The sequence below is a fragment of the Pinus tabuliformis genome, chromosome 5_1 (genome assembly GCF_031772625.1).
Source record: "Pinus tabuliformis cultivar Carrire ecotype Pingquan chromosome 5_1, CPIR1, whole genome shotgun sequence".
NCBI classification, from domain to species: domain Eukaryota; kingdom Viridiplantae; phylum Streptophyta; class Pinopsida; order Pinales; family Pinaceae; genus Pinus; species Pinus tabuliformis.
Window position 1 is genome coordinate 336,602,134 of NC_142305.1, and position 72,089 is coordinate 336,674,222.

General features: G+C 35.4%; 2 protein-coding genes and 2 pseudogenes across 2 annotated transcripts; 2 read left to right on the forward strand and 2 right to left on the reverse strand.

Annotated features, from left to right (window-relative positions):
• Positions 1-23,364: 23,364 nt before the first annotated feature.
• On the reverse strand, positions 23,365-23,826 carry LOC149164767 (uncharacterized). Its single transcript, XM_089429604.1, has one exon. The coding sequence runs from the start codon at positions 23,824-23,826 to the stop codon at positions 23,365-23,367; it is 462 nt and encodes a 153-aa protein (XP_089285730.1).
• Positions 23,827-25,416: 1,590 nt separating this feature from the next.
• Positions 25,417-33,012, forward strand: LOC149164768 (expansin-A2-like). Its single transcript, XM_089429605.1, has 4 exons — positions 25,417-25,425; positions 32,001-32,112; positions 32,257-32,575; positions 32,709-33,012. Exons 1-4 carry the CDS (start codon positions 25,417-25,419, stop codon positions 33,010-33,012), a joined length of 744 nt encoding a protein of 247 aa, XP_089285731.1.
• A 9,936-nt stretch (positions 33,013-42,948) lies between these two features.
• LOC149164769 (histone-binding protein MSI1 pseudogene) lies at positions 42,949-43,743 on the reverse strand (annotated as a pseudogene).
• An 8,447-nt stretch (positions 43,744-52,190) lies between these two features.
• Positions 52,191-52,843, forward strand: LOC149164770 (expansin-A8-like; annotated as a pseudogene).
• The last annotated feature ends 19,246 nt before the right edge of the window (positions 52,844-72,089 follow it).

Here is a 72,089-nt window from a genome sequence, read left to right on the forward strand (position 1 = left end):
TCGATAATAAGTAATTTATTTTTACATAACTGCTAACACTGTGCAATGATGCATCCTTGCTATTTATTTTCTCAGATGGATTGATTTCTCTCCTTGTCCTTGTCCTGAGGATGAACCACATTAGTTGGTTCTAAACGTCCACCCAATCCTTAATTTCAATCAATTTAATGATGCATTTTATAGATTATAAAATTTTCATAAAACGAATTAGAAAACAAATAAAACATTAATCATTATTCTAACATACATATATATATAAAAGATAAAAAAAAAATTAAAAAAATACATGGTTATTTCATAAAGTGAAAATTTCTAAAATTTTTGTTAATTCAATCTAAAATATAAAATATTTAATAATAATAATAATAATATATATATAATTAAATTATTTTTAAAAATATTAACTATTTAATTATTTAAAAAGTTATAAATAACCTAAACTAACACCTTTTCAAAATTGAATCATACTTTTATGAACTACTATAACAGTAATACACATAAAAACAAAACACATCTTTACTACAATGGTTACATTAATACACTCAGAACAAATCTATCCTGGATTTAACATAGATAGCGATATCCAGTCATTAGGATGAAATCCTTACCTGCAAGGTTAATATATATGCGTGCAGGGTGCCATGCGTGAGGAAGGGAGGAGTTCGATTCACGATCAATGGGCACTCCTACTTCAATTTGGTGCTCATTACCAATGTAGGAGGTGCAGGGGATGTGGAGGCGGTTTCCATCAAAGGCTCCAACACTAGTTGGAAAGCAATGTCCCGAAACTGGGGACAGAATTGGCGGAGCAACTCCTATTTAAATGGGCAGAGTCTGGCAGAGTTGGAATTTGACGGGCATTTTGCCCGTCAGAGGTCATTTTGCCCGTAAAATACGTTGAAGTTTTTTAAATGAACGTCCAGCATGACGTGCTTGTAAGGCTGCAGAACTTATTTTTGATGTCCAGGTTCTTTTTGAAAACGTTATAATATTTTATTTAACGAACTGACATTTTTCCACTTCAACCTGGAACAGACACTCTAATAAGTCCATAATCATCTTATGGACCAGTAGACTTTAATTTCGAATCTTGGTCTGCAGATTTCAAAATCTTGGAATTCAAACCAAGTGCTACTAAGACACTTAATTTTGAAATCTGAAAAGCTTTCCTTATCCGATGTGACTTGCATTGTAATTTTATCTTCATAAATATAAGTATAGGAACTCCTAGTTATTCTAGTCTTGCGGTTATAACCATAAAATTTGTGGAGTTGTATAATGCATATAGCCAGAGGACTCTTAGTATGGAAGACAACTCTGTGCGTTTTGGGATAAGCCCATGGCAACTTCCCGATCTTCGAATAGATTATAAGTCTCGACCCTGAAGAAAAAATAAAGATATGATTGTTTCTCTACTTTGAGTAGGATTTGCTTTTGATCTTCAGTGAAGGTGATAATCTAACATTTAAAGTGAAGGTGATAATCTAACATTTAAAGTTGAAGCTCAGTTTTTATGATAAATAAATTCTTCCAACATTTTGAAGAGTAAACACCACTGTGATAAATTTCTATTTAAATCAATTCGTTTACATTTTATGTAATTTAAACAACACTCCTTTTGTAATGTATTTTACTTAATATTTATTAAAAGAATTAATTTTTTATTAATTTAATATTGGAAAAATGGTTTTTTTTTTATATTAATTTTATAAAATTATTTGTTTTGGTTTTTTAATTAATAGATATATTTATTATTAATTTGTTTTGTTTACAGTGAATATAGAAAATTTAAATTTAAAAAAACGTTTATTATATAAAATTTAAATTTTGAAAAGTGTTATATATATATATATATATATATATAATTATTAATTTTTTTTTGGATTGGTATTAAGTATCGTATGTTTTAAAGAAGTTGTAGTTTTGTATGGTTTAAATTAAGTTTTTTTTAATGTATAAATTTGGGCTACTAATCTATTTCCTTACATTCCATGAAATCAAACTCTTAGCCAAACAAAAGCGATTTTAAGACATACTCTAGAACTAAAAAAGGTAATTATCAACAATTCCAATTTATAAACACAATTATTTTATAAAATTTGTAAGAAATGTGTATATATTTAACTATTATTGTCGTTTATGTTTTACTCTATCTATCACCAAACACGGGTGTTACTTAAACACATACTTGTAATACTTTAAGTGGCTTAAGCATTCAAATAAACCAAAATCTAATTTGTTAATTGTACAATTTGACCATCAAAATGAAATGAATCTAAAACATTACTCGAAACTATTTATTAACTTATTAAAATTAATAAATGTAGAAACGTTGTTGAAGAACTCAATTGTAAACATGAAAATAATGTAGATATCTTGCCTTGGAGACCATTTTTGATAAAACCATCTAGAAACTACCTTTCTTTGGCTCTTTTATGTTTTAGGAATTATTACAAATAGAAACTATAGACTTATAGATAACAATTTTGCATATTTTTATTCCTAGGCTTCACATTCTTAGTCTTTCTCTATTTTCTTTTTGTGACATTAATATTGCAAGCTTTCAATTTTCCATGGGTAAATCTATTTAGGCCCCTTATCACCTTTGATTGATTTATTTTCTTGTTGATGGTGCATGCGAGTGGACCATGCCAACTGAAGAGAGCTCCCGAGTGAATTCTGATATGCACACACATAGAAAGAAAAACATATTTGTATTAAAGTAGGAATTAAGATACTTACAACTTCCACAAAAGCACCTATAGCCTAAGGAAAAACAACCATGGAAAATGGATATGAGACCATTCAACAAAGGTTATTACCTAGTTTCCTTAAATATATATCTACAAAACTAAGTGATCAATAAGCATCTAGTCTACAGAGACTCTATATCAAATAATGGAATTCATATATATATATATATATGCTCACAAAACAACAAATTTGGCTTGGTTTGAAATGTCTTGTTCATGATGAGATCTCATCAAATTCTCAATCTAGCATGATTGAATTCTCATAGGCGTCACCTAGAAGGGACAAGGGGTAGAAAACATATCTATTTCATACTCCTTAGAAGGAATGTCGTTCATTTGATCAGGAGAAGTTGGATTAGAATCCATGTCCAAATAGTTTCCTTGAAAACCAATGAATACACATATATCTCTTATGAAAACAACATTAAAATTTCCACTTGAATGAGACAAACAACCAATCCATGAGTCTGTTAGTGCATATCGAATCTACTTAGCTGAAAGAAAAAAAAACCTCTTCCTTGTCATAATAAATTTTGACCACCATCTTTCTTGTTGCCACTTTCTCTCCCTAAGTGTATTGGTCATCCACCTTTATTGGATTATTTGGGCCAGAGGCCTGACATAGTGTCACTGACTCACCACTCACTTATGAAAGTTACCATATGTCACAATGTCATCTGTGGAATAGTTGAAGTGTCACTCCAACTACAATCTACACCATATATCGAGACTCTCAACATATCACTTAAAAGTTGTGAAAGATATGGCTCATGAAGAATGACATCTACTGCCACTTATGAAATATTAAAACACTTTAATAAATTTCACTTTACTCACTACAAACTCTCTATGGTGGACACCCACATTGATTCCATGTGATTATGATCGTGGGGAGGATACAGAGGATAGTCCATCTTATAGTTTTACTTTGTTTGTCACCTTATACGTCCCATAAGATATCCTTAGTAATATCTCATATATACAAATTTTGTGGCATGTATGAGTAAGGGACACTTGATTTCAGAATTATGGAGATTTTATTGTGAGTGTTCCATACAATTTCCAAACAAAATTGAGAATTCAATAAGTTGTTTCTGTGTTATGGTCAATTTTATTTTTTATTATGATAGATATGTGTGTTTAATGAAACCTTTATTAGTGAAGGGTTAATTTATTATCAAAACATCACCCTTGAAGGGTAAAATTTTAAACATAATGTTTCTTGAAGGGCAACATAAAGACCTAAAACCTCAAAAAAAAAATTGTATGACGGGTAAAGAAGAATCCAAATTCTAACCCTGCTTCCATGTCACCACCAGCCACTTCCTATAATATTGCTCCTGCAAATTGGCAATTTGGCCAGACGTTCGAAGGACTGCAATTTTAAGCCATTCTAATATGTATCAAGGCTAACTTGTGTAAGAGTAACGCTGAAGCGAAGAAGCGGAGGTGATCCGACAATATCACCCGCTTTTAAGTGGTTATTACTCCGAGAGTACTTCAAGAGGCTAGTATTCATAATGTTGAATAGGATACACAAATTAGCCCCCGATTCTGATTGTTGTTGTAGCATAGAATTGATGTATGCATCGCGTATAGAGCTGTACTCCCAACTTGGGGTGGCAATATTTTGTATTAGTACCATATTTCTCCTCAATTGCATAATTGGGAGCCTCGATAGCTTAATTTTAATCGCTTATGGCAGTTGGCAGAGATTCTTATGACTTTTACAATGGCGTAATCTGAAATTGGTTCTGGTAGCCATCTTCTTTCGGCTTGATAAATTGAAGTAACCAGAGTTACGTCAGGACATAAATTCGGAACGATTTAAGCATGTTCCGTTGATGGATGTATGGAGTAAAGTAGTATGTGTGTATTTTTTTAAATGTTTTGAATAGATGAAATTTACCATTATGAGATTATAACTGTTTCAACTGAATCTAAACTAAACTTCCACCGAATATGACACAGAAAACGGGGAACTTAGATTTCGCATTGATCTTTAAGATGAGCTAAGTTTATAAATTACATTTTATTTTTTATTTTTTTCATAATAGTTACAAATATAGTATATAAATTATTAATTTAGACACATCTAGATCACAATTACAATTCATAGGAAACAACAACATATAGACTAATTTTTCTTTATTCATAATAACAACTACACATGACATGGAAGCATTACGTGGAACATTCTGCCTTAAGGTTTACATGTAACATGCATTACAATTCATAGGAAACAACAACATCTAGATTGATTGTTCTTTATTCATAATAACAACTACACATGACATAGAAGCATTGCATGGAACATTCTCCCTTAATGTTTACATGTAATATACATTACAACAATAAATGATACTTTGTCACATTTCTCCGATACAGTCATCAATAGCTCTCATATCCATTTTGAAATCTCACTCTCTTTTCTTCACCACACTTTTGAGTTTCCCACATAAATGCTTCAAACCATCCTTGTTAGTCTCGATACTAAAACAGGTTAGTCTTAATACTAAAGCTTCTTATGGAATTGCCACCATCTATTGACTATATGGTCTTCTGTTATAGATAACATTCTGGGTACAAAAGACATTGACAATTCTACAACTTGAACTTCTATAAAATAAATTATACTTCTCCAAAAAAACAAATCACACCCACTTGAACTTATTAAAAACTACTTATAACTAATAAAGGTCACATTAATTTATTCAATAATTAGTGTGTTATTTACGGATACCAATATTCTCTGACCTAACCTATCCTATCCATTTGTCAATTTTCATATACAATGTTCACACTCATATTTTGATTACCATTCCATCTAGTTCATCCCATTAAGCTATTTAAAGTGAAGCCTTCATAAATATACTTTATTATTGCATGTGTTACACAACCATGATCTTCTGCACATGAAGAGGACTTTACCACTTTCCATCAAACAGAAGCACTTCCCACTTGCCAATCGGAACATAAAATTGGCCAATCTTATAAATAGATCAGATCTGCATCCTCTGGCCATGGTGTAAGGCAGAAGCTACGCCACACAGATTCTTTAGCACTATATGATACACGTGTCGGAATTGCAGACTGTGGTTTAGAGTTATTGGTGATGGCACACATGTGTCAAGATACCCGAACGAGGACAAGAATAGGCTTTCCACAGATCACACCGATTTTTTCGGGACATACGCTTCGTGGATGGATTGCAACGTTGAAGTCACCCATGGCAGTGATGGTGATGATGCTTCACGTTCTCAAGGCAGCTAGGAGGTGTTTGCGCATATCAAACCATGCCTGGCAGCTTGGATTTCTTTCAGATCTAATCAAACTGTCTGTATCTTAAGCTTCAACTACAACGAATGAGATTTGTTGCATTGTTGTTTGTATTGCTGGGGAATATGAAAAGAAATGGAAAGCATCATCCCAAATTCCACCACCGTGCGATGAAACATGGAGACATTTCAACCGTTCTCATTTACTCACCCCTTCAATGCTTTTCGGCTTCGAAACGCTTCTGCTGGTGATTATCATATATTCAAGATTAAGGGTTTGCCAGATCGCGATTGAACCTGAAGCACTGAATTGAATGGTCCGTAAAATTTCTGAGCAACACACTTACAGATTTCAACAGGGAAACAAATCTACTCACCAAGGAACAAAAAATTTACTAACACAACCACTAGATAATACATTTTATTAAACTAATCTATATACAAAGAAGTATTATAGCTAAATTTGTATGATCTCAATGTTTCTAGTGAGAGAATCAAGTCTGAACCAGCTTTAATCTTATATTAAAAATAAAATTAAAAAACCATGTCACACACAAATTACGCTTCAATCTCTTTATTGATTATAATAATTATAAATATAGGATATAAATCACTAACTTCAACACATCTAAATCAATACTACACCTTATACATAAAATCAACTAACATCTAAAATAACTGCTTGTAATTCAACTGCACATGACTGCGAACACCCAACATCCCTCTAAGCATTCGGGATTTCAAAATTTCAAAAATAAAGTTTTTAAATTTATTAATAAATATGAGATGGGGATCGGTATTTAATCAAAATTAATATTATTCATTGACTTTTAAAAGATGGATATGAATATATTGACACCTGGTCTTTAAACTTATTATTTTCTCTTTTATAATATTTTAAATTTAAAATCTAAACATTTAAATGATTTGATTTCAGCGTCATAACTAGGTCACTGCTTCCTATAACCAGATTTTGCCGATGTGGGCTAGTGGTAAAATGTGGCTGAACATTTCAGTATTTGGACGTTTCGGTTTACATGCAGCTTGAACGTTTATTTCATTGGCAAATCAACCGCTACATAACCACATTCGATTTCATCTTTTATTTGACGAGATTTCTTTGACTAAGTTCGATTTCAATTCAATTTCTCACGGGAATTCACTGACATTATAAGTCTTTAGTTAGAGTTGTTTATGGAGGTTGAGGAATTGCTCAGATGGTTAAAAGTGGCTAGAATTTTGGTAAAATAATTTCAAAAAATCTTGTAGAGGTAGTGTTTCAATCATGTTTTTGATGGTGGAAATAAATTCAACACCATCAAAAACTTTTAGGACACCTAAAATTATGAATTTTCACACCTTTTACTTGTTAGAATTAATGGAGAATAGGTTATTCTTGTTACGTAGTTATGCATTCTACTTTTCTTAGTCATTCAATTTCTATTATTCAGGGATATGATTTGTTGTCCCTAACAAATTATATCTATTTATTATTGGAGATTAATGTGAAGCTTGTGTGACATTTTGCTTGTAGGAGCTCCTGGTGATCCGCACTTGTGAGCTCCTCTTGTGTTGGTTTTTCATTTCACATCTTCCGTGTGCAACTCTTGACATGGTATCATAGCTGCAGGACTGTTAATCCTGTAAGCTGAATGAGGGCGCGACTGTAGCAGAGTCGTCGTGAAATTTGAGTGGACAAGTGCGACGACCGCACTGTAAAACTAAGCACATTTTCGTTTTTGAAACTCGGCGCGAGCTTTGGCTGGAGGGTCGGGACTCCGACATGTATTGCCGCGACTAGCTTTGTGACTTCCCTGTGGATAAAAGCGCCGACTATGCGAAAGGCTGCGTGGAGGCATTCGAAGGCTGAGTGCTGGGAGCTGCGTGGTTTTTTCTTCTCAACAAAAACATTGCGTTTGAGTTGGTTGGTGCTCTACCATTTGCGCAGAGGAAGTGTGTTGACTGAGAGAACCTCGGTGGCTGTGGTAGCGTCAAATGATTCAGCTTGTGAAGTGGTGGAAAGAAACCAGAAGGTTGGTGTTGTAGCGTGAGGGCTCCTGGTAACTGTATGGTGACTGCGTGGTTCTTTCTTTGTTGGCTATGAAAAATTGCCAATGTGGCCGCAAGAGTGTGAGGATTCAAACCTACGTGGGAGGTTGCACCTCCGTCAAGGAGGTCGGATTGATAAGCAGAGTTGCAGGGAGAGGTCGTCTTATTTTTTGTTTTGCGTGGTGGCTACGCGATTCTGTTTCTGGCTTGGAGAGTTCGTAGTCTGAAGGAAATCCGTGAGGTGGTTGCTGATCCACAAGTGGTAGTCAGCATAACGCCACGATCGAGGCCTTCCTACGACAATTGCCTTCCTACGACAATTGCTGGAGTGGAGTGAAGATCTACTGTTGAATTTTTCAGAAGGAAAGATCGCTAAGGTGACAAAAACCACAGAGAGGAGTGTTGTTGTGCCAGAGTGGAGCATTGAATGTGGAATGTTGCTCAGATTGTAGGAGAGCGTTATCCATTAATTGTTGTCGTTTTTCAATAATTGAAGTTTTTAATTAAAAAAGGGGAGTTTCTTTAATTAAAAGAAATGGCACTGCATTATTTTTAAAGGAATTATTATCTGATACTAAGGGGGCGTTTCTTTTCTTTTCAAAAATCTGAGGAATTTGGGGTTAGCATTTTTTTTTGTAAAGGAGATCTGGGGTTTGTTTATATTATTGAAGTTTTTTATTCAATATGAATGACCAAATATCTGAAGCTTATATCAATGAGAGTAATAAGCTTGATGGTTCCAATTACACTAATTGGAGGTTTAAGCTCTCGACTCTGCTTGAGGGACAGAATGCCTATGGCATTGCCACCGGTGATGAGGTCAAGCCGACTACTGCAACTTGTGGATCGAATACAACGATTCAAGATTGAGAGAAAAGGGAGATGAAGGCGAAGGTTCTCCTCAAGTTATCAGTCAAAGATTGCATCATCCCTCACATTCGGGATTGCAAAACAACGAATGACATATGGACGATTCTAAAGGAGTTTAAATATAAACTAACTGATATCGATCAGACCGTGGCGAATGATGATTTGGTGACGATTACTATAACGACATGACGGATGACTATCAGATGTTTATAACAGGATTGAATGCAAGAAAAAATCCTCGAGGCTTTGAAGAGCTCACTGGGATCTTGCTACAAGAAGAAGAAAGGAGGTTGTCTCTGAAACCTCACTCTCAAACCTCAAAATCCAGATCTTGCATTGATGACAAAGTTCAAGCCAAAGGGGAAAGCAGTGGCTGATCACAGGAAGGGCAGTGTATCACAAAAAAGGACACCACAAGGTATGACCTCGCATAAACTGACTCTGCTCCTAAATGCTTTTATTGTGGTAAGATAGGCCATATTGCTAAATTTTGCCATAAGAAAAAGGTAGATGGGGAGAGGTACAAGCAGAGAAGACATGCAGGTCATTTGGCTGATACAGATCAGAATCAGGATGTGAGATTATTTATGGCTAAGACTGTACTAGCCACTGAGGAGGATGAATCATATATTTGGTTCGTAGATTCTGGAGCCTCCTCACATATGACAGGTAAAAAGCAATGGTTCAATTTTTTTAAAGAATCCAACACTGGAGTAAAAGTATACCTTGGAGATAATGGAGGGTACCAAATCAAGGGACATGGAGATGTCCTTGTCACTCTGCCTGATGGAAAGATTAGGAATATATCTAATGTGTGGTATGTTCCTGGTATTAAGAAGAACCTGATTTCTGTATCAACAATTACAGATCAGCATCTCAAGATAGAAAACTTTAAATCTCATTGTATTATTAAAGATTTGTTGGACCAGATGAAGCCTATTGCTACAGGTATTCATATAGGAGGAATCTACAAACTGGATGTGAGGAGTGCACCACAACAACCATTGATATCATCGGATAAGTATGCTGAAAATTTGTGGCATCAGTGACTTGGGCACATCAATTTCAGTGAGCTTCTTCTTTTGCAGAACAAAGGCATGGTAGATGGTCTTCCTGTTTTGAAAAAATTGCATATTGATTGTGAAGCATGTGCATTCGGTAAACAACATAGAGATGAATTTCCTATTGTTAAAGATAGGAAACAGAGGGATACACTCTAACTTGTACACAGTAATTTATGTGGCCCTATGCATACAACATCGTTAGGTGGGGCCTATTATTTTCTAGCCTTTGTTTATGATTGTACAAGATTCATATGGGTGTATTTTCTTATATAGAAGAGTCATGCCTTTGAGTATTTCAACCAGTTCAGGAACATGATTGAGAAGTAGACAGGAAAGTTCATCAGGATTCTTCGATCAGATCAAGGTGGAGAATTCAAGAAAGGGGATTTCAAAAAATACTGTAAAGAGCAGGGATACAACAGCAGTTTACAACACCTTACACTCCTCAACAGAATGGAGTAGCTGGGAGGAAAAATAGAACACTGGTGGAGTGTGCTTGCAGTATGTTGAAAGGTAAGAATATATCTAATGGCTTTTGGGTAGAAGCTATCAATACAGCAATATATTTGAAGAATAAGAGTCTCACTAAAAGTATTGATTATAAAACTCCTTTTGAAGTGTTATTTGGCTTCAAGCCTGCAGTAAGTCACCTTAGAGTATTTGGTTTTAAAGCTTTTGCGCATGTTCCCAAAGAAAACAGGAAGAAGTTAGATTCAAAATCCATTAAATGTACCTTCATTGGATACTACACTGAGTATAAGGCTTATAAATTGTTTTATCCTTCTATTCACAAGGTGTTTGTTAGTAGAGCCATAGTATTTCATGAACAGGTTGATGATGAAAATCATATTCAAGGTAATGAAGAATGGCATGTACCATTACTTTCAGATGAGGATGTTGAAACATGGATCAGTCAACAACAATAGTAGCAACAACAACAACAACAACAGGATAAAGAGGAGGAAATTGAGTTCAGTCCACAAAGAGAAGAACAGAGCAAAATAGTTCACAGCGCACCACTCAGGAGATCTAGCAGGCCGAAATAGTTACCATCTCGATATAGGGATTGTGCACTCATGACTGGTATGTTAAACATTGTAGAACCTTGTAATTTTTATGAAGCAAGTAAGAGTTATGAATGGAAGGAAGCAATGAAGGAGAAATATGAATCTATTATTAAGAATAATCAGGGAAAATTTTAGGGGCTAATATTCGCCCATGGACTAATTTTCTATACTTTTTCCAAAAAAAAGATTCGCTAATTTCCAATTTTTTTGTAAAAATGATTGGCCCAAATTTTATAGAATGAAATTATATTACCCTAAAAATCGCCAAAAAATTACATATAGACTATATAAAAATATTATAAATTTGAATATTTTTACAAAAATATTTCCAAACATTTTATAGATTTCATATTATGGACTAGTAGGATTCGCCAAGGTTTCTAAACTTTAAGATAAATTTCCATCCTTAAAATTTTCCCCGAGAATAATACTTTGGATCTAGTAAAGCTTCCTCATGATAAACAATCCATAGGTTGCAGATGGTTATTTAAGTTGAAATTTAAGGCAGATGGGTCTATTGATAAGCATAAAGCAAGTTTGGTTGCAAAGGGGTATTCCTAGAAATAATGTATTGATTTTGAGGAAACATTTTCCCATGTTGCAAAATTAAATACCATTAGATTGATTATTGCTTTAGCCACTAAGCATCATTGGAAAATACATCAATTAGATGTTAAATATGCTTTCTTAAATGGTGATTTAAAAGAAGAAGTATACTTAGTGTAGCCTGAGGGGTTTGTTAAGAAGGGAGAAGAGCATTTAGTATATAGATTAAAAAAAGCTTTATATGATTTAAAGCATACTCCTATATCCTGGTACGAAAAATTTGATTCATTTTTCTTCATGCATGTTTATAAACGGAGAAAAAATGATCTTAATTTGTATACTGTGTTTAATGATGAGGGGCCGATAGTGTTGATTTCTTTATATGTAGATCTGATCATGATAGGGAGTGTAGACAATATCATTGAAGAAATCAAACAGCAGTTATCACAGAAATTTGACATGAAGGACCTTGGAGAAATGCATTACTGTTTGGGTCTAGAAGTTTGGAGAGATTCAAGCCAAAATTTCTTGTCCCAGGGTAAGTATGCTAAGAGTTTGTTGACTAAATTCAAAATGGATGAGTGCAAGGCTGAATTTGTGCCTTTACAGTAGAAAATAAAACTTCAAGTGAATGATGGTTCGAAATATGCATATGAAACATTGTACAGACAATTAGCTGGTAGTCTTATCTATTTGACTACAACGAGACTAGATCTAACTTATGCAGTGAGTATTTTGAGTCAGTTCCTGACTCAACCTCATGAGAACCATTGGCTTGTAGCGAAAGGAGTACTGAGGTATCTACAAGGAACTTTAGACTTTGGTAGTTTGTATTCTGACTCATTTGATGTTAGCTTGACAGGGTATACAAACTCTGATTGGACGGGAAATTTAGATGATAGAATATCAATTACAGGTTACACCTTTAGCATTGGTCCTGGGGTCATCTCTTGGTGCAGCAAGAAGCAACATACTGTAGCCTTATCCTTAGCAGAAGCAGAATACCAAGCTATGTGTGCAGCGACATGTGAGGCTATTTGGTTGCGCAGACTTCTCGAAGATGCAGGAGAAGAACAAACAGAAGCTACAGTTATCAATTGTGATAATCAAATTTCCATCAAATTGGCTTACAATCCTGTGTTTCATAAAAGCACTAAGCACATAGACACTCAATTTCATTTTGTTAAGGAAAAGGTGCACTCCAAAGAGATTTGTGTTGAATATTGTAATTCTTGTGATAATATGGGTGATATATTTACTAAGCCTCTGGGAAGACTGACATTTGAGTTGTTTAGGGACATATTAGGTGTGTTTAAGAACCCTTTCTCCATTAAGGGACAGTGTTAGAATTAATGGAGAATAGGTTATTCTTGTTATGTAGTTATGCATTCTAATTTTCTTAGTCATTCAGTTTCTATTATTTAGGGATATGATTTACTGTCCCTAACAAATTGTATCTATTTATTATTGGAGATAAATGTGAATCCTGTGTGGCGTTTTGCTTGTAGGAGTTCCTGGTGATCCACACCTGTGAGCTCCTCTTGTGTTGGTTTGTCATTTCACGCCTTCCCTATGCAACTCTTGACATTACCTAAATTTACAAAAATATCTGCCAGATTTTTTTAAATTATAACCCGAATTTTCATAACTTTCAAGAAAAAAAAACATAATTGTTAGACTAGGGGATAAGGAGGAGGATTGGGCAATGAACAATTGCTTGCCGTTTAGTTTTTCAGAGTGTGGGATGTTGGGTTGAACTTTTGCGATCACCATGTCAAAATTCATTGTGGGGATTTGGTTGTGAAGTTAACTTTTCTCTTACTATGACAAATGCATAGGTGGTCTTTGTTTATTATAATTTCATTTTCAAGCTGAAAAAATATCCTCTATTTTCACCCTTTATTATAAATGGATTCGTATTTTATGCATAAATTTGATATAAATGCAATTTGCATAAGTTTTAAATAAAATTGAATTTCTATAATTTTAATATATATTATAAATTTGTAATTTATGCAAGTTCATATAATTTTTTAATAACCTTATTAATAAATTTGTTAGTGATATGTAATTTTTTAATAAATTTGTAATACAAATTTAATTCGAGTGATTCAATAAAACAATTTTTATTATTTTTATTTAAATTATATAAAAAAATGTTTAAATAAAAAAATGGTTATTTTATGAGGTAAACGTAAACAATTGTTATTATGCCGGGTAAATTTTATGTGTTGAAATAAAATAACCATAATATTTTTGGGATTCAAAATGGATTTTATGTGTTAAAATAAAATCACCATAATGTTTTTTGGATTTGAATAAGTGATATTTTCACATAAAGTATCTAAATAACATATTTATTTGTTATGGATTTAAAATCTAGTGGACATGAAAATAATTGTTATTATTTAAATTTAAATTTAAAACTAATAATAATATTAAATCAATTTTTTTAAAAAGATATTTTTAATTTTTCTTAATAATTTTTAATTTATATAAATTTAATATAAACTTAGATATATATAATTTTAAATCTATATAGGTTTCACATGTGAATGCCTCCCCAGATATATCGTAGTTCTTGGAAGATTATTTCAAGGAATGGCTTAGTTTTCTTGATAGTGTCAAATAATAACAAAAATTATTTTCCTTAACTGTGAAGTGGTTTGAATGTGTAGTTTTACTTGAACTATAACAGGTTACATTATTGAGATCAAATAATACTTTAAAAAATAAAAAAAAAACAATAGAATTGAATATACAGATTCACTCGTACATGAATTATTTAATATTTCTCTTATTTTCTAACAACATATTATTTTAATTTACTTATATGTTTTGTTTATTTTACCTATAATATAGTAATATTTATCAAAATATTAAAAATACAAATTTTCAAACAACATATCATTTTAATTTGTTTAGATGTTTTGTTTCCCTACTTAATATTATAGTAATACTTATCAAAATTCACTTAATATTATAGTAATACTTATCAAAATTCAAAATATTAAAAATATTAAACCCATCCACACCTCAAGGTAAAAAGAGACACTAAATTACTAGCAACTCATTGGCTTTGTCTTTTAGCTACTAAATTCTTTGTTTCATTTAGCTACTAAAATTCTTTCCTATTTCAACATTTTTTTCTTATGTAAAACAACCGGGGTATCTATTCAAATGACCAGGTTCCCCTTTCTCAGGTTCTCCAATTTTTTGTTATACCATGCACGATCATTTCAATTGCACACTAGGCATAATTAAAATCTCATTAAAAATAATTTAGAAAATAGTAGCTAATTTCTAAAATTTAAAATCAAGAAACATATAACTAGGGCACTCTATTTCTGCACCATAGAAGGGGTGGATCATATTAGTGCATATTTCTCTAACATATTTACTAGTAATGAATTTTAGTTTGTATACTATTAATCTATTTAGGGTGGGGTGTATATTCATTTCTTAACACTTTTTGATAGTAATTTTTAGTGTGTATACTGTCAATCTATCTATGGTGGGGTGTATATTCATTTCTTATTACTTTTTGATAGTAATTTTTTGTTGTTGCAATATGAGGTTGTGCCCAGGCCAAGGATAATCTATTTTTTTAGATGTAAGAATGATTTTCCTAATAGTGGAACATCATCATCACAATGGTGTCAGATTCTATTATGCTTGGAGACACCTTAATATATTGTACCTTCACCTTCAACTCTTTCCTATGAGATTTGAACCTACGAAAAATAATTCAAATAAATTGTTGAGATCCACCTCCATCTCCTCCCTATGAGATTTGGACCTAAGCATTAATAATTCAATTAACAGTTGCCTTGTCAACGTTTCTTCTATGTAGAATGAAGTTTCTTTGATGTTGTGAATAGGTATTCAAAGTTTCCTCTATATAGAATGAATTTTCTTTGATTTTGTGAAAAGGTATTCAAACTATTAGAAAGTTTCTCTAGAAATAGGATCCTTGAGTAAAATAAAAAGTTATTTTTTTCATAACATTCATGTAATGATTTTGATATCTTTTACTGATTTGGCCCAACCTTTTTCTAAAATCCATGTGGCTTCCTCTCAACCTTTACCTTTCAAGTGAACTAGATATTCTTGAAGTCTTTCATATAACTCTCAAATAAACTATTTCTACAATTTCTTCTCCTGCTTGCTCCGAAATATACTATTTTGAATCAACGATTTGTTGAAGTATAGAACCCACATAATACTTTATTCACCTACACAATGAAATTGTTTAAGATCTCCAACACTTCTCACAATTTCAACACATAAGCATTATCATAAATTTCCTCTCATGATCTTTTGCAAGATCCAATTACTTCATTCTTATTTTTTTACATGTCCTTCGAAGATATTTTGTCTAGAATTTATAAAGACAAGATCTCCCGTCTAGAATTTCATCGCTCACCTTTTCTTCTCATAACATTGGTTCTACTTTTGGCTACTCCATTGTACTTGTTATTGAATTGGCATGTGCACCTTTAGAATATGCTTCACAAATGACTTTGTATTTGTACACCTCTTGTTTTCTTTGAGAAAACTTTGTCAAATTTGTAACTTATTGTGGTTCCCATCTATTCACTATTTGGAAAGGAACCTTTGATATAGCACTACCCATACAATTTTTGCATACAAACTCTCTTTACTTTAACATCAAGTATTACTATATTGGTTTATCTATGACTAGATATTGTCCCAATATATTCGTTTCTTTACATAGGAAATTTATTTGATTTCCAAGGTTTCTATTAACCACTTCAATTTTCCTATTAATATATAGATGTTGTGAATCACTAAAATTAAAATTCATGAAAATTCCTTCCACAAAGTCTTTTAGAAATATGAAGTTACATTTCCTCAAAAAAAAAGTTTAAATGAGGAACTTATGTAACAAACCAAACAATTATGTTGGTTGTATTAGTAGGTTTTTATTCAAGGAATAAAATATATCATACTGAATAATTGATTTAGAATTATCAAGATAGAACCATGAGCATAATGAATCCTTGGAAACTCAAACGACCACTCGCTAATCCCCTATTGCAAATATTTTTACAATTATTTTTCAATAATAAAATAATTGATAATTGGGACATGGACTTCAGAGCTTGGGGAGAGAGATTGGTTGAAAAGAGGAAGATGTCTAGCTACTTTAATGACAACCATGGGATGATGATAAACATGTTTTGATGGGGCTTCCTATGTTTTAAATTTGAGTGAAGAAGAAGGAAAAAGGACTATACTCCTCTCGCAAAAACTCACAAGCTAAGAGGACAAAAATCAAATGAGAAGGAGTTGCAAAGGTAGGAAGTGGGTCTAGAGACACATGACGAGGAGGATGATTGATTTCTTTACAACCGTGATGATGGGAAGAAAATGGGAGGGGAGACCAAGAATAACGTGGCAATAGCTATACAGGCTAGACTGAGTGCTGCAAAGCTCAAGAGGTATAGTCCTCTATATTTATCTATATATATGATAGACAACATTTTCTATTTATATATGTATGAAGCCACAAGATCATTCTAATTCATACTTAACATTGGCGCTAGCAGAGAGGGTCCACGCTACTAGGGGTTGTAACCATCACATTAAATCCTTGTCCCTGAAATTTTAAATAGGAGACCACATATGCCCAGAATAAAAACCCCCATGGAATTGACATCTCGAGGTATTCATGTGATGAGATGGAAATTATCTCAATAGTTAATGGAAACCTAAATCAATTGTGGAGGGATACACATCGATGGATACTGGAGATTCATTAGTGGATGCCCCCTTCTCATGCCAGTAAAGGGGGGGCGGAGGGGGGAGGTATCATGTTTTAATCACGATCGTTACAGATTGTGAATGCACTGAAGATGTCAGGTGAGGGCCTCGAAACGTTGAGGGGGAACCTTAATAGTAGACCACGCCCTCCACTTTCCATGTTAGCAAGACGACGTTTAAATCCAAATAATGGGAGTAATCAAACCTTTGTAGCTATTGGATTGAAGGAACCTCAAGGCTTTGGGTCGTCATTGGTTTTCTTGTTTGCACACTTAGAATTTTGGCTAGGAGCTAGTGGAAAACCATAGAATGCCAAAATTAATTATACTAAAAAAGTCACATTTTGACAGGGATCATAACCTTGGTGGGACTTAGGGAATGGTGATAGATGATGTGGATTAATGGTGACTTTCCCCAATTTTGGCATGACATGTTCCACCATGGTGTTTATTCTGAGCATGAAATTGGGCTTAGTTTCTTGAATATAATGGACGTGTTAATATTTGTGATAATATAAACCTAAAATCAGTCTAAATTGTCCAAATACTAAAAAGATTGGTAAATCATTGAATCAAAATTAATTTCATGGCATGCCTTGGTGAGCAATTGTAAAGCTCAATAGAGATAGCTCTCTCTCTCTCTCTCTCTCTCTCTCTCTCTCTCTCTCTCTCTCTCTCTCTCTCTCTCTCTCTCTTGGTTGTGTGAAGATCCCTCAACATCCTTCTCAACCAAACTGCTTGACACGTTGCTGCTATTGCGGTAACATATTCTACCTCTGTTATTGACAATGAAACTTTGGGTTCCTTCTTGGAGGCCCATGAAATGGCTCTAAAACCCAAATGAAAAACATATCGTGATGTGCTCTTTCTGTCATCGACACTTCCTACGCAATCAATGTCAGTGTAACCAACCATCCTGAAATCACTTGCTGCGGTGTACAAAATGCCATACTATTTTATCCCATTGTGATACCTTAGAATCATTTTTTGTTGCATGTCAATGTGTTTCCTTATTTGTTTCCATGAACCTCAACACCAAACTCACTGCATACATTATATCCGGCCTAGTGCCAGTCAGATACATCAAGCTTCCTATCATACTTTTGTATAATGTCAGATTGACATTGTTTCTGCAATCTTCCTTGCTTAACTTCAACCCCATGACAGTTGGAGTTGGTGTAGGCTTGTTGTTCTGCATCTTAAACCTCTCCAAAATGTCTGCACTTACTTTGATTGAGAGATAAAAATTCCATTTTTTGTTTGCTTCACTTCTATGCCTAAAAAATGCCTTAACAACCCCAAGTCAGTTATTTCAAATTCACTCTTCATGACTTCTATGAAATCAACGATGAGGAAAACATCACTGCCTATAAAAATCAAATCATCTACATATAAGACGACAATAAGAATCTTACCATCACTCTCTTTAATGTAGAGAGTATGCCCATCGTCACATTTTTCAAAACCATTGTCCAACAAGTAAGCATCTATCCTGCTATACAATGCATGTGGTGCTTGCTTCAGCCCATAAAGAGCTTACCTCAACCGAGAAACTTTGTCTTCTTGGCCTTCTACCTCATAACCAGGTGGTTGCGCAACATACACTTCCTCTTTCAGCACTCCATTTAAGAAAGTTTATTTTACGTCCATTTGATACACTTTCCATTTATGTTGATTGGAAATTGCCACAACTGTATGCATTGTCTCCATCCTTGCGACTGGTGCAAACGTCTCCGAATAATATCTTGCATTTTCCTACTTGTATCCTTTGACTTCTGGCCTTGCTTTGTGCCTTTCAATCTCACAGTCGACAATGTTGTTGGTCTTATAGACCCACTTCACTCCAATGACTTCTTTTCCTTATGGAAGGTTCATTAACTTCGATGTGTCATTCTTTTCTATCGCCTCTATTTCTTCCTCCATTCCCGCAACCCATTTTTCTTCTTTAATTGCATCTTGAAAATGGATTGGGTCATCTATATGACAAAATAATCCAAATAAGGCCTCTCCTTGATATTTCATTTGTGTGACAACTGCATCTTTTCTTCCATCCTCTTGTGAGTTCATTGATAGTTGTGTGTGCGCACCTTCTTCTTCCAAATCCGATCTTATGTTTAGGGGAAACATTCTATTGTTTGTCATCTGAACCTTTGCAATTAGCTGTTTGCTTGGAGGCCTATCCAAAATTGTGCACACATCATATTCGAAGAAGACATTGTAGCCCTTTTGCATGAGTTGTCCAACGCTTATGAGGTTATGCTTTAAACCAGGGACAAAGTAAACATCTGAGATGTACTTCTTCTCCCCCTTCTTTGTTACGATATTAACTCTTCCTTTTCCCATGACAGATACTTCTCTATCAGTCCCTAATGTCACTTTAGATTTCACACTTTCATCTAGATTGGAAAACATTTATGCTTTCCCTGACATGTGGTTGCTACATCCTGAATCTAGATACCATATATCACTTTGTTTTTCTTGTGCTACATTACAAGCTAAAAACATGCTATCATGGTTCTAATTTTCCTTTGTGAAATTTACACTTGGTTTGTTACTAATGTCATATTGCTTCTTTCTACATTCCTTTGCATAATGACCATACTTCGACATTGGACTTGAGATTTATCATACCCATGACTTTGTGCTTGATTTTTGCTTGGGCCTTGACTTGGAATTTGATTGTTTCCCCTTCCACTTCATCTTGAAGAGCTGCTTCTTCCACCTCTGTGTGGGCTTCTTCCTCTTCCTCTAGCATATGATCTTCCTTTGCCTCTACCTTGACCAAATGAAACTTGTGTCTTGAAGGAATGCTCCAATGAGGGGCTGGTTGCTCTATTCAGTCTATGTTCATGACAAGTCAATGATGCATGAAGCTCATCCACTAAGAACTATGAGAGATCCTTTGTCTCTTCTATGGCCACAACAATGGCATCAAACCTTGTTGGAAAACTTCTCAAAACTTTCTCAGCTATTCTGCTTTCCTGAATTGTCTCACCATGAGACCTGATTTGAGTAACCAACCCAATTCCATGTGTAAAAAACAAGTCTACATTCTCACACTCTTTCATACAAAGTGTTTCAAAATCTCTTCTCAACCTTTGCAGTTTTGTTGTCTCCACTTTTTCCATGCCTTGGTAGGTTGTTTTGAGGGTGTCCCATGCTTGCTTGGACTTAGTTGTTGCTGCAACCCTTGGGAAAACACTTTCATGAACCGCTTGAAAAATGTAGAAGATGGATTTTTCATCCTTCTTCCTGTTGTCCCTCAACAGATCCATTTATGCTTGAGACAAGGCATTGTATGCTTCTACATCTGCTGGTTCTTGAAAACCATTCTACACCAAATCCCAAATGTCTTGAGAAGAAAATAGGGCCTTCATTGTAATAGTCCAATAGTCATAACTTTTTTCATTAGATTAGTCAAGCTTGTGCTTGATGTTTCCATTTCGAAGTGAGAAAAAAAACCATTCTACCTACTTGTAAATATGCTAAAAAAATCAATATGTCCTCAAAAAAAAATTTAATTGCTAGTAAAAACACTTGTTTTTACACCAACAATGTTTAACTCACTATGATACCATGTTAGAATATCAGAAAAAATTTCGTAGGGTCAGAGGAGATGAGTCTGGCTCAGAATTCAGCTACGGCAAGGTAAGTCTTGTGTTGCAGCAATGATATCGCAACTACACAGAGGCTTAAATAATACACGAGACACGGGAAATAAGTCAGGAAAAAACAGAGTACAAACAAAAAGGTTGCGATAAATTTACTCATGAAGGTTTAGAAACACATCGCGACATAATATACTTTGTATTATATTTCAAAACATAGGAAAACACATTCGCGTAATAAATGGAGTCTGCTAGGGTTGCGGGTAAATGTCTGTGAAATCGGTTTTCATGCACCCACCAATATTTCCTCCACAGTTTTCTTCTCACTACCTCACATACTTTCAACCTCTCTTGCTCGCTCTAATATGCAAATGACTTTTACATTCACATTTATCTCAACATACCAACTTGACATTAATACATGACAGAGAAAATATTTAAAACACAACATGGTCAATTTTACATAATAAATGGTTTTCTCAACTTGTGTTATGGAGTGTGGGCCCAAAATTCATCAAATGTGTTAAACTCACTCTGTCCTGTTTTGCAGAATGGTCAGCGTTGTACTTATGTTCTAACTTGAATCCTTCCACGCTTCTGTTCTGACTTGTTCTGAGTTCAATCCTTTCGCGTGCAAACAAAATTGCATACAAGGTGAAACAAAATTGCATACGTGCAATAGTTAACAGTCAAGCATGGTGTTTGTCAGTGTTTTTAAGAAGGTGGTTGGGATTATTATTTCCAACGTCCCCATTTTATATAATGTGGGCACTAATAGCCCATGAGATGCAACAATATCACTCACTTCCAAATGATCTCTGGTGATATTAAAGGCCGTACTCTTAAAAAGTATTAAATTTTTTGTTAAAAAGTATCAAATTTATGGGACCTTTTTTGTTGGTTTGATTTAGCGATAATTTGAATGTTGAATCACATGGTTTTCATAATACGTCATAACAGGACCAATGCACTAATTTATTTATTAGAGATTTAAATTTATATAATTTCAAAATTTATTTTAGATTTTAAAGTAAAATTGTCATTTTTTTTTTTTTTTTTTGTAAGCTTCGGTAGGACCCTCTCATTTTTCCAATTTTTTACAACCTCGCAGGATTCGAACTTGGGTGGGGGGTGTGAAAGCCATACGCCCCAGCCATTACATCATGCACGTCATGTGCCATTTTTTAATACTATCATCATTATCAAATTAAATAAAGAAAAATTAATTAAGAAAATTGTTATATGTTTTTTAATAATATATTTTTTTAAGTTATTATGTTTATTATGATGAGATATCTTATCTCTCATCAATAAGTATACATGACCATTTTTAATTTCTAAAGGTGGAAAACAAGACTAATAAAATTCAAGATGGCTACTAAGTTATTTCAAAAATCATCATAACTTTGTATTAAAGTTCAACTAACTAAAGCATATAAAATTGTAACTTTTTTATCATAAACATTATTACAAATTTACATATAAAATCATAGCTTTTTGATCATAATTATTACTACAAGTTAGTCCCAACACTACAAAATGTTTGAAATATATACATAGGAAAACAAATCATTTTCAAAACACTATTTCTATTTAACATATGAATCTAAAATTTTGATTTTATGTTACCAATTGTAATTAATATGAAGAGTTAATATAAATCATTTTCAAAACACTATTTCTATTTTAACATATGAAGCTAAAATTTTGATTTTATGTTACCAAGTGTAATTAATATGAAAAACTTAAAAATTGAAAAACTATTTCTCAACCAAAAAATTAACCAACAAAAAGGTTTTGATAGTAGTAAAATATATATTTTGATAATAGTAAAGTATCAAGTATTATTAAAATTTACTTTAGTTAATTTGATTGATGTTACCTGCTCCAAATTCCTTTCATAATAGAGAAACAATTTGATCTAAAAAAAATTAAATGTAATTTTCAAATCATTCATAAAAAAACACAGATTTTGAATTCATACCATATGTCAATAAGATTTTTTTAGGAAGAAAAAAGCAAGATTATATTATACTGGTCCTGTATAAACAGTGGTAGAAAGCACATATCTTGTATTTACATATATCATATTCCAGGGGAGAAACTTCTGTGCAAAAAACTACAAAATCTTAGATAAGAAAGATAAGACTTATGTAAAGACATCTCTAGCATCCCGCTAGGAGAATGTAACAAAGATGGATACTATCATTTGAGACCACCCATATTCAAGAGAAATTAAAAAAGGATATAGAAAGGAGAAGGACCATAAGAAAAAACATTTGAAACCATTGAAGATGATCAGAAACCCGGGATACAGAAGTCCTGTATGAAAAAATACTCCCCTTATGCCAAAACATGCAGAGACCAGGTACCTGTACCGAGGAGAAGACCCTGCTTAGACAGACAGTCCGCAACCTGATTCAGAGTCCTGTAGATGTACTCAATAGAGCTGCCAACCATGAGGTCCCAAAAAAACATGACTCCCTCCAACCAGCCAGCAAGATGTGGGCATCTGATGATGCATTTGCCATTAACATGATCTACCATGGACTTGGAGTCCCCGTAAATAGAGATGGAATGGATGTCAAAATAGATACAGAAAGCGAGCAGACCCGCAAGGGCCATCGCCTCTGCCACGTTGTTTGTCCCATTGCCAGCATTCCAAGCTAGTCTGTAATGTAGATGCTCGCTTATGATTATGAAAACCCCACAGCCACAAGAATTTTGTTGGGCAGCTCCGTCAAAAAAGGCCATCGGGGGCCTAAGGAGAGGATCAGGCAGCCCATTCCTGTTGGACTTTTTCATTTTTGGACTCTCTTTGTGGACAGAGCTGAGAAGGAAAGAAATGTTTTGTATAATGTCCATGAGAGACACCCTTGCATCATTAAAAATTTTATTGTTCCGCCAACTCCAGGCACACCATAAAGCAGTCACAAAGATCGGCCTCCACGATTCTCGCTGTCTACCCCACCAGACAAAAGCAGCAAGGGATGAAGACATTGGGTTATAATATGAAATGCCAAATAAGGTCACTCAATTATCTGTTAATGTATTTTATAATATATGAAATGCCAAAGAGCATAGACGAGAGTAACATAACACGACAAAGGCATTCGGTTATAATATTAAATGCCAAATAAGGTCACTCAATCATCTATTAATATATTTTATAATATATGAAATGCCAAGGAGCATAGACGGGAGTAAAATAACATAACACGACGGCATTAGCCATTCTCAAAACCAAAGGTTAATTGGTGAATTTAATAAATTATCCAAATCTATAGCAATGATTCAAAATGGTTTAATGCTTTGGTAACCTTACTGTAGTTTTATAGGACTAAACTTTCAGATATTTTTTTTGTAGTTGTCACAATCGCAAACATTCATGGGTTTGATTCGAGTACATTTGAACCATTAACTAATATGTGATTGAGAGGTTACTATAGAGAATGAAATAGACATTTTAAAAGTCCAAGAAACATTCCAAATAAAATTTGTATTTAAAGATTGTGGCCCCTTCGTAAACATTAACATCCTTTTTGCAACCTCTATTTGGCTTTCAATCATTAGAATTTTGTCTTTTAAATTATATATTATTAAGTATAAAAAAACACTCTTTATAAAAAAATATAACCATTATAAAAAGGTAATTTATAACCGAACATTCAATGCTCCCTATTCTATAACATTGTTACGAGATCATATCATAAATATTCATATGAATTATTATATATATAACCTCATATTACATTTCTATTTTTTTTACCCCATATTAAATTTATTTCATGTCTTCATCTAACCATCTCACTATTGTTATCACGAAAAGTTCTTTCACTTAGTACTCAACTTACATTCGTCCTTATCACTCTTCCTTTACACTTCCACGTAGAAAGTGGACGTTTCCAATGTCAATTGATACAATTGACATCCATGTTTTTCATTTGCAAACGCTTGCTTCGCTTCCCACTTCATTGAAAAAATATATATATTATTTTCTATATATAATTTATAAAAAGTAATTCCTGAATTCCAGCGAAGACACGAATAACCATATACCTTTAGGCACTTATAAGTAGAGAGAAATTATACGCTTAATCGTCGCCCACCGGCCGTGAAGGTTATAGGATGGTCATACCTTTGAATATAAGAAACGCCGGCTACCGTTTGTTTGAACGTGCCGCGTACGTCCACCAAATATCTTAACAGCGAATCATATCTCCGCACGCTGCGATGGGTACTGCCATCCGCGGAAGAAAATTTGATCCTCTGTCCACCTCCCAATTCTATTTATTGGGAAACCTCGGAGTCCAAGACTCAGTTGTGGATTGAGGCATTACTTCTCACCCCAGATATCAGTTCAGTTGAAGTCTACTTATATTAAGCAACCGTAAAATGGCGCCTGTAACACTGACCACGATGTTCAGTCTTGTTGAAATTATAATTTCAACTGCAGAGAACAGAACAGCAGCAACTACTTTATTCATTTGTCGTGATCCTGCGCCCCACATTTTCTCCCGATCTTTTATGTCACCGCCATTACCATCTTTTCACTCTTTAATTATTTTTGTGTTTCCAGAAGGAAGAAGATCAGATCTAGCGCCACACCGTTACTTCTCAACAACCATATTAATGAGCAGAATGGCTGAAAGAGAAAAGAACCAGCCTCGAGCCGACGCAGCATTTATCAGTCTTGGGTTTCAGCACAACCGACTCAAGAAATACAGCAAAAGATCAAATCTGTTAATCATGAGCAGCAGAAACTTTATCAGCAAGTTAAGGTGGTGAAGACCCTTTCCCGCACTATAAAATGCAGACACAGCAGTGTAGAAATATAGAGAGGAAATAGATTGAAAGTCCTTTTGTAACACACAGCAGTGTAGAACAAGAGAGTTTTTTTTTGTATTGCACAGCAGTGCTGAAATTTTCTGACATAGTTGTTTTGTGGAACTGAAGCGTTCCTGTTGTAATCCCTCTGTCAAGAGGAAGATGCTCTTTAGCATAATATTTTGTGAAGATCCCTCTACGTGAGGAAGACTTAGTTTTATCTGTTGGTTTATTTTCATAAATAGAAATTTCTTTCTGTGCGTTGCTGTTACACCAAAAGTTATTTTGTCAAAAATTTCCTGTTGTTGTTACACCGTAAGTCGAAAAATACTTGACGTCAAAAATTTACGTTGCTGCAACACCACGAACAGCAACTGAAAAAATTTATGTTGCTGCAACACCACGAACAGCGTTGCTGCAACACAAGTTACAGAAACTGAAAAAAAAACTGTGTTGCTGCAACACCGTTTCCAGAGAACGAATTTTTCTGTTTTTCTGAGTTAAAAACAGAGTATTTTTTTGTGTCAAAGACAAAATATTATTTTGATCAGTTTTTGATCATGAGGCAAAGTAGAGTATTATTTTATGCTCTGTTCTTGTGTTTTTGAATTATCAGAAAACAGAGTATTACTCTCTGTTCATATTTTTGTTGTTTCAGAATTTATCAGAAAATTCTCAATAGTGGAAACAGAGGATTTTTCCACTGTATTTTGTTTGGAATAACCAGAAATTCCCGACATGGTATCAGAGCTTGTCCAGGCTCTTTGAAGACATCAAAGAAGCTGAAAGAAGATTTGTTGCTGCAGCAAATTATCCAGCAGAGCGAAAAACGCTGTCAAGGTATTTTTCAGATTAGTTTTTTGTGTAGCTGCTGAAGACAATTAAGTGATTTTTTTTACAGTCAAGTATTGCAAGAATGGCCAGCACCAGCGTGGGTATGTTTAATACCCAGCTCCCACAGTTCAATGGGAAAAATTATGACTACTGGGCAATAACCATGAGAGCCGTGTTTGCCTCACATGATTTATGGGAACTTGTTGAATATGGATTTGAAGAGCCAGCAAATGAAGAAGAGTTTATTGGATTAACTCAGGCAGAGAAAGAGCTGTTGAAGAGCAATAAGAAGAAGGACTCAAAAGCCCTTGTATTCTTATATCAAGCAGTGCATGAGAGTGTGTTTCCGAGGATAGCAGCAGCCAATACATCCAGAGAAGCATGGCAAACTCTCAAGACAGCCTATCAAGGCATGGAGAAAGTGAAGACAGCAAAACTACAGTTGCTGAGGAAAGATTTTGAGAACCTGCGTATGAAGGAGTCAGACAATATTGACTCATTCTTCACACAAGCAATTGGTTTGGTCACACAGATAAGGTCTCATGGAGAAACTCTTGAAGAAAGGAGGATTGTGGAGAAACTATTGAGGTGCCTACCCTCAAAGTTTGATGTGATTGTCACCGCCATAGAAGAGACAAAGGATCTCTCAAATTTCTCAGTTGAGGAACTTCATGCATCACTGATAACTCATGAGCAAAGGTTGAGTAGAAATGAAAACTCATCTCTAGAGCAAGCCTTCAAGACCCAGATGTCATTTGGAAGAGGAAGAGGTCAAGGCAGAGGAAACAAGAAAGGAAGAGGCAGAAGCCAATACAGAGGCGGAAGAAATAGTTCAGCAAATGTTCAAGGAAGAGGCAGAAATCCAAATCAGAACCAAGGCCATGGAAGCACCCAGCAAAGTGGACAACATCATGCTCAAGGACAAAGGTATGAAAAATCCAATGTCCAATGTTATTATTGTAAAAAATATGGGCACTATGCAAATGAATGTAAGAAAAAGCAGCATGATATGAGTAATAGATCTAGTGCAAATATCACTAGAGAAAATATCAGTCAAGATAATGTGTTGTTAGTTTGTAATATGGCTGAAACAAACAGTGAAGATATATGGTTTCTAGATTCTGGTTGCAGCAACCATATGACGGGAAACATAGCCCTGTTTTCTGCTTTAGATCAGAGTGTGCAGTCACAAGTCACACTTGGGACTGATAGTAAAATTTCTGTTATGGGAAAAGGAGAAGTTAAAATATTTACAAAGAAAGGTGAAAAGAAAACCATAGCAGATGTTTATTATGTTCCTGGAATGAAGTGTAATCTCTTGAGTATTGGACAGCTTGTTCAGAAGGGTTACAATGTTTTCTTTGAGAATGATGTATGCACCATCATGGACAGATTACCCAGTAAACGTTGTATTGCTGAAGTGAAGATGACAAGGAACAGGATGTTCCCTCTCAGAATAAGGGCAGATCTGAAAAATAAAGAAGTAATTGCAGCAGTGACACAAGAGGCTCTCCAAAGCGTACCAAAGGATGAAAATTGGTTGTGGCATTTGAGATTTGGACATCTCAACTTTGGAGGTCTTAATTTGTTGAGTAGAAAAGGAATGGTAAGAGGATTACCACTGATAGAAAAGCCAGACAGCCTTTGTGAAGGTTGTATATTGGGGAAACAACACAGAGAAAGTTTTCCAACTGGGAAAAGCATAAGGGCAAAAGCACCCTTAGAAATTGTCCATTCAGATTTATGTGGACCGATGCAAGCTCCATCACTTGCAGGCAGCCAATATTTTCTAACATTTATTGATGACTTTACCAGAAAGACTTGGGTTTATTTTCTGAAGAATAAGAGTGAAGTGTTTGAAAAATTCCAAAATTTCAAAGCACTTGTAGAAAATCAAAGTGGGCTGCGTATCAAGGTTTTGAGAACTGACAGAGGAGGTGAGTATATTTCCAAAGAATTTTTACGTTTTTGCAGAGAAAATGGAATTCATAAGCAATTTACAGCAAGGTACACCCCGCAGCAAAATGGAGTTGCTGAAAGAAAAAACAGAACAATCATGGATATGGCGAGGAGCATGTTGAAGGCAAAGCATTTGCCAAATGATTATTGGGCTGAAGCTGTACACTGTGCAGTATATATTTTGAATAGATGTCCTACAAAAGCAGTGATGAACAAAGTGCCAGAAGAAGCAAGGAGTCACCCACATGAAAGTTTTTGGTTGTGTGGCTTATGCACACATTCCAGATCAGCTAAGGAAGAAATTGGACAGCAAAGGGGAGAAATGTATTTTCATTGGATACAGTGAAGAATCCAAAGCTTACAGATTATATATCCCATCCACCAAGAAGTTTTTTGTGAGCAGAGATGTTCAATTTATTGAAGAGGAAGCTTGGGATGGAAGCATAGAGAAAACAATTAATGTTAAAAACTGTTTGTCTCATGATGATGATGATGAGGAGTTGGCTGAAACACATCCCCAAACAGCAGCGCCAACAACAGAACAGCAAAAGACACCCTTGAGGAGAAATGAGAGTGCTTCTCCAAGCACACCACAAGGAGGAAATTCAAGTGCATCTACAAGCACTTGCACACCGAATGAAAGAGGTAAGAAATTCAGAAATTTAAGTGATATTTATGATGAAGGAATGAATTATTTGTTTGCTTTGTATTGTATTGTCATGTTGATGACCCTGTTCATTTCGAAGATGCAATTAAAGATAAGAAATGGATAGAAGCTATGGATGAGGAGATGAATGCCATAGAAAGAAATAAGACATGGGATTTAGTTGATCTACCAAAAGGTAAAGAAGTCATTGGAGTTAAATGGGTCTACAAGACCAAGAGTAATGCTGAAGGCAAGATAGAAAGGCATAAGGCAAGACTTGTTGTCAAGGGATACAAGCAGCAATATGGGAGAGATTATGAGGAGACTTTCGCACCAGTTGCAAGAATGGAAACAGTAAGAGCAGTGCTGTCCATAGCAGCACAAAACAAATGGAAAGTTTACCAAATGGACATGAAGTCAGCATTCTTGAATGGAGTATTAATGGAAGAGGTTTACATTGAGCAACCTCTAGGCTATGAGAAGAAAGGCCAAGAGCACAAAGTCTGCAGATTGAAGAAAGCTCTTTATGGGTTGAAGCAAGCACCAAGAGCATGGTACAGTAGGATAGATTCCTATCTACTGGAGAACGGATTTGAGAAGTGTGAGGGAGAACCCACTGTTTACATCAAAGAAAAAGACTGTAAAATTTTAATTGTTGTGTTATATGTTGATGATGTGATTTTTACAGGTAATGATGACTACCTCATTGAAAATTTCAAATCAGTCATGAAAGAAGAATTTGAGATGACTGACATGGGTTTGCTGAGATACTTCTTAGGAATAGAAGTAGATCAAAATAAAAATGGAATTTTTATTTCACAGGCAAAATATGTAAATGAAGTGTTGAGCAGATTTAACATGCAGGACAGCAAGGCAGCAATCACTCCCACAGTGATGGGATTAAAACTCAGCAAAGAGGACAGCAGCAAAGATTTTGACCCTAGTGTGTACAAGAGCATAGTTGGCAGCCTCATGTATTTGACTGCAACTAGGCCAGACATAATGTATGCTGTTAGTTTAATTTCCAGATTCATGGAGAAGCCAAAAGAAACACATTGGCAGGCAGCAAAGAGAATTCTGAGGTATGTTAAAGGTACAAAAAGGTATGGCATATTTTATACTGTTTCAGAATGTTCAGATTTAGTTGGATACACAGATAGTGATTGGGCTGGAAGTGTAGATGACCGGAAAAGCACATCTGGTTACATTTTTCACATAGGTTCAGGAGCCATTTCATGGGCTTCCAAGAAACAGCCAATTGTGGCATTGTCTACAGCAGAAGCAGAGTATGTGGCAGCTACAGCAGCAGCATGTCAAGCAGTTTGGATGAGGAGAATGTTGAGAAGTCTATGCCAGGAGCAGGCAACAGCAACAATTATTTTTTGTGACAATAGCTCAGCTATTGCATTATCCAAGAACTCTGTATTCCACAAAAGAACAAAACATATAGACACAAAGTTTCACTACATCAGAGAATTGGTGAACAATGGAGAAATCATTTTACAACATTGCAGGACTCAGGAACAGGTTGCAGATATTTTGACAAAGCCATTGGATCAGAAAAGTTTTGAGTTTTTAAGGAAACTTCTGCGTATGACTGATAACCCAGCAGTTGAAATTAAAGGGGAGTGTTGAAATTATAATTTCAACTACAGAGAACAGAACAGCAGCAGCTACTTTATTCATTTGTCGTGATCCGACGCCCCACATTTTCTCCCGATCTTTTATGTCACCGCCATTACCATCTTTTCACTCTTTAATTATTTTTGTGTTTCCAGAAGGAAGAAGATCAGATCTAGTGCCACACCGTAACTTCTCAACAACCATATTAATGAGAAGAACGGCTGAAAGAGAAAAGAACCAGCCTCGAGCCAACGCAGCATTTATCAGTCTTGGGTTTCAGCACAACCGACTCAAGAAATACAGCAAAAGATCAAATCTGTTAATCATGAGCAGCAGAAACTTTATCAGCAAGTTAAGGCGGTGAAGACCCTTTCCCGCACTATAAAATACAGACACAGCAGTGTAGAAATATAGAGAGGAAATAGATTGAAAGTCCTTTTGTAACACACAGCAGTGCTGAAATTTTCTGACATAGTTGTTTTGTGGAACTGAAGCGTTCCTGTTGTAATCCCTCTGTCAAGAGGAAGATGCTCTTTAGCATAATATTTTGTGAAGATCCCTCTACGTGAGGAAGACTTAGTTTTATCTGTTGGTTTATTTTCATAAATAGAAATTTCTTTCTGTGCGTTGCTGTTACACCAAAAGTTATTTTGTCAAAAATTTCCTGTTGCTGTTACAACGTAAGTCGAAAAATACTTGACGTCAAAAATTTACGTTGCTGCAACACCACGAACAGCAACTGAAAAAATTTACGTTGCTGCAACACCACGAACACCGTTGCTGCAACACAAGTTACAGCAACTGAAAAAAAATGTGTTGCTGCAACACCGTTTCCAGAGAACGAATTTTTCTGTTTTTCTGAGTTAAAAATAGAGTATTTTTTTGTGTCAAAGACAAAATATTATTTTGATCAGTTTTTGATCCTGAGGCAAAGTAGAGTATTATTTTATGCTCTGTTCTTGTGTTTTTGAATTATCAGAAAACAGAGTATTACTCTTTGTTCATATTTTTGTTGTTTCAGAATTTATCAGAAAATTCTTAACAGTGGAAACAGAGGATTTTTCCACTGTATTTTGTTTGGAATAACCAGAAATTCCCGACAAGTCTCTTGTGGATAGCTGGTGCAGCTTATGCACTAGATAGTGGTTGGCAATCTGCACATGCTACGTTTTACGGTGGCAGCGATGCGTCGGGCACAATGGGTAAGTTCATACCCCCACAAAACTCCAGCCCTGTGGACGTCTCGGAGGGCGCAGACACTATTCGCTTTGCAGTTTCAGATTTAGATTAATAATTTAATACCATATGTTAGCTAAAGCAAATCGATGGTGAAATTAATTTGACAGGCGGTGCGTGCGGATACGGTAATTTGTATAGCCAAGGCTATGGAACGAACACTGCAGCTCTGAGCACGGCGCTTTTCAACAATGGCGCTACTTGTGGAGCCTGCTACGAAATGAAATGCGACCACCAGTCCGACCCTCAGTGGTGTCTACCGGGCAATGTGACAGTTACTGCTACTAACCTCTGCCCCCCTAACTCTGCTCTTCCCAACGACAATGGAGGATGGTGCAATCCACCTCTCCAACACTTCGACATGGCTCAACCTGCTTTTCAACAGATCGCCATATACAGAAGTGGCATTGTTCCAATCATGTTCAGAAGGTAATTAATTAATTATTACCCTAATTAGTCTGTCAACACTATATTCCTATTCTTCAATCCTGAAAATTTATTCCCAACTTGACTTTAATTGGGATGAAATGCTAACCGGCAAGGTTAATATTTATGTATGCAGAGTACCATGCGTGAGGAAAGGAGGAGTTCGATTCACGATCAATGGGCACTCCTATTTCAATTTGGTGCTCATTACCAACGTAGGAGGTGCAGGCGATGTGGAGGCGGTTTCCATCAAAGGTTCCAACACTGGCTGGCAAGCAATGTCCCGCAACTGGGGACAGAATTGGCAGAGCAACTCCTATTTGAATGGGCAGACTCTCTCCTTCCAGGTCACCACCAGCGATGGGAGAACCATCACTTCCTATAACGTCGCTCCTGCAAATTGGCAATTCGGCCAGACATTTGAAGGACAACAATTTTAGCCCATTGCCATCTGCTTCAAAACTAACCTATACAAATAGAATAGTACAATAGGCAGTATTCCACACTAACCAAGGGTACGAGGATTGCTACCCACTTCTAATTATTTCTGCTGTATAGAATTGATATACACGTCCTGTATATTGCTGCGCTGACTGGGGACGGTGATATATTGTATCAGTGACATGTTTCTCCTAAATTCTGTAAATTGGAGCTTTATGTTTTAATTGTTATCATTGACGGCAATTATTGGAGATTTTGATTACCTCTACTCGCGCATTGTCTTGACTGAGTTAATTGATTTTGAAGCGAAGTGTTTTACGTAGTCATATATATTGGGAACGATACACCTTTCGGACTAATTAGTTGAAGCAAAGTGTTTTAAGCGATACGATCATTGTTACCTTGGTCGGCGAGCTTTTTTCTTAAATTTAGATGGAACTTTGACAAATTTATTTCACAGGTCAGTGAAAGCGCTGCACACATTCAAAGCCTCTCCGTTCATCTCGACTCCCCTCATACAATTCCTGTTTTTCTGGCCGGTGCTGCGAAATTGCGAATGTTATCTAATATTTTATTGCAACACATATTCCTGCTTCGCCGTCCCGCTAAATTGCGAAAACGCGTTTGACTGGGGACTTCGCCATTGTTCAGACGTTTCTGTGGTTTGAAGCATAGTTACCAAGTTTGGCCGTCTTGGCAAAAGAGTTCGGAAATTCGCTGATTTAATACGTTAATTTCGATAAGATACAGAATTTTTGGTTAACGAAATCAATTAAGTTAATTCCTCCACTGCGGGTTGTTATTCTGAACAGATGAGCAGAGGGTACAATGCTCTGCTGCGATATTTGAATTTCATGTGATTAATAAGCAAGCAGCCATAGGGATATAATTTAATCATTGTTTCGCTTCTGTTCAGGAGCGATATTTGATTTTCCTATGGTCAATAATCAAGTAGCCATTATAATATATATAGAAACATCTATCTTACAGAACATTTACAGAACATTTATATATATAGAAACATCTATCTTACAGAACATTTATATATATAGAAACATTTAACCAGCCATCGTAATATATATAGAACATTTATATATATAGAAACATCTAACCAGCCATCGTAATATATAGAAACATTTATCTCAGAGGGGCATTTATACATATACAGAAACATCAATCCTCCAATACAAAAAATGGAAACATCCATTTTATCCGAGCATTCACAAGTATCACTGATAATTTATATATTAAAAAATATTATTGAAATTTTCAATTATAAAATAGTAAATTCTTTATTAAAAATGTTGCTTTTGTATTAAAAAATAAAAATAAAAAATAAAAAAATTAAGTTTTGTATTTTAAAAATTGTAAAAATTTCAAAATATAGTTTTAGATAACAGTAGTTATCTAAATAGGTTATTAGGGTTATAATTTGAAGTTCAATTAGAGTGTTTATTTTTTGTGATTGATCACAAAAATTAATCTACCAAGTTATTATTGAATAAATTTGGATTTTAATGAGAACTAGTAATCTTTTTGGTTTGTGGAGATTATTTAAATATCCAATATTTCATTTTTTACATTCAAAATCAATTGAGAGTTTTTGTTATTTATATTAATATATTTTATTTACATGTTTTCTCAATTGGCAATACAAATAATAGATTATCTTAAATAGATTAAAAAAAATAGAAAGAAAAAATTAATAATTTATTATTTAGATTATAAAATTACCATGATAAATACATTTAAAAAAATTATTTTAAATTAATAAATATATTATTTTGAAATTAATTGAATTTAAATTAAGATTTAACTTAATATGTGATTTAACGTATTTCTATAAATCAAATGAATAGTAAATAAAGATACATCTTATATTGCCAAACAAAAAAAAAACATAAAAATTAACTAAACCTGCGCAATGAAATTAGTAAGTAATTTTATGCTTATAATGATATCTAATGGCATATGAAAGTTGGAGAAAGATGTCGATCAAGTATACCAACCACTTAATTGATCGGGTTGTCATAGTTGTAGATACCAATACTTAATGACTCTTGCTCTTACAAATTATACATTCAAATCTTAATTTATTATGGTAAAAACTGAGATTAAAATAGCCAATACAAAACATTTTAAATTTGTTTAACACAACCATTTTGTAATGTTACATCTACAACACCATATCCTTTGATTTGATGTGAGTGATCATCCACAAGATATATATTACCACATTCTTGAATTCATAATACGTTTTTTCTCCTTTATCAACAAAATTTCCAATATTCCCTTTATTTCTATGTCTGGACTCACGTAAATTCAACAAAATTTCCAATATTCCCTTTATTTCTATGTCTGGACTCACGTAAATTCATTTTGAATAACATTGAAACTTGTGACAATAAGAACATGCATCATTCTTTTTAATATTAACATCGAAATTTCGTTGGGTAATAGCTTGATGTGGCTTTGCACATGGTGGATTTACATATCTTTTACATCCTTCTCCTTATTTGCTTCCCATGGATTTCTTCTAGAACAATGCTTTCCTTTTGCTATCAACGCAAAGCCTAAATAATGAGACCTACAATTAATATTTTTCCTTCGTTGTTCTTCTTCTTGCCAAAGAATACAGTGAGGTCATCAAATATAGGTGAGGTTTCTCATGTTACAAAGAGACCTGTAACAAAACATACAATATTATTCTAAAATATCGTTCAACGTCATAGTTACCATATCTTTGCTTGAGATTTTTTCACCAATATCACCCAGTTTTTCTTTCAAATATCTGATTCTATAAATAAAACTATCACATTCTCATTCTCCTCTATTTCAATTGAAAGAAATTGATTTTTTGAGATCTAAAATCGATTTGCATTGGTTGTTTTATACAAACCTTTAAGGGTATTCTATCTCTCCTTGAATTTCTTGTAGTCTCTGATATGAAAATTAATATTGTCCTTCACGAACATTTTTAGAATCAACTTTTCTTTTCTCTCATGGGGCTCCCAATTATGAACCTTTGCGAGGACTTCAAGTTTGGATTCATGTCTATATACATTGGGCCAAACATTTGTCCCTTCCATCAACGTATGAATATTGAACATACAATTCATATAATTGGACTTGTCTAACTTGTTTGGTTCAGTTAAATAAGGATTTTCCAAAGACTTATTCATTAAGCACACCTTTAATAAGAAATAATTCCCACAAAAAATTACCTTCTCGAGGCCCTAGGATGTTGCCACCTCCTTTGTTGTTGATAAGATCAATAAAAGATATGTGGATGAATACCTGCCCATCATCAATTTCAAAAGCAGTTGATCCAGTCTATTTCGATCACACTGACAACAAGAAAAATATAATACCTTCTACATAATTCACAATTCCAGTTAACCATATAAGATTCTTCCCCATATCCAAATTCGACTTCAAAATATATGAGTTTCAGCTATGAAAATAATTTTCCAAATCTAAATATTTTGAATGGGATAGAATCATCAAGAGAGAAATCTTCTTTAAGTATAACTCTCTTGTAACTCACTCAAGATACATATCAATCGAATCCTTTTCCATTCATGCAACTTACAACACCTCAACACAGTCTCAAATGCAGTAATCTCATAGCTTTCATGACTTGAACAATCCTTAGCTAACTCAATTTAGACGCATGTAGCTTACATAGAATCCCACACAACAGTATTTCTTAGTGTAACATTCTTGATAGTCTGATGCTCGTTCACATTGCAACATCTCCAACATTCTTGTATTGACAACAACTTCAATACAACAGTCCACACATTTTTCAATAGACAATAATTGACATAATATACGACTCTTTATTTTTTGATCTTGCTGCCAATTAAGAGGGTATCGTAGATTTGGAGACCTTGAGTGCTCAAAAATCCAACCCGAATTCGAAGTGATACAACATGACCCACTGTTCACACAAGTTTGTACACAGATTGGCTACAATAGACAACAATTTCAACATGGTTCATTATAATGTTGCATAGATCCATGTGTAATCACACTAACTTCCATCTCCACTTCCTCACAAAACAACAAGACCATTTCACATACACACCACACACCTCTCAATCAATCCTCTAATTTTTCTTACCTCCCGATCTAATACCAAGACAAAATATTAAAGGCAATAAATGGAAATGATGATGCAGCTCATAGGTGAGATAATAGTCACACTAAGAGGTTTCCCACACTCTCACATCACCCAATCAACATCCTCTTACTTTTATAAGTGACACAAAACAATTTTTGGGTCTACGTATTTCAAACTTTGATGGCTCTTGAATTTTGTGAGCATAAGTGCTCACCTTTGGAATCCTATGGGTTATGGGCCCATGGAACTGTATTCTATACAAAAATGGAGCTCCTAAACCTTACTTCCACTCATATCAGGCTTGCTTGTAAACTCATGTTGGGAACAGGATCCCCCAAGGACAATTTTGGGGTTAAAAGACCATGTTTTGGGTCGAATTTTGTGATGTGGCTCAACCTGGCAGGAAGAGTGACACTGATTAAGGCACTTCTCTCGACCTTGCCTATATATCAGTATGCAATCATTATGGCTCCGGCAAGCGGCCACAAGCAAATGGAACTGATAATTAGAAGCTTCCTCTGGCAAGGAGGAGAACAAGATAATAAAAAATTTAGCCTTGTTAAATGGGAGCAAGTTACTCTTCCCTATGAAAAAGGAGGTATAGCAATATGACTGCGAGGACTAAGGAACATTTCCCTGGGGACAAAAATTATCTGGAGAATGATAAATGGGAACGGCCACTGGTGGGAAAAAGTACTAACAATGAAATACTTGAATGGTCATAGAGAAAAGATGATCACTAATACTATTCCAGACAGGCCATGCACCCAAATCTGGAAATTGGTTAAAAGGATAATTCCTCTTATTAGAGATCAAATATCAACAAATCCAAGGAATGGCAAAACAATTTCTATCTGGGAGGATAGAATAATGGGAAAAGACCACCTTAAACCAGCAACAAAATTTAAGGGGCCTTCAGAGATGGATGGAAGAGCAAAGTTTTAACACACTTTATTCTATTTCGGATTAGGATTAGAATAACTGGGTTACATGGAAAAAGATGGCCACTCCATCAAGACTTAAAAGTCAGTGGGAAATTTTAAAATTCCATTTGGTTGGGGCTGCGCCCATCAACATAGAAGAGCAAGGTGACTTTGTTTGGGACCCAAATGGAGGGGATTACACAGTGAAATTGGGGTACAACCTCCTCCAAAATCTTCACAATCAAAATGACTAGAGTCTTTGGAAGGCAGCTTGGAATTCAGAGACTCTGCCCAAAATTAAATTCTTCACCTGGACCCTTCTCAAAGGTAAAATTATTACCTCTAAAAATCAAAATAAAAAGGAATACAAGGGCCCTCAAAATGTGTCATGTGTCAAAAGGAGGAAGAAACTATCCAACACCTATTCGTTAACTGTATGGTGGCGAGAGTGTGCTGGAAATAGGCAACAAGTCCTTTGGAAATAAACATAAATCCAACAATCCAGTTGACAATTCTTCATAAAAACTGGGATAAAAGCTACCCATATACAAAGAAAAAAAAGGCAACAATAAAAAGGATATGGAAATGTCTCCCTTCAATCCTATTTTGGCAAATTTGGTTAGCCCGAAACAAATGCATTTTCAAAGAACAAAAGCCAAATCTAGGCAAGATCTTAGGAAAAACTTGGAGCCAAGTTGTAGAGATAATCAATACAAATGGAATCTCAAAAATGGATCAGAATAATTTACAACAAGAATAGAAAGACTGGTACATTAAATCAATGTTAGAAAACAAAGCAAAAGCAAGAGTTACAGCAAATAATAAAGAATCCCACACAAACAAGAATTGGAAATTAACATTGGAGGACAAAGAATTTGCAGAATGGATAAAAGAACAGAAGAGACACATTCTCTTTTTTGACGAAGCTGCAAAAAATAACCTAGGCAAAGCAGGGGCAGGAGGAGTTATAATAGATCCGAATCGACAAAAAATAATAACCTATGAATGGAGCCTGGGAGAAATGACAAACAACAGGGCTGAAGCATACAGCCTTCTCCTAGGCACAAGGATTTTAAACAAAAACGCATTCAAAAACCCTATAATAATAGGGGACTTTTCTATCATAATAGGCGCTCTGGATGCCAATAGGGACTTCAAAAGCATAGCCATCAATAAAATCTATATAAGGATCAGAGCAAGTTTTGAAAGTCTGGGAAATATAACCTTAAAGCACATCCTGAGAAACCAAAATAAGGACGCGGATAGCCATGCCAACAAAGCAATTGACAGACCAGTTGGCATAGTCAAAGAGAACAATGAAGTTTATGGAGAAAGTATCCCCTGACCCCCTCTCCCAGTATAAAGAATGAGAATGTATACCATGATCCACATGTATCAGTGCAGGCTCCGAAGTAATATTTGAGCACATCTGGTGATGGTGATCCTCTTGAGGTGTCATTTTCCACACTAGTAGATGCAGATCTTGGATTGAATATTAAGGAGGATGAGGTGTAAGAGGATGGAGGAGAGAGTAGTGGAAAGGGTGTTGATTTTGATGTTTCTAAAATGGAATAGGACTATTGATAATGATGATCTATGAGATTATCCCATATATGGTTCTAGTATATATTATCCTATTTTGTACTTATCATTAGCATTCCTACCTATAGTGTTTGTGACACTATATATATACAGACATATATATTATGATTACATATATATTAGATATTCTAATTTATTATGTGTTTGATAATCATCACTATAGTAACTACTTGTATCAACATTTTATAGACATTGTGCTTTATTAAAATATTGGACATGTCTCTCTACCTTTCATTTTTGTATTTGAAATTTGAAATTTGATATATATAAAGTGTTAAAAGTGTATTTTTTTGGGTCAATGTATCCACTATTGGATACTCATGTCCATGTTTCCTCCATGTCCTATGTCATATTGTCACGTGAGTTACAATCCCATATTGTCACATGACTTACAATTCCAGAAAGAATATGATCCCTTTATGAATCATACCATTCCCCTTGAACCATGCCCTTTACAGAGACACATGGGAAGATAACCTAGAATGCAGAATTCATACTTTCTCTTGGAAATTCGATATGAAGAATCTTGCTACAAGATAACAAATTCCTTCCTTGTTTCAAAATACAATAGGATTCCTTCCATGTTCCAAAATTTGATAGGAGAGTCATCGTAGTCTCACCATGTTTTTTTTTCTCCTTAAAATATCATCTTGTCAACAATGCTTATGAACTAATAATTTATTTCGAACTATCTTTTGATATTTATTTCAGTGATTGTTGACAAATAACTTCATATATCATGATATGCTCCTATTAGTGCTACCACTTATGTCAAGAACACAATTACACATAAAGTATGTAAAAAGAAAAGGAAGACAATGCATTCCTAAACATCCTTCACCTCATCTTTAATGGACTTGAATTAATTTAAAAGTGTTTTGCAGTATTTGGGTGATTGGTCACCTTGTCACCATCCTTCATCTTTATGGAATATGATTTCTATCCCAGGAGTAACTAGGGTGGTAGTATGAGGTACCGAATATTAGCCCCCCTATTTATAAAATAAAGCTTAATTGTCTCATTGTTCCCCATCACCTTCACCATGAATTCAAACAATCTAAGGCTTATCAAGAAAAGGAACTTATCCCTTGCCTTGTTTCAATCATTCCACTTAATAATATTATGTTTCTTTCCATTATAATGAAATCCTTGCTCTCCCTCTCTCCCCCTCTCTCAGGCACACAAACATACACACACATAATAAAGAAATAATACACACACAATAAAGAAATAATCCATTTTGAATTTGCAAATGTTTAAGTTGTTTCCATTAAATTTATTGATCACTAACTTTATAAATTCCATTTTCTACTACAATAATAACCATAATTTCCATTGAAACTAAATTAATTACAAGATAGAAAGTTATATCTCCTTGGTTATGGGTAATACTACAAATTTATCAAAAAGAAGCAACAAGCTCTAAATACCTGCATGATGAAAACATCTTCAAAACCTCATTTTACTTTAACATAAAGGTATAGGATATATATATATATATATATATATATATATATATATATATATATATATATATATATATATATATATACTTAATAGGAAATCCAATCCACTATACTGATAATGATGCAATGACAATTATTAACTAGTGTGGAGAGCCCAATAATGTGAGAAAATATTTTTCAACAAAAATATTAACAAGCAAAGAGATACTCATATTCATAAAAGATCCAATATCCTATTAAATTTCAATTAAAACAATTTAGCTTATCATAGATTTGCTAAGATTTATTTTTTTATTTTATTTTATTTTTTTTAATCTCAATAGAGTTAAGATAGTTTTACATTTTGGTATATGTGTTATAGTTTTGTAGTTTTTGAATTTCCAACTCAAATGAATTTCCAATCCACATTTGAGTTGGGTTTTTTTATCCATTGATATGGTTTTATTTTTTTTATTGGATGACATTCTAAATACAATAGGAAATAGGACATTCTAAATACAATAGGAAATAGGATTTGTAATTATGAATTAAAGAATCTAAATAATTTTTGTATGTAAAAGTTGTTGTACTTGTTATCTCAAAATCAGGCCCTGGAAGGCTGCAAACCAGGAGGACTTCAAGTAACTGTTTCAGACCAATCTTTTAGCTAAGGCTTAGCCTCCTTAGCCTGAGAGGGCTCTCTCAAAGGGTTTAAGATTTGTGATTGTGATTGAGATGGCTAACTCTTTTATAAAACAAATAGGAATGAGGCTGGTAAAATCTAAATTAACAAGCAATCCATTGGGCTCATGGAGTCATATGTCATTTAGCGTCAACAGTGAATTGGCTTTGCAATGAAATCAAGGCATTCAGACTTCAATATATTTAAAGTACAACAGACACAAAAGGGACAGTATATGAGTACATGAAAGAAATTAGAGCACAACATATGATTTCCAAGTACTCAAGTACCCATCAAACTGTAAACAACGTGAAAGACAACAAGAGGAATTCATACATTGAAGTCACTATGATTCTTTAGCAGCAAAAACCATTACTGTATTACCAAAAGAACAGAGTCTTTACATAAGCTTCACAACAAGGCTTTTTTACATAAACTTCCCACCTCTATTACATTTTTGTTTCTCCTATATATAGACCTGACTGAGATTCCTCCTTAAACATTAGGGGAACTCGAGAATTACTTCTAATGACACCTGTTTAACTTTTAACTGCTTATTAAATGTAACAAACATCAACTAGACCTTCTAGATATCTAAATCAAGTAGGACTCTAATTTCATAACAACTTTGGTCTACAATCATCCTCGTTCTTTGACATCTAGTTCCCTTCTTATTTTGGTTGTGATGGATCTTCAAGGCTCCATGTTGATCTTCAATGTCACATGTTTTACAATGCCCTGAAACATAGGAAACTACCCCTGTGTACCGGTCTTTAGTTTGCCTCAAAATGTTCGGATCCCACGAAGTATATCCTTTATCTTTTAATTACCCAAAATGGAGCAGACTGCCACGTCTTTGATGTGCTGTCCACCGTTCTCATGCGTGAAAGCCAAAATTCTTGCAAACTGTTTTACATATCCTGAAGTGTGGTAAATATGCTCACTTTATGACAAAAATCTAAAGTTGGATTCGAATACATATTATCTCCACTTGTCTTGACCTGGTTGAATCTTAATAGCTTCAGCAGATGCCTTGCATACCTTGTAGACATTACCCTTTCAAAATTCCCGCTCATATTCAAAACCGGTTAATTGAAATTAGATTGTGTTGCTTCAGCATTTTTGTAGCGCGCTACGAAACTGCTGAGCGTTAGTCTTCATCCAAGCTCTGACTGTCTTGAGCTTTCTTTTCTCAACAGCCACTCATTGAACGGATTAAAGGCCAGAGAGTTAACCTCACTCTGATGAGCTACAACTGATTGTTTAGGCTTGTTAGGTGCAGGTGTACGCATGTCCCATATGAGCAAAATGGCAATCATTTCCAACAGAGCCAAAATGGTATTCGTGCTTAAAATGCCATGAAACATTTTCAACTTCTCTCTCATGAACCTTAAATATTTGATTGGCCTCAAGCACTTTCTTTCCAAATGCAGCGTTTATATCCCACAAGCATATTTGTGCATCGTTTGAACGACTTAGTAGGTGACCTTCTTTGAGAGGACTCCGTGTCAAACCATATCCTTCATTAGAATGACCTTTCAATATCAATTCAGGATTGCAAACCCTTTCTTGAGGAGCCTTTGATGAATGCTTGCTGTAATCAAACACATAAACATCTGAGCTCACTGTCTTCGTTGCAATGACAAATGAATTTTGTGGCATGTAGCGAGCCTTGTTAACTTCTCCTTCATGATTAATCTTTTGTGTTATTTGTACTTTGGCTTCAGTGGATTCAAAACCTCCAATGATGTTATCTTCAGAGTTTTGCAGGGGAATCTGGACCTCTGCTATCATCAAATAATTGGGCTATTCTGAAGGTATGATGGAGCCATTCAACTTTCATTTTCTGCTGAATTGTCCTTTTCATCATCAATTAACGTTGACGAGCTATTTGACTGTTTTAGTGCTGCGGCATTACCTATAACCCAAAGTCCTCTGCGAGCTCTTGACATGGTTTTGGCTCGTCTACTTTAAACTTTGTATAAATAGACTTGTTGATCCTCGAACTGCTTGACAAGTTTTTCATCACTGGAGTTATGTTTGTTAATGCATATGACAACCTGAAATTTTGTATGGCTTGATGCACAAAATGTTCTCCTTGTATCCATTCAGGATTACTGGTTGATTCTTGTTCCTGAGTTGCTATTTGTTGATTGTCATGAAAACAAAGAAACCTGTGTAGAAGTTGGTCTTGGTTTAAATGGACATTTTCATCAAGTATTTCATCACGAGAACCAAAGACACAACGATCTGCTGCAAGTGATTTCACTATCTTTTCCAAGTGGCATGTTTGAAGTATTTCTGGAGCTTCATAGGAAACATTCAAACTTGATTCATCAGCATTCACCCTGTCTCTTATATGCGCCACACAAGAAGCTTCACCAGGTTGGCATAACTTGAGCTCAAACTCTGTTTCTTCGTGGGATAACCATGTGGATTGCTTCCAGTGTCTTTGTTGAGCCGCCCCCATTCATAACCTATTGGAGTAAGCTTATATGCAGTTAAGGAGCAGGAGCCGGGAGTGAAACTGCATGTAAGAATGATACATTTCTCTCCATCCCACTGCTTATTATTCTCCAAGATTCGAGCATGGCATGTTAAGTCTTGAGGTGATAATTGAGGAAGCTCATTGGGTTGTGTATGCATCCATCCCAAAGGTTCTAAATCATTCAAAAATTCATGCTCCGGTAAAGCCAAAGGCAAATGAACTTGCTGATGCGTTCCCCATTGTGGAGGCATAGCTATACAGCGAATTTTCTTCGCCTGTGGATTGTCGGGAGGGCTTATACCATAAATGTACCCCGAAATCTGAGTCCTAAGGTCAGCTATGCAAATGAATTTTTTCAATATGTTCTTTGGCATAATGTATGTATAGCCAGTTTCCTTGATATCATCAGAGTTAACATATATATGATCGACTCGGAGATAGAGATTTGTGGCAGATATTGCCCTTACACGCCAATCCGTTTTAGAACCAAAAGCGGCTTGCTCAAATGGACTAGTTGTGGTGACAATCAACTTATCACCGTGCACATTTGTAGTCCGACTCCTCATGGTAACTGCAGTGAGCTTGTTTGCTTCCTTTGCCTGATTTTCAATTTCAGCAATCTGTTGCCTTTCTCTGCGAGGATTTTTCCCATCTCCAACTATTGCCTGCCCAATCCACCACAGATGCAGGTGAAAATGACCTTGAACTCGCGAATATGCTCCTCTGGAACCTGTGCAATCTCTGGAAGCTGAACGCAACCTTCATAAGAGATAAGCGTACCACCTTTTACATCCTGTGAGAGTAGTTCATCAAGCTTCTCACTATTCAAAAGAGCAGGGAAAACATCTCCGTGACCAGGTGGCAAATTCATAATGGCATTCTCAATAAGATAAACCAGGTGGCACAGTTGATTCTCTTGAGACGATGTATTCTGTTTTCCAGGCTTCATCAAAAGAACGGTTCTCCCATTTGTATAACTGAATCTTTTAATTGATGCCAGCGAGCAACTTTCCATTAAATACATGTAGATTGTAAACAGAACCCTTTGTCTCCTTCTCAGCAACAACTGCAACATGTGCCAGTACCAATACACCTAACGACCTAAAACACCGCAGATTCTGATAAGTATGACAGCTGGGTGAGATTTGTTATGGATCAGCACAAAATCACCTAGACCAGGTTTTTGCGCTACGAAATCACCTGAAACATGTTGCGCTGCGAAAACACCTAAAACTGACTTATGCGCTACGAAATCTCCTAAAGAGCTTTGTAGCACATAATAACCTTTGAACAAAACTGACACATGGAAATTGTATGAATTATGAGACCGGTGGTGAATGAGGATGCATAATGGACTCCTAAGACTCAGACTCTAAGGCAAACAAAAACTCAAACCTAGACTAGCACCGAATTTTTACAGTCAAACTAATGTGAGCGGTTTTGAAATTAGAATTCTTAAGTGATAACAGTACTTATATAGTGTTATATGAGCTATCATTGTTTTGATTTCTATGGTTATGTTTTTCAATTTTATTGATTAATAATATTTGGTGAATTTCACTATATTGTTATGCCCATTATAACATCTTTTTTTATTCTATTTTATTTTTTTCTTCATTCCTTTTTCTAAATAAAAATATATTTTTCTACAAAAATTGAATGAATTATTGATAAATTTTGTAAACCTTATAAGTTAGATATTTTTGAAAGTATTAAATCAAGAAAATTTACAATTTCAATCAAGTTAGATCGAAGACTTTTGTGATCCATAATTAAGAGAGATGGTCTTTCGGATTAATCACATCGCAAGGATTGGGTCGACGTTTCGCAAATAATAAAATAATAATATAAGCAAGCAGTCACCTAGTCAATTAACTAGTCAATATAATAAGTGATTATAATAATATTAGGTAAAAGTTTGTTTTTTGTTGGTAGAAATATAATATATTTACCAAATTAAATAACTCAAATCTTATAAATTTATATAATAATGTCATATGACTATTATAAATTTATCTAATAATAATAGTTTGAAAATAATTAATTTTAGAATTTTATATGATAATATGTTACTAAAGAACTAACATATTTGCTAAGTTAAATAACTAAAATCCGATAAACTATTATAAGTTTATATGATAGTAGTTTGAGAATAGTTAATTATAGAGTCTTATATAATAATATAATACTAATATTATGAATCTATATAAAAATTTAAATGAAATTAATAATCAATAATACAATTATTTATTTATATCAAAATTTTTAATTTTTTTAAGATAACTATATATTAACAAACATTCAAAAAGGACTATAAGTGGGGAAAGCCATTAAATAATACGAGGAAGATAACAAAAGCCAAGAAGGATAAGGGGGAGCAGAGGGAGGCAGAGTTAAGAGGCGAGAGCCGGAATCCAGCTTTTACTTAGCTTCCAGCCATCATCCCTATTAAGGTTATTGGTATGCCTCTCAATCTCAATCGCTTCCCTGAGTTTCCTATGGTGGAAATGACCAATTTTAGCAATGAATTTAGACTCTTCAATGCAGACATGGTGCTTAGATTTCTTAGCATGTTTTGCAAAGGCTGATGCGCGGGAGCAAGACTTCTCTGGCTCCATTTGGATCTAGCAAACCAGATCTCAGTGTCCTTGTGGAATGTGATTGACTTTAGTTCGGCAGCGAAGGCCCTCCGATTGGAAGAATCCTCCAAGAAAAAGCATTTCATTAAATTCGAAAGGCTATTGAATTATGGGAAACGCTCTTCCGATTTCGTCTTTAGCTTGGACCGCTTCAATCTGCTAGTGCAGTAAAAAATGAACAGGTCTCTCCATTGAGGAATTGGGTTTGCACGCAAATTCCTTCAAAACCCAATTTTGCATCTTCCCCCTCTCCCCTAGGGTGTTCTCTCAAAATTGTTGGACGGATTCCTTCTACTTCCCCTCTTCAGGTTTATGTTTCTGGTGCACTTTCTTAGTCCTCTTCACAAGTTTTCAAGTTGCTTCCTACCACTGACCCATCCTCCAGATCTCCTGGATTCATTTTTGGACTCGGTTTCAGCACCCGCTAGGTCCTCTCCGATGGCTGTTGACATATCTCCTTCCAGATCTCCCAGGGATCCATTCACGGACTCGGTTTCGACACCTGCTCGATCCTCTCTACTAGCTGTTGACATTTCTCTCTCATCTCCATCGGCGATACCACCCTCTGCAGCATTGTTGATGAACCTAGTGAGTTCGTTGTCCCCTCGGTCTAACCTCTTCCATTCCGTTCCCTCCCTCGATGCTAACCCCTCGTCTTCGCTCATACCTCCACCTTCCTCAATAACTTTCCAGTCCTCTGACTATGTTGAGAGGTCCAGGTCCGCTCTTTGCAACATCCCTCCCCCTCTCCACGCAGATACATGTTATTGAGTGACTTCTTCCACCACGGAATCCTCCTTCCCCCCTCCCTCCAACTCGCCCCTGGCATTGGTTATCGGTCTACCTCTCTCCTCCTCCATCAATTCGAACTTAGCGGATTTCTCTTCCACCGTTCCATCCCTAATCATGTTGTCTTCCTCTCGGCCCTTTCATTTTAATAGACATAACATAAATAAACACAACATCTACTCTAATATCTCCGATAAAAACAAGAATATTTCTAAGAACCTCGTTCATAATAACAATTTACTTTTTAAGGTTGATAGTAATAATACTAATTACTTTAATCACAATAACGATATTAATAACTTATATCATAGTAATAAATATAATAATAACATTTATGACTATAATAATAATAGATGTAATAATAATTACAATAATAATAGTTATAACAACACCAGCTATGATGATGATGATAATAATTATAGGGGTTTCAAGAATGTTATTAATCTATCAAGCAAGAATTTCTATCCCTCTGTCTTTAGTCTTCTCAACAAAGGTCTCGTATTACCGATAAAGACACGGCCAAATTAGTTGGCCTTTGCCTCACCTCCACTTCTTTTAGCTTTCAGGGTGAATTCTATGAACAAAATTGTGGTGTTGCGATGGGCTCCCCCCTCTCCCCTATTGTCACAAACATGTTCATGGAAGATTTTGAAACCAGGGCCCTTGCTTCGGCCAAATATTGTCCTAAAAAATGGAAGAGGTTCGTTGATGACACTTGTGTCATCTAGCCTCATGGTCAAGAGAAACTAGATTTGTTTCTTGAGCACCTTAATTCCTAATCAGACTCCATCACGTTCACCATGGAAGTGGAGGAGAATGGTCGCCTTCACTTTCTTGACATCTTGCTTTCTAGGAAGGATGATGGGTCCTTCTGTTACCAAGTTTTTTGGAAGAAGACTCACACAGAACAGTACCTACATGCCGATTCTCAGCACTTCCCTGCTCAGAAATTTGGGGTTCTCAGCACTCTCGCTACCCGTGCCCTAAGAATCTCCGATGACGAGCATCTTGATCAGGAGAAATCTCATGTTCTTGAGGTTTTTTAAAATAACGGGTACAACTGATCCCATAGCCTTAAGGCTTTTCACAGAGCTAGCAAGGAACCGAAGGTTAAATATGCCCTCTCTGATCCTATCTCTAAGGTTCATCTCTCGTATATCCAAGGGACCACTGATAGGATTGCCCATATTCTTAAGGAAACTAATGTTTCTTCGTCCTTCAAGCCTCTCAATACCATTAAAAATTCTCTTAGGTCAGTCAAGGACCCTATTGACCCAATGAGCTCAAAAGGGGTCTACCTTGTTCCTTGCTCATGTGGTATCCCCTACATTGGAGAAACTTGGAGATCTATTAAGCAGAGGATCAGTGAACATGTGGCTGACCTCAGACATAATCGCTCCCGCATGTCAGCCCTTGCAAAACATGCTGAGAAATCTAAGCACCATGTCTGCATTGAAGAGTCTAAATTCATTGCTAAAATTGGTCATTTCCACCACAGGAAACTCAAGGAAGCGATTGAGATTGAGAGGCATTCCAATAACCTGAATAGGGATGATGACTGGAAGCTAAGTAAACGCTGGATTCCAGCTCTCACCTCTTAACTTTGCCTCCCTCTCCTCCCCCTTATCCTTCTTAGCTTTTGTTATCTTCCTTGTTTTATTTATTGACTTCCCCCCTTATAGTCCTTTTTGAATGTTTGTTAATATATAGTTATCTAAAAAAAACAGTAAAAAAAAATTTCATATAAATAAATAATTATATTACTGATTATTAATTTCATTTAAATTTTTATATAGATTCATAATATTAGTATTATATTATTATATGAGATTCTATAATTAACTATTTTCAAACTACTATCATATAAACTTATAATAATTTATCAGATTTTAGTTATTTAACTTAGCAAATATGTTAGTTCTTTAGTAACATATTATTATATAAAATTCTAAAATTAATTATTTTCAAACTATTATTATTAGATAAATTTATAATAGTCCTATGACATTACTATATGAATTTATAAGATTTGAGTTATTTAATTTGGTAAACATATTATATTTCTACCAACAAAAAAAAAACTTTTACCTAATATTATCATAATCACTTATTATATTGACCATTTAATTGACTAGGTCAGCCCTGCTTATATTATTATTTTATTATTTAATTAATAAGCTTTCGCTGGTTCGATAATAAGTAATTTATTTTTACATAACGGCTAACACTGTGCAATGATGCATCCCTGCTATTTATTTTCTCATATGGATGGATTTCTCACCTTGTCGTGAGGATGAACCACATTAGTTGGTTCTAAACGTCGACCCAATCCTTGCAATGTGATTAATCCGAAAGACTATCTCTCTTAATTTCAATCAATTTAATGATGCATTTTATAGATTATAAGATTTTCATAAAATGAATTAGAAAACAAATAAAACATTAATCATTATTCTAACATACATATATATATAAAGATAGAAAAAAATTAAAAAAATACATGGTTATTTCATAAAAGTGAAAATTTCTAAACTTTTTACTAATTCAATCTAAAATATAAAATATTTAATATATATATATATATATATAAAAATTATTTTTAAAAATATTAACTATTTAATTATTTAAAAACTTATAAATAACCTAAACTAACACCTTTTCAAAATTGAACCTTTTCAAAATTGAATCATACTTTTATGAACTACTATAACTGTAATACACATAAAAACAAAACACATCTTTACTACAATGGTTACATTAATACACATAAAAATTAAACACAAACTTCATTAAAATTATTAAATAAACACAAATTTCATCACAATTTTTAAATTAATAATTTTGTTGATACATCCCCACAATCCACCATAATCCTAATCCTCCTCCAACATACAACTATACCTGTTGCTCCCATATGTTCATTGCTCGTCTATTCTATACAGCCATTACGATGGCATTAATTAATACATCCGCTCACAGTCCACCATTATCCTAGTACTCCTAAAACATACCACTACTCGCTGCTACCTATGTTTGTTGCTCGTTAATACTATACATCCATTAACGATCGGATATTTTAGTTAGGTTTTTCATCCCCTGCTCTACATTTATTCAAAATTTTGATCGTTGCAAAATTCGTCCTCTCACGAGCACAAATTCATTTATCTATCTCTGTTGGAGCAAATTTCACATCATATAGTTACCTTATGTCCTCATCAAAAAACTTTCTTCTGCTTAGTACTCTCGCTTTATATTTCGAGTTAGATGGGCTCTTTATCATCCCAGTTTTATCACCTCTTTATCACAGGCTGAAATGACATTTGAAACAATATACCTCTAATCATTTATTTTCCTTTAAAACTAGAATAGTTGCGGGCACAGTTTTGTCATGTAACAGGGATAGTTTGGTCAAGCAGCCATTTTGTACTCGGTGAACATAATTTACCATCGACAGGTTACATTCGTAGCCCACACTATATAGACCTTAACTATGTTGACGGGTCCATAAATTGAAAAGAAATGGTAGGAATGGCTTTAGTGTGATGTTTGTTTATGAAATTTAATCCATTAGAATTGAATTAGATGCAAGTAATTTCTTGACCAATAAGAAAAGGCCATACTTCTAAGAACAAATCTATCCTGGATTTAACATAGATAGCGATATCCAGTCATTTATGACGTAGCTGCTTGTTTTTGCTTGTAAACAACACTTCAGCGTTGAGGACCGTTGAAACAGTTCACATATATGCTTTTGTATTTGCAAACACTGGCCGACTCCGTTAGATAAGAAAACAAATACCTCTACCTAGAAAAGAATACAATTTATAAAAGATGATACGTAAATTCAAGCAATGATATGAATAAACACATGAATTTTGTGATCAACGTACGTAAAACTGGCGTAAGATGAGAAGTATAAACCTTAATTGTCACCCACGGGCCACCGGCCTTTCCAGTAGTGTCGGTCATATTGTGGTCAGACTTTTGAAAATAAAAACCCCTAGTTCTAGTTCCAGTAGTGTCAGTCATATTTTGGTTAGACTTTTGAAAATAAGAAACCCTAGTTCTAGTAGTGTCGGTCATATTGTGGTCAGACTTTTGAAAATAAGAACCCCTTGGTCATCGCAATATTCACGTGATTCTTGAATCCCGTGTGCAGATGTCACCGAAGGTTTGAACGAGCGGTGCATGTGCACTGTGCACCCAACGACTCTCCAACGGATATTAATATCTAGACAATATCCGCTCGTTGCGGTGGGTGCCGACGTTAGCGGAAGAAATTTCGATAACTTATCAACCTCCCGATTCTTTATATCTGTTGGAGTTCACCAATCAGCCATCGACTCAGATGATCGGTTCTACTTTCCATTCTACTTAGTTCTAGCGTTAGATATTCATTAAGAGGAAACCTACCTATCTTTAAGTGAGCATCTGTTTCGTTGTGAAATGGCTCCCGTAATACTGGCCACAACCTTCGGTTTCTTGGGGATACCAAATGAAATGCAAGCACCACTACAACCCTCAGTGGTGTCTACCAAGCACTGTGACAGTTACTGCGACTAACCTCTGTCCCCCTAACAATGCTCTTCCCAACGACAATGGAGGATGGTGCAATCCACCTCTCCAACACTTCCACATGGCTCAACCTGCTTTTCAGCAAATCGCCATATACAGAAGTGGCATTATTCCAATCATATTCAGAAGGTAATTAATTGCTACCCTAATTAGTCTGATAACACTATAATCCTATTCTTCAACCTGAAGTTTTATTTCCAACTGGACTTTAATTAGGATGAAATCCTTAGCTGCAAGGTTAATATATATGCATGCAGGGTGCCATGCTTGAGGAAGGGAGGAGTTCGATTCACGATCAATGGGCACTCCTACATCAATTAGGTACTCATTACCAATGTAGGAGGTGCAGGGGATGTGGAGGCGGTTTCCATCAAAGGCTCCAACACTAGTTGGAAAGCAATGTCCCGAAACTGGGGACAGAATTGGCAGAGCAACTCCTATTTAAATGGGCAGACTCTGTCCTTCCAGGTCACCACCAGCAACGGGAGAACTATCACTTCCTATAACATTGCTCCTGCGAATTGGCAATTTGGCCAGACGTTCGAAGGACCGCAATTTTAAGCCATTCTAATATGTATCAAGGCTAACTTGTGTAAGAGTAACGCTGAAGCGAAGAAGCGGAGGTGATCCGACAATATCACCCGCTTTTAAGTGGTTATTACTCCGAGAGTACTTCAGGAGGCTAGTATTCATAATGTTGAATAGGATACGCAAATTAGCCCCCGACTCTGATTGTTGCTGTAGCATAGAATTGATGTATGCATCGCGTATAGAGCTGTACTGCCAACTTGGGGTGGCGATATTTTGTATTAGTACCATATTTCTCCTCAATTGCATAATTGGGAGTCTCGATAGCTTCATTTTAATCGCTTATGACAGTTGGTAGAGATTCTTATGACTTTTACAATTGCGTAATCTGAAATTGGTTCTGCTAGCCATCTTCTTTCGGCTTGATAAATTGAAGTAACCAGAGTTACGTCAGGACATAAATTCGGAACGATTTAAGCATGTTCCGCTGATGGATGTATGGAGTAAAGTAGTATGTGTGTGTATTTTTTTAAATGTTTTGAATAGATGAAATTTACCATTATGAGATTATAACTGTTTCAACTGAATCTAAACTAAACTTCCACCGAATATGACACAGAAAACGGGGAACTTAGATTTCGCATTGATCTTTAAGATGAGCTAAGTTTATAAATTACATTTTTTTTTTTCATAATAGTTACACATATATAGTATATAAATTATTAATTTAGACACATCTAGATCACAATTATAATTCATAGGAAACAACAACATCTAGACTGATTCTTCTTTATTCATAATAACAACTACACATGACATGGAAGCATTGCGTGGAACATTCTCCCTTAATGTTTACATGTAACATACATTACAACAATAAATGATTCTTTGTCACATTTCTTCGATACAGTCATCAATAGCTCTCATATCCATTTTGAAATCTCACTCTCTTTTCTTCACCACACTTTTGAGCTTCCCACTTGGTCCATTTAAGACATAAATGCTTCAAACCATCCTTGTTAGTCTCGATACTAAAACAGTTAGTCTTGATACTAAAGCTTCTTATGGAATTGCCACCATCTCTTGACTATATAGTCTTCTGTTATAGATAACATTGTGGGTACAGAAGACATTGACAATTCTACAACTTAACCTTCTATAAAATAAATTATACTTCTAAAAAACAGATCACACCCACTTGACCTTATTAAAAACTATTTATAACTAATAAGCGTCACATTAATCTATTCAATAATGAATATGTTATTTACAGATACCAATATTTTCTGACCTAACCTATCCTATCCATTTGTCAATTTTCATACACAATGTTCACACTCATATTTTGATGGATCTGCATCTACCATTCCTCCATCTAGTTCATCCCATTAAGCTATTTAAAGTGAAGCCTTCATAAATATACTTTATTATTGCATGCGTTACACAACCATGATCTTCTGCACATGAAGAGGACTTTACCACTTTCCATCAAACAGAATCACTTCCCACTTGCCAATCGGAACATAAAATTGGCCAATCTTATAAATAGATCAGATCTGCATCCTCTGGCCATGGTGTAAGGCACAAGCTACACCACACAGATTCTTTAGCACTATATGATACACATGTTGGAATTGCAGAGGCATTTATGCAGACAATAGTTTGGACTGTGGTTTAGAGTTATTGGTGATGGCACACATGGGTCAGGATACCCGAACGAGGACAAGAATAGGCTTTCCACATATCACACAGATTTTTTCGGGACATACGCTTCGTGGATGGATTGCAGGGTTGAAGTCACCCATGGCAGTGATGGTGATGATGCTTCACGTTCTCAAGGCAGGTAGGAGGTGTTTGCGCATATCAAACCATGCCTGGCAGCTTGGATTTCTTTCAGATCTAATCAAAATGTCCGTATCTTAAGCTTCAACTACAACGCATGAGATTTGTTGCATTGTTTGTTGTGGAATTTTCTGAGAAAATCCCAAAAACACACAAATAAACTCCACAGAGCCAATGCTCTGTTTCCTTCTGCCACAGGATCTTTTTGCACAGGGAAGTTTTTAATAAAAAAATTATCTCAGAACAGAGTATTACACAGCCATAAAACATTTCTATTCATTAAAACAAAATGTCTCAAACAACATTCATCCTCTGTCACTCAGAGGGATTTACCAAAAATATATTCAGCCAACTCTCATACATATTCATCCTCTTTGCTAAGAGGGATTCACCAAAATTACTTTCACCTATCAAAAAACAAAACTATGTCTCCACCTGAGAATTCACTGTGCTGGGTTTACTGCTGTAAAACCCCTTTTTACAGTACTGCTGTAAAACTATTTTTACACATACTGCTGTAAAAATATTTTACACATACTGTTGTAAAACAAACTTTTACATATGCAGTAAACTTTTACATTACATTCACAATTTCAAAAATACCTGTGCGCTCTTTTCTTTTGCATTTCAATGCAAATCCAATACATTTAAAAATCAACACTGTTCTATGCAGTGCTGTGCATCTCCCTTGTTCTTCGCGGATAGCACTGCTGTGCATTATCCTCTCTCACACTACACGATTTTCATTACAATGAGCAACTGATTTTTATGCACTGCTGTGCAACACCAAAGTTCTCTATTCCCCTTCTTCGTTCCTCTTTTTATTCATATGTGCGTGTTATCAAAAATGGTCTACATATTGCACCTATTTTTACTCTGCCCCTATTCTATTTTCCACACACTACAATACACGTTCTTTTCATTGTAATACATATTTTTTTTTTTTTATGAAAATGGTCAACACACACAACAAATATAAAAGCAATATATTTTGTGCCCATGCTTTCGTATGATTAAAACTTAAAGTTTTACCAACAACTTACGAATCCATTTAATTTTCAGCATGGTGAAGGTACTTCATTAATTTGCTTGACAGATCGGCAGTCAACTCAAACGTTTGATTTACTCCACGCAATGCATTTAAATTTTGGCTCGTATGCAGGTTTGAATAGATCAACGGACGAGAATGCTGGAGCAGATCGGACGGCGGACAGAGATATTGGGAGGCATTTTGCTACAGAACTTTAGCCTCCGAAATGTTGCGTAGGCTGACGTATGGGGAGAGCCACGCGTCAACTCTAAATTTTATCGGGGTTGATTGCCGGAATATCCCTTCGCCGGAAAGCTGGTGCGAAATACTTCAGGCAGGTTTGCTGAACGGTTTCAGCGTTGGTACGGCTGCGTGCTTGCTGAGTTGATGGCGGATTTGGCTGATCACTGCCCTGCCATCGCTGTCACGGTCCACGTCCGCAAACTCTGCTGCAGTTGGAATTAACATTCCAACACTCCCCTTTAATTTCAACTGCTGGGCATTCTATCATACCCAAACACTTCCTCACATAGAGGGATTCACCAACACTGCTGTTACAAAGACATCTTCCTCACATAGAGGGATTCACCAATCTTCCTCGCATAGAGGGATTCACCAACTGCTTCTGATGCAGTTCCACACACAACAAAATAGTCTTCCTCTTAATAGAGGGATTAACCTGAAACTGTGCTTAAGAGCACCTTCCTCATGACAGAGGGATTCACCATAACAATGTGCTGAAGAGCACCTTCCTCTTGACAGAGGGATTCACCTGTGACTATGCTGAAAAGCATCATCCTCTTGATAGAGGGATTTACCATGTGTATGCTAAAAAGCATCTTCCTCTTGACAGAGGGATTTACCATGACACTGTGCTGAAAAGCACCTTCCTCTTTAACAGAGGGATTCACTAAGAACTTCACTTCCTCTCACGGAGGGATTACTGCCAAACACTGCTTTAGATGCAGTTTCAAAACAAAACATTCATTGCACTGTTGTGCATACTCATTACATTGTTCTTTTATGCTGCTGCATATTCTCTGCTGCACTGTTGTGCCATCTTCTTTGCTGCGTCTACCCCACACTGCTGTGTCTACACTTGCTGTTGTGTTGCTGCACTTCACTTACATTTCTTTGCAAACTCTGCATTGCTGTGCATTCTTCAAAGACAGAATACTCTGTCTTTTCTGGAACAATTACTCTGTCCCACCTTACAAATTTACACTGCTGTGTGTAAACATTTCTTACATTCACTACTGTTGCATATGTTGCATTTCAATTCAATGAACAACACATTCACTATACTTACATTTACTGCTGTAAAGAAAAAAAATTTCTTTTACATCTGCTGCTGTCCATTACCTTTCATTTCTTCAACAAAAAACTTCATGCTGCTGCATTTTCTTATTTGCATTGCTGTGTAAAAACACATTTCTTCATTCTCTCTTAGTTCTGGTTTCATTTTCTTCGCACTACTGTGCTTCTCCTTCTTGCCATCACGCTGCTGCCTTTTCTTATGCACTGTTGTCCATACCCATAACCATAGACTCTGTCATCCCTGGGTTTTTATTTGCTGCTGCGTTGCCTCTGCAATTTGCACTGTGGCTGCCCCTGTTCCTTTTTACACCCTTGCTTCACACAGTCTTCGTCTTCATCATTTTTTTTATTTACACAATGCACTGTTGTGCAATTCCTTTCGTTTTTCTGCTGCCATACACATTCTCATTCATCCCATGTGCATTAAAAATATACGTTGCCCCTGTTTTTCTTTAGGCATTTCTGTGCATGTTGCATTGCATACAAAAAAAATATTACATTTTTCACTGCTGTGTGAAAAATTTCATTGCATTCTCAGCCACTGGGCATTTACGCTCTGCTGCGTTTTGCCTTCTTCTCATTTTCTTCTCACTGCTTTGCATTTTCATTCCCAATACAAAACATTTCCATCTGTTGTGTATTATACTCACTCTGCTGTGAGTATATTCTCTCATATTACATAAAAGGAAAACTACATTCCATTGCTATGCATTTCAATGCATGTGCTCCAAAAAAAAATTTCCAAACTGCTGTTTTATGTTCTGTCTTCCCACTGCTGTGAGGGTCTTCTTGCTTTGCATACTTTTCTTCTCTGCTTCTATGGCAGATTTAACTTCATATCTTTCCCTTATGAAAAGGTCTTCATCAAAGAGTGACTGTTAATACAGTTCAGCAAAAAAAATTACAAGCTCCCCTTTAGTGTATGCTTTATCTTCTTTCAGCAAGGTTTTCTCAAAAGAGACTTAGATCAGCTGGGGAGTTCAAGGGGGTTTCAGGTTGCATTTCCTTCCTTCTCCATACTTGTGTAACTTTCTTCTTTTGCATGGGTCTAGCTTGTGTAAGAGCCCATGTTAAGTTACAGTCACGTGCCATATGCCCAATGTTATGACACTTGAAGCATTCAACTTTATTCATGAATAAGAATTCATGATTTCTTCTTGTGAAATTATTTCTTGGAGATTGTCGGGGACCACAACATCTATCTCCATGAAATTCTCTACAGTCTTTTGCCATATGACCAAAGTTTGAGCAAGCATAACAATAACCAAAAAATGAACTTTGGTACCTGGGAGATGGAGGTTTCCTTGATGTACTTCTGAAGCCTTGCTGCCTTGAGATTCTTTGTTGATAACCATTGCCTCTTACCTCTTTGACATCAGCTACATTTCTTCTTGGAGCTGGTTTTCTTCTTGGAGTAGGATTTCTTCTATTGCAGCCTTCATTTTTCTCCTTGCCTTTGCTGGAACTAGGAGCTTCACAACTTCTTTCTGGCTTCTTCGCATCTCCTTTGCTTAGAGCATCTTCATTCTTGTTTGAGGGTTCACCTACATACCCAAGTCCTGATTTATCAGATGGAGATCGTTGATAGCTGAGCATGTCATCCAAGGCTTGAGAGCTCTTCATGATTTTGTTCATCCCTTCAACCTTTTTCCTGAGGAGGACAATCTCTTCTTCCAATCTTTCACACTCATTATTCTTCTTTGTAAGCTGTTCCTCAGTTTCTTCCTTGCTACGAGTAGCTTCAGCTGCTACTATTTTAAGAGAGATGATTTCTAACTTCATTTTGGAGAGTTCTGCTTGACTGCTCTCCATTTTCTTTTCAGCTTCTTGTGTCTGCTTCCTGGCTTCTTGTAGTTCAGACTTAAGGGAGGAAACCTCTGCCTTGTACTGTCCAATCTCTTCTACAAGCTTGTTCACTATCTTGTGCCTTTGTTCAAGTTGACTTGACAAGGCGTCTTCCTGCTTCTTTGCTTCATTCAGCTGATTTGTCATGGATATGACTTCTTCATGATGTTTCCTTTTGCATTGATCAAGCTCCTTCTTAAGCTTGACGAGCTCTTCATCCCTTTCTTTCACTTGAAGCTTGATGAGGTCAACCTTCTCATTTTCAGCTTCCATGATCGATTCAGAACTTTCTTCTTGACTGATGGTCATGGTCAGTGCTCCCTTTGCATGAAGATCATGCAGTCTGTCCCATATATCCTTTGCTGATGTATATTTTCCTAGATTCTTCTTCACAGAATCAGGCAGTCCATCCAAGATAATCTTTGCTGCTTTTGCATCATACTCCATGGATTCTTTATCCCTCTTGCTATCATCAATCACTGATTTCCAGATTTCAATCCCTTCAGACTGTAAGAAAGCCCTCATTTTTATTTCCCATATATCGAAGTTCCCATCGAACCTTGGAGCCTCAAATAGAATGCTTTCAAATAGATTGTTTTCTATTTTAGTAAAGGAGGGAGACACAACTTTAGGAGGATTGGAGGCTTTCTTCTTTGACCTTGCCATTCTTAACTAGGCTTTAAATACTTGACTGTGTTTTTTTTAAAACAACTGACTGTCTTCAATAATAACTCAAAAAACTTGAGAAATACCTGAATCCTTTTAGCTGAGGCTTCACACTGCTGGAGAAGCTTTACTGCTGCAACAAGAGTCTTTCCTTCAGCTTCTTTGACACTTCAAAGAGCCTGAACCTGCTCTGTCACCATCAAAGAGCCTGGACCTGCTCTGATACCACTGTTGGGGATTTTTCTGAGAAAATCCCAAAAACACACAAATAAACTCCACAGAGCCAATGCTCTGTTTCCTTCTGCCACAGGATCTTTTTGCACAGGGAAGCTTTTAATAAAAAAATTATCTCAGAACAGAGTATTACACAGCCATAAAACATTTCTATTCATTAAAACAAAATGTCTGAAACAACATTCATCCTCTGTCACTCAGAGGGATTTACCAAAAATATATTCAGCCAACTCTGATACATATTCATCCTCTTTTCTGAGAGGGATTCACCAAAATTACTTTCACCTATCAAAAAACAAAACTATGTCTCCACCTGAGAATTCACTGTGCTGGGTTTACTGCTGTAAAACCCCTTTTTACATTACTGCTGTAAAACTATTTTTACACATACTACTGTAAAAATATTTTACACATACTGTTGTAAAACAAACTTTTACATATGCAGTAAACTTTTACATTACATTCACAATTTCAAAAATACCTGTGCGCTCTTTTCTTTTGCATTTCAATGCAAATCCAATACATTTAAAAATCAACACTGTTCTATGCAGTGCTGTGCATCTCCCTTGTTCTTCGCGGATAGCACTGCTGTGCATTATCCTCTCTCACACTACACGATTTTCATTACAATGAGCAACTGATTTTTATGCACTGCTGTGCAACACCAAAGTTCTCTATTCCCCTTCTTCGTTCCTCTTTTTATTCATATGTGCGTGTTATCAAAAATGGTCTGCGTATTGCCCCTATTTTTACTCTGCCCCTATTCTATTTTCCACACACTACAATACACGTTCTTTTCATTGTAATACATATTTTTTTTATGAAAATGGTCAACGCACACAACAAATATAAAAGCAATATATTTTGTGCCCATGCTTTCGTATGATTAAAACTTAAAGTTTTACCAACAACTTACGAATCCATTTAATTTTCAGCATGGTGAAGGTACTTCATTAATTTGCTTGACAGATCGGCAGTCAACTCAAACGTTTGATTTACTCCACGCAATGCATTTAAATTCTGGCTCGTATGCAGGTTTGAATAGATCAACGGACGAGAATGCTGGAGCAGATCGGACGGCGGACAGAGATATCGGGAGGCATTTTGCTGCAGAACTTTAGCCTCTGAAATGTTGCGTAGGCTGACGTATGGGGAGAGCCACGCGTCAACTCTAAATTTTATCGGGGTTGATTGCCGGAATATCCCTTCGCCGGAAAGCTGGTGCGAAATACTTTAGGCAGGTTTGCTGAACGGTTTCGGCGTTGGTACGGCTGCGTGCTTGCTGAGTTGATGGCAGATTTGGCTGATCACTGCCCTGCCATCACTGTCACGGTCCACGTCCGCAAACTCTGCTGCAGTTGGAATTAACATTCCAACATTGTTGTTTGTATTGCTGGGGAATATGAAAAGAAATGGAAAGCATCATCCCAAATTCCACCACCGTGCGATGAAATATGGAGACATTTCAACCATTCTCATTTACTCACCCCTTCAATGCTTTTCGGCTTCGAAACGCTTCTGCTGGTGATTATCATATATTCAAGATTAAGGGTTTGCCGGATCGCGGTTGAACCTGAAGCACTGAATTGAATGGTCCGTAAAATTTCTGAGCAACACACTTACAGATTTCAACATGGAAACAAATCTACTCACCAAGGAACAAAACATTTACTAACACAACCACTAGATAATACATTTTATTAAACTAATCTATATACAAAGAAGTATTATAGCTAAATTCGTATGATCTCAATGTTTCTAGTGAGAGAATCAAGTCTGAAACAGCTTTAATACTATATTAAAAATTAAGATTAAAAAACCATGTCACACCTAAATCACGCTTCAAACTATATTAAAAATTAAGATTAAAAAACCATGTCACACACAAATCACGCTTCAATCTCTTTATTGATTATAAAGATTATAAATATATAGGATATAAATCACTAACTTCAACGCATCTAAATCAATACTACACCTTATACATAAAATCAACTAACATCTAAAATAACTCCTCGTAATTCAACTGCACATGACTGCGAACACCCAACATCCCTCTAGGCATTGGGGATTTCAAATTTCAAAAATAAAGTTTTTAAATTTATTAATAAATATGAGATGGGGATCGGTATTTAATCAAAATTAATATTATTCATGGGCTTTTAAAAGATGGATATGAATGTATTGACACCTTGTCTTTAAACTTATTATTTTCTCTTTTATAATATTTTAAATTTAAAATCTAAACATTTAAATGATTTGATTTCAGCGTCATAACTAGGTCACTGCTTCCTATAACCAGATTTTGCCGATGTGGGCTAGTGGTAAAATGTGGCTGAACATTTCAGTTTGTGGACGTTTCGGTTTACATGCAGCTTGAACGTTTATTTCATTGGCAATTCAACTTCGCTACATAACCACATTCGATTTCATCTTTTATTTGACGAGATTTCTTTGACTAAGTTCGATTTCAATTCAATTTCTCACGAGAATTCACTGACATTATAAGTCTTTAGTTAGAGTTGTTTATGGAGGTTGAGGAATTGCTCAGATGGTTAAAAGTGGCTAGAATCTTGGTAAAATAATTTCAAAAAATCTTGTAGAGGTAGTGTTTCAATCATGTTTTTGATGGTGGAAATAAATTCAACACCATCAAAAACTTTTAGGACACCTAAAATTATGAATTTTCACACCTTTTACTTGTTAGAATTAATGGAAAATAGGTTATTCTTGTTACGTAGTTATGCATTCTACTTTTCTTAGTCATTCAATTTCTATTATTAAGGGATATGATTTGTTGTCCCTAACAAATTGTATCTATTTATTTTTGGAGATTAATGTGAAGCTTGTGTGACATTTTGCTTGTAGGAGCTCTTGGTGATCCACACTTGTGAGCTCCTCTTGTGTTGGTTTTGCATTTCACATCTTCCCTGTGCAACTCTTGACATGGTATCATAGCTGCAGGACTGTTAATCCTGTAAACTGAGTGAGGGCGCGACTGTAGCGGAGTCGTCGTGAAATTTGAGTGGACAAGTGCGACGACCGCACTGTAAAACTAAGCACAGTTTCGTTTTGGAAACTCGGCGCGAGCTTTGGCTGGAGGGTCGAGACTCCAACATGTATTGCCGCGACTAGCTTCACGACTTCACTGTGGATAAAAGCGTCGACTATGCGAAAGCCTGCGTGGAGGCATTCGAAGGCTGAGTGCTGGGAGCTGCGTGTTTTTTTCTTCTCAACAAAAACACTGCGTTTGAGTTGGTTGGTGCTCTGCCGTTTGCGCAGAGGAAGTGTGTTGACTGAGAGAACCTCGGTGGCCGTGGTAGCGTCGAATGATTCAGCCTGTGAACTGGTGGAAAGAAACTAGAAGGTTGGTGTTGTAGCGTGAGGGCTTCCTGGTAAATGTAAGGTGACTGCGTGGTTCTTTGTTTGTTGGCTGTGAAAAATTGCCATTGTGGCTGCAAGAGTGTGAGGATTCAAACCTACGTGGCAGGCTGCACCTGCGTCAAGAAGGAGGTCGGATTGATAAGCAGAGCTGCAGGGAGAGGTCCTTTTTTTTGTGCGTGGTGGCTACGTGATTCTGCTTTTGGCTTGGAGAAGTCGTAGTCTGAAGGCGATCCGTGAGGTGGTTGCTGATCCACAAGCGGTAGTCAGCATAGCGCCATGATTGAGGCCTTCCTACGACAATCGCTAGAGTGGAGTGAAGATCTACTATTGAATATTTCAGAAGGAAAGATCGCTAAGGTGACAAAAACCACAGAGAGGAGTGTTGTTGTGCCAGAGTGGAGCGTTGAATGTGGAATGTTGCTCAGATTACAGGAGAGCGTTATCCATTCATTGCTGCCATTTTTTCAATAATTGAAGTTTTTTAATTAAAAAAGGGGAGTTTCTTTAATTAAAAGAAATGGCACTGCATTATTTTTAAAGGAATTATTATCTGATACTAAGGGGGCGTTTTTTTTTCTTTTCAAGAATCTGAGGAATTTGGGGTTAGCATTTTTTTTTTGTAAAGGAGATCTGGGGTTTGTTTACATTATTGAAGTTTTTTATTCAATATGAATAACCAAATATATGAATCTTATCTCAATGAGAGTAATAAGCTTGATGGTTCCAATTACACTAATTGGAAGTTTAAGCTCTCGACTCTGCTTGAGGGACAGAATGCCTATGGCATTGCCACCGGTGATGAGGTCAAGCCGACCACTGCAGCTTGTGAAATGAATACAACGATTCAAGATTGAGAGAAAAGGGAGATGAAGGCGAAGGTTCTCCTCAAGTTATCAGTCATAGATTGCATCATCCCTCACATTCGGGATTGCAAAACAGCAAATGACATATGGATGATTGTAAAAAGAGATGTACGAGATGAAGAACACCAGTCAAACCTTGTACCTCATGAAGAAGATTCTCTCCATCAAGATGGAGGAGAATGAGCCTGTTTCTTCATTCATGTCCCAGATAAAGGAGTTTAAATATAAACTAACTGATATCAGTCAGACGGTGGCGAATGATGATCTGGGGACGATTACTATGAACGGCATGACGGATGATTATCATATGTTTATAACAGGATTGAATGCAAGAAAAAATCCTCCAGGCTTTGAAGAGCTCACTGGGATCTTGCTACAAGAAGAAGAAAGGAGGTTGTCTCTGAAACCTCACTCTCAAACCTCAAAATCCAAATCTTGCATTGATGACAAAGTTCAAGCCAAAGGGGAAAGCAGTGGCTGAGCACAGGAAGGGTAGCGTATCACAAAAAAGGACACCACAAGGTATGACCTCGCATAAACATGACTCTGCTCCTAAATGCTTTTATTGTGGTAAGACAGGCCATATTGCTAAATTTTGCCATAAGAAAAAGGTAGATGGGGAGAGGTACAAGCAGAGAAGACATGCAGGTCATTTGGCTGATACAGATCAGAATCAGGATGTGAGATTATTTATGGCTAAGACTGTACTAGCCACTGAGGAGGATGAATTAGATATTTGGTTCGTAGATTCTGGAGCCTCCTCACATATGACAGGTAAAAAGCAATGGTTCAAATTTTTTAGAGAATCCAACACTGGAGTAAAAGTATACCTTGGAGATAATGGAGGGTACCAGATCAAGGGACATGGAGATGTCCTTGTCACTCTGCCTGATGGAAAGATTAGGAATATATCTAATGTGTGGTATGTTCCTGGTATTGAGAAGAACCTGATTTATGTATCAACAATTACAGATCAGCATCTCAAGGTAGAAAACTTTAAATCTCATTGTATTATTAAAGACTTGTTGGACCAGATGAAGCCTATTGCTACAGGTATTCATATAGGAGGACTCTACAAACTGGATGTGAGGAGTACACCACAACAAGCATTGATGTCATTGGATAAGTTTGCTGAAAATTTGTGGCATCAGTGACCTGGGCACATCAATTTCAGTGACCTTCTCCTTTTACAGAACAAAGGAATTGTAGATGGTCTTCCTGTTTTGAAAAAATTTCATATTGATTGTGAAGCATGTGCATTCGGTAAACAACATAGAGATGAATTTCCTGTTGTTAAAGATAGGAAATAGAGGGATACACTCGAACTTATACACACTGATTTATGTGGCCCTATGCAGACAAGATCGTTAGGTGGGGCCTACTATTTTCTAGCCTTTGTTGAAGATTGTACAAGATTCATATGGGTGTATTTTCTTAGATAGAAGAGTCATGCCTTTGAGTATTTCAACCAGTTCAGGAACATGATTGAGAAGTAGAGAGGAAAGTTCATCAGGATTCTTCGATCAGATCAAGGCGGAGAATTCAAGAAAGGGGATTTCAACAAATACTGTAAAGAGCATGGGATACAACAGCAATTTACAACACCTTACACTCCTCAACGAAATGGAGTAGCTGGGAGGAAAAACAGAACACTGGTGGAGTGTGCTCGCAGTATCTTGAAAGGTAAGAATCTATCTAATGGCTTTTGGGTAGAAGCTGTCAATACTGCAGTATATTTGAAGAATAGGAGTCTCACTAAAAGTATTGATTATAAAACTCTTTTTGAAGTGTTGTTTGGCTTCAACCCTGCATTAAGTCACCTTAGAGTATTTGGTTGTAAAGCTTTTGCGCATGTTCCCAAAGAAAACAGGAATAAGTTAGATTCAAAAGCCATTAAATGTACCTTCATTGGATACTACAGTGAGTATAAGGCTTATAAATTGTTTGATCCTTCTATTCACAAGGTGTTTGTTAGTAGAGCCGTAGTATTCCATGAACAGGTTGATGATGAAAATCCTGTTCAAGGTAATGAAGAATGGCATGTACCATTACTTTCAGATGAGGATGTTGAAACATGGATCAGTCAACAACAATAGTAGCAACAACAACAACAATAGCAGCAGCAAGATAAAGAGGAGGAAATTGAGTTCAGTCCACAAAGAGAAGAACAGAGCAGAATAGTTGACAGCGCACCACTCAGGAGATTTAATAGGCCGAAATAGTTACCATCTCGGTATAGGGATTGTGCGCTCATGACTGGTATGTTAAACATTGCATAACCTTGTGATTTTTATGAAGCAAATAAGAGTTATGAATGGAAGGAAGCAATGAAGGAGGAATATGAATCTATTATTAAGAATAATCAGGGAAAATTTTAGGGGCTAATATACGCCCATGGGCTAATTTTCTATACTTTTTCCAAAAAAAAGATTCGCTAATTTCCATTTTTTTGTAAAAATGATTGGCCCAAATTTTATAGAATGAAATTATATTACCCTAAAAATCGCCAAAAAATTATATATAGACTATATAGATTTCATATTATGGACTAGTGGGATTCGCCAAGGTTTCTAAATTCAAGATAAATTTCCATCCTTAAAATTTTCCCTGAGAATAATACTTTGGATCTAGTAAAGCTTCCTCATGATAAACAGCCCATAGGTTGCAGATGGTTATTTAAGTTGAAATTTAAAGCAGATGGGTCTATTGATAAGCATAAAGAAAGGTTGGTTGCAAAGGGGTATTCCCAGAAATAATGTATTGATTTTGAGGAAACATTTGCCCCTATTGCAAAATTAAATACCATTAGATTGATTATTGCTTTAGCCACTAAGCATCATTGGAAAATACATCAATTAGATGTTAAATCTTCTTTCTTAAATGGTGATTCAAAAGAAGAAGTATACTTAGTGTAGCCTGAGGGGTTTGTTAAGAAGGGAGAAGAGCATTTAGTATGTAGATTAAAAAAAGCTTTATATGGTTAAAAGCAGGCTCCTAGATCTTGGTACGAAAAAATTGATTCATTTTTCTTCATGCATGTTTATAAACGGAGCAAAAATGATCTTAATTCGTATACTGTGTTTAATGATGAGGGGCCAATAGTGTTGATTTCTTTATATGTAGATCTGATCATGACAGGGAGTGCAGACAATATCATTGAAGAAATAAAGCAGTAGTTATCACAGAAATTTGAGATGAAGGACCTTGGAGAAATGCATTACTGTTTGGGTCTAGAAGTTTGGAGAGATTCAAGCCAAACTTTCTTGTCCCAGGGTAAGTATGCTAAGAGTTTGTTGACTAAATTCAAAATGGATGAGTGCAAGGCTGCATTTGTGCCTTTACAGCAGAAAAGAAAACTTCAAGTGAATGATGGTTCGAAATATGCAGATGCAACATTGTACAGACAATTAGTTGGCAGTCTTATCTATTTGACTACAACGAGACTAGATCTAGCTTATGCAGTGAGTGTTTTGAGTCAGTTCATGACTCAACCTCATGAGAACCATTGGCTTGTAGCGAAAGGAGTACTGAGGTATCTGCAAGGAACTTTAGACTTTGGTATTTTGTATTCTGACTCATTCGATGTTAACTTGACAGGGTATACAGACTCTGATTGGACGAGAAATTTAGATGATAGAATATCAATTACAGGTTACACCTTTAGCATTGGGTCCAGTGTCATCTCTTGGTGCAACAAGAAGCAACATACTGTAGCCTTATCCTCAGCAGAAGCAGAATACCAAGCTATGTGTGCGGCGACATGTGAGGCGGTTTGGTTACGCAGACTTCTCCAAGATGTAGGAGAAGAACAGACAGAAGCTACAGTTATCAATTGTGATAATCAAATTTCCATCAAATTGGCTTACAATCCTGTGTTTCATAAAAACACTAAGCACATAGACACTCAATTTCATTTTGTTAGGGAAAAGGTGCAGTCCAAAGAGATTTGTGTTGAATATTGTAATTCTTGTGATAATATGGTTGATATATTTACTAAGCCTCTGGGAAGACTAACATTTGAGTTGTTTAGGGACATATTAGGTGTGTTTAAGAACCCTTTCTCCATTAAGGGACAGTGTTAGAATTAATGGAGAATAGGTTATTCTTCTTATGTAGTTATGCATTCTACTTTTCTTAGTCATTCAGTTTCTATTATTCAGGGATATGATTTGTTGTCCCTAACAAATTGTATCTATTTATTATTGGAGATTAATGTGAATCCTGTGTGGCGTTTTGCTTGTAGGAGCTCCTGGTGATCCACACCTGTGAGCTCCTCTTGTGTTGGTTTGTCATTTCACGCCTTCCCTATGCAACTCTTGACATTACCTAAATTTACAAAAATCTCTGCCAGATTTTTTAAAAATATAACCCGAATTTTCATAACTTTCAAGACAAAAAAAAACATAATTGTTAGACTAGGGGATAAGGAGGAGGCTTGGGCAATGAACAATTGCTTGCTGTTTAATTTTTTAGAGTGTGGGATGTTGGGTTGAACTTTTGCGATCACCATGTCAAAATTCATTGTGGGGATTTGGTTGTGCAAGTTAACTTTTCTTTGACGATGACAAATGCATAGATGGCCTTTGTTTATTATAATTTCATTTTCAAGCTGAAAAAATATCCTCTATTTTCACCCTTTATTATAAATAGATTCGTATTTTATGCATAAATTTGATATAAATGCAATTTGCATAAGTTTGAAATAAAATTGAATTTCTATAATTTTAATATATATTATAAATTTGTAATTTATGCAAGTTCATATAATTTTTTAATAAATTTGTTAGTAATATGTAATTTTTTAATAAATTTGTAATACAAATTTAATTCGAGTGATTCAATAAAACAATTGTTATTATTTTTATTTAAATTATATAAAAAAATGTTTAAATAAAAAAATTGTTATTTTATGAGGTAAACGTAAACCATTGTTATTTTTCGGGGTAAATTTTATGTGTTGAAATAAAATAACCATAATATTTTTGGCATTCAAAATGGATTTTATGTGTTAAAATAAAATCACCATAATGTTTTTTGGATTTGAATAAGTGATATTTTCACATAAAGTATCTAAATAACATATTTATTTGTTATGGATTTAAAATCTAGTGGACATGAAAAGAATTGTTATTATTTAAATTTAAATTTAAAACTAATAATAATAATAAATCAATTTTTTAAAAAGATATTTTTAATTTTTTTTTAATAATTTTTAATTTATATAAATTTAATATAAATTTAGACATATAAAATTTTAAATCCATATAGGTTACACATGTTAATGCCTCTCCAGATATATCGTAGTTCTTGGAAGATTATTTCAAGGAATGGCTTAGTGCTCTTGATAGTGTCAAATAATAACACAAATTATTTCTTTATCTGTGAAGTGGTTTGAATGTGTAGTTTCACTTGAACTATAACAGGTTACATCATTGAGATCAAATAATTATTTTAAAAAATAGAAAAAAAAAACAATAAAATTGAATATACAGATTCACTTGTACATGAATCATTTAATATTTCTCTTATTTTCTAACAACATATTATTTTAATTTACTTATATGTTTTGTTTATTTTACCTATAATATAGTAATACCCATCAAAATATTAAAAATACAAATTTTCAAACAACATATCATTTTAATTTGTTTAGATGTTTTGTTTCCCTACTTCATATTATAGTAATACTTATCAAAATTCAAAATATTAAAAATACTAAACCCATCCAAAATATTAAAAATACTAAACCCATCCTCACCTCAAGGTAAAAAGAGACACTAAATTACTAGCAACTCATTGGCTTTGTCTTTTAGCTACTAAATTCTTTGTTTCATTTAGCTACTAAAATTCTTTCCTATTTCAACATTTTTTTCTTATGTAAAACAACCGGAGTATCTATTCAAATGACCAGGTGCCCCTTTCTCAGGTTCTCCAATTTTTTGTTATACCATGCACGATATACATTTCAATGGCACACTAGGCATAATTAAAATCTCATTAAAAATAATTTAGAAAATAGTAGCTAATTTCTAAAATTTAAAATCAAGAAACATATAACTAGGGCACTCTATTTCTGCACCATAGAAGGGGTGGATCATATTAGTGCATATTGCTCTAACATATTTACTAGTAATGAATTTTAGTTTGTATACTATTAATCTATTTAGGGTGGGGTGTATATTCATTTCTTAACACTTTTTGATAGTAATTTTTAGTGTGTATACTATCAATCTATCTATGGTGGGGTGTATATTCATTTCTTATTACTTTTTGATAGTAATTTTTTGTTGTTGCAATATGAGGTTGTGCCCAGGCCAAGGATAATCTATTTTTTTAGATGTAAGAATGATTTTCCTAATAGTGGAACATCGTCATCACAATGGTGTCAGATTCTATTATGCTTGGAGACACCTTAATATATTGTACCTTCACCTTCAACTCTTTCCTATGAGATTTGAACCTACGAAAAATAATTCAAATAAATTGTTGAGATCCACCTCCATCTCCTCCCTATGAGATTTGGACCTAAGCATTGAAACTTTGTCTTTTTGGCCTTCTACCTCATAACCAGGAGGTTGCGCAACATACACTTCCTCTTTCAGCACTCCATTTAAGAAAGTTTATTTTACGTCCATTTGATACACTTTCCATTTATGTTGATTGGAAATCGCCACAACTGTACGCATTGTCTCCATCCTTGCGACTGTCGCAAACGTCTCCGAATAATATCTTGTATTTTGCTACTTGTATCCTTTGACTTCTGGCCTTGCTTTGTGCCTTTCAATCTTACAGTCGACATTGCTCTTGGTCTTATAGACCCACTTCACTCCAATGACTTCTTTTCCTTATGGAAGGTTCATTAACTCCGATGTGTCATTCTTTTCTATCGCTTCTATTTCTTCCTCCATTCCCGCAACCCATTTTTCTTCTTTGATTGCATCTTGAAAATGGATTGGGTCATCTATATGACAAAATAATGCAAATAAGGCCTCTCCTTGATAGTTCACTTGTGTGACAACTGCATCTTTTCTTCCATCCTCTTGTGAGTTCATTGATAGTTGTGTGTGCACACCTTCTTCTTCCAAATCTGATCTTATGTTTAGGGGAAACATTCTATTGTTTTTCATCCGAACCTTTGCAATTAGCTGTTTGCTTGGAGGCCTATCCAAAATTGTGCACACATCATATTTGAAGAAGACATTGTAGCCCTTTTGCATGAGTTGTCCAATGCTTATGAGGTTATGCTTTAAACCAGGGACAAAGTAAACATCTGAGATGTACTTCTTCTCCCCCTTCTTTGTTACGATATTAACTCTTCCTTTTCCCATGACAGATACTTTTCTATCAGTCCCTAATGTCACTTTAGATTTCACACTTTCATCTAGATTGGAAAACATTTATGCTTTCCTGACATGTGGTTGCTACACCCTGAATCTAGATACCATATATCACTTTGTTTTTCTTGTGCTACATTACAAGCTAAAAACATGATATCATGGTTCTGATTTTCCTTTGTGAAATTTACACTTGGTTTGTTACTAATGTCATATTGCTTCTTTCTACATTCCTTTGCATAATGACCATACTTCGACATTGGACTTGAGATTTATCATACCTATGACTTTGTGCTTGATTTTGGCTTGGGCCTTGACTTGGAATTTGATTGTTTCCCCTTCCACTTCATCTTGAAGAGCTGCTTCTTCCACCTCTGTGTGGGCTTCTTCCTCTTCCTCTAGCATATGATCTTCCTTTGCCTCTACCTTGACCAAATGAAACTTGTTTCTTGAAGGAATGCTCCAATGAGGTGCTTGTTGCTCTATTCAGTCTATGTTCATGACAAGTCAGTGATGCATGAAGCTCATCCACTAAGAACTGTGAGAGATCCTTTGTTTCTTCTATGGCCGCAACAATGGCATCAAACCTTGCTGGAAAACTTCTCAAAACTTTCTCAGCTATTCTGCTTTCCTGAATTGTCTCACCATGAGACCTGATTTGAGTAACCAACCCAATTACATGTGTAAAAAACGAGTCTACATTCTCACACCCTTTCATACAAAGTGTTTCAAAATCTCTTCTCAACCTTTGCAGTTTTGTTGTC

Coding starts and splice junctions, on each gene's coding strand:
- LOC149164768 (XM_089429605.1), top strand. Junction 32,113..32,256: donor CGATGCGTCGGGCACAATGG/GTAAGTTCATAC, acceptor TTAATTTGACAG/GCGGTGCGTGCGGATACGGT. Junction 32,576..32,708: donor GTTCCAATCATGTTCAGAAG/GTAATTAATTAA, acceptor TTATGTATGCAG/AGTACCATGCGTGAGGAAAG.
- LOC149164767 (XM_089429604.1), bottom strand. CDS start 23,826: ATGAAAAAGTCCAACAGGAATGGGCTGCCTGATCCTCTCCTTAGGCCC.